At 37.7% G+C, this 72089-nt stretch overlaps 1 protein-coding gene across 1 annotated transcript; it reads right to left on the reverse strand.

Annotated features, from left to right (window-relative positions):
* Positions 1-19722: 19722 nt before the first annotated feature.
* Positions 19723-39400, reverse strand: LOC127934102 (chitin synthase chs-2-like). The gene is made up of 14 exons (XM_052531273.1): positions 39299-39400; positions 25626-25805; positions 25323-25448; positions 24793-25004; positions 24015-24104; positions 23787-23936; positions 23538-23712; positions 23355-23456; positions 23113-23254; positions 22225-22425; positions 21857-22141; positions 20955-21134; positions 19913-20264; positions 19723-19777 (listed from the first exon to the last, which is right to left on the reverse strand). The coding sequence occupies exons 1-14, from the start codon at positions 39398-39400 to the stop codon at positions 19723-19725; spliced, it is 2352 nt and encodes a 783-aa protein (XP_052387233.1).
* Positions 39401-72089: the final 32689 nt, after the last annotated feature.

Genomic DNA, 72089 nt, shown 5'->3' on the forward strand with positions numbered 1-72089 from the left:
AAATCGCCTCCTCCTCACACAAGCAGACTTCTGTGTCCTTAACTCCAAAAAAGGGACATCAATGGTTTCAATAAAATAGGAACATATAATCACACTGTTGTTGCATCAAAATGTGAAGTAAACACAACAGAAGCAGGACACAACAGAAACCAATTTTCTATCTGGATTTCAACATCTACAAAAACAAACATTATTTTAGTCTTGGTGAAAAAAAAAGATAACATGAAGGAATTATTTAGTTTACTCACCTTAAACCCGCCTGTCCCATTCTTCAGAAGAAGCTGAGAACACCACCTCCTCCTCACACAGTCTGTGACTCCTCAAACAAACAGCTTCTGCGTCTTTAACTCTTAGGGCGGGGACAATGAAGACACGAGCCCAACAACTCTGAAATATTACATGTGAAACATAGTTTGAACAATTACCACTTCAACAGCCTCAAAATAATTATGCTAGTCTTTTTTACATAATGCCGTTTCCTTTAGGAGACTAACGCACATTCAGTTTAACCGCGAAAAATAAGAAATTAATATGAGCGTAAACCGTAACCATAACCATCTATTAACACCTCAAAAAGTGCAGATATTGTAAAATCTTATGTAAATATGACATAAGACACTCAGGGAAGTTATATTAAAAGTACCTCTTCCATTCAGTAACTATAAAGGAGGCCATTAAGACCTCCGTTTCTGAGGCAAAAACCGTATACGCATATTTTTCTATATAATGTTAAGCTCTTTTGTTTTCACGTTTCATAAAACCGGGTAAACAATAAACGATAACATTACATTTTGAATCTTTACTTACCATAATGTCTTTCACTCGCTTTTCGCTTCTTTTACGCTGAGAAAATGGTGGCTGCTCGCACTGGAGACGTACGATCTTAACGTGACGAGCATGCTCTCTCTCACGTCCGAGTTCCCAAACCAGCGCCGCTGGGTTATAATCCTGACCAATTTTCAACCCAAACTTGGGTTAATACAACCCAATGTCCTACGCAGCAGTCTCAACCCAGCATTTGGGTTGAAAAAACTCTTTTTTACAGTGTATATTATCATAATTTTAAGAATAAGGTAGAATAAGGTAGAAAATATACATTATACCTATACATTATAGTTTCTGTACTGTAATAAATTATATGTCAATTAGCACTGCATTATTCATAAATTGTATTTATTTATTGTGTCAACTGATGTTGAAGGACTCCACAGAGCCCAGATAGATGACCAGCCCAAGTAAACAGGAAACATGTCTGTTTGGTCTCCATAATGTCTCACAAGCTGTAGTAAAAAGACATTACTCTCATCAAAGGTGTTTTGTGTCACTTTTTGGCACTATTAAAAATGTAAAAAATAGTTCTCAAAAACCCCAACTAATTGTAAAAAAAAAAAATTATCAGTCTTTAAATGAATATTCTGCATCACACATGCCAAATTAATCCTTTTTATTTCTGTATAAAACTATAATAACAAACATTGTCCTTGAATTATTAATGTTTTAACCCCTCTGGTGGTCTTCAGACAAATTTAGACTGAAAAATGTTACGTTGTGACTTTTTACATATTTTATTTCATTAGAATGGTACTGATTTAGACCAAACTTGGTGACTTCTGTGGCCCTAGCTATGTGAACATACACACACAAAAATTTGGACATGTTTAGAAAAGGTTCAATGGTCTTAGAAATAAGACACACTTCATAGATAATTATATTCAAAAATGACCACCACAGGAAATGAGAAATATAAAAATACAGATGTACATATACAAAGAAATGCAAAGCAATTTCCTGGTGTACAGTCTAATCAACCATGATAAAGTAATCTTTGATAATGTATAAAAATGCATCTAAATGGAAACATCTAATTAAAGTAAGTAATACAAAAAAATACTCAAATAACTATAGAATATATTTTTACATTACTATCATTTAAAAATAAATTACACTTCAATCTGTTTTGGATCACAAGTATGACCCGTATGTGAGTAATAACTACGGGTTAAATAAAGATATTTCTCTAATCTAAAGTTTTTTTTTTTTATTAATCACTCAAAAAACAACTTCAAAGCCCTGCTCTTATGGCGTATGGAAATGTATAATGAACTAGTTAAAATGTAATATAATCATGTTAGGAACTTAGGTCTAGCCCTGTCAGAATAGATCCTGCCATTCATTTAAATGGGGTTAAGCGAGGTTAACTAAAGTTCAGGAGCAGGGCCACGCCTCAAACAATCACCTGACTTCCAAACCTCCATATATACCGGTCCACCTCACACCACTCTGCTAGTCTCGTTCTCGAGAAGGACAGGTGTACTTGCCTGGTCTGAACGGCGCGCTGTTTGATTCATCGTCACTGACGGCACTCGACGATCACCTCTCATCATTCTGATCACAGTCTCTTTCAGAGCGTTCGATCATCCACATTCTGGGCCTCGAGCGCCCACTCACACACTAATCTCAGGCGGATCCTGAGCCTAACCTCCTTGCTCTCCGTCAGCGAGAATTCGAATTCGCCATCTTCATATAACATTAGCGCGGTGAACGCCGAAACTGAATTCCCGCTCCCGTCGCGGCCGCTCGCTCACGCTTCCTCAGCGCTCTCATTGTACGTCTTCTAGAATCCAGAGCCGAGGACAACTGAACCACGGGTCGCCTTCAACACGCCCTTAAATCCAAGGTATCCAGTTCAATCGTGCAGATAACAAACAGTTATTTCAACTATATTGAGTTCAATTAAACTTCTGTCATAACAAACTTTGAGCCCCCCAGCACTTCCGGCAACTCTACTCTCCGTCACACGTGACGTCACGTGAATTATCCTCCACAGCATCAAGCCACAGCGCCCCCCTAGCGGCAGGCAAGACGTAATTCCACCTACTTTCATTCAACCGATCTCTCTTCTCTATGCTCACATTTCGTTCATAACTCCTCTCACAAACATCCTTTCATCCCAACATCCATTCCTATACCCTTCCTTTCAGCTGATTAAAGCAATATGGCTCACAGCCCAAAGACTTGCATGCTGGTCAAATTGAACAGTCTAAATTGTTCCCCCCTTGACTCGTATGTATTAAAGACTTGTGCACGGATTGATTTTATGTATTAACTGATTTTGCCATGACATATAGCCTCATATGCTGGTATGGCTTAATAAGTAAATAGAAACTATCAGAAATACGGCTCCGTGTTTTCTAATAATTTTCTACAACTACTTCTAAATTCCAGATGCCCATTCACTGTCCCTCACGCCACCCAAAGCTAAAGGAGTGACATGTCTTCTGTATTCTTTAGTCTTCACTCATGCAGACCAGCCGGTCTCCATCAACCTCCAATTCTTTTTAAATCTTCTTTTCATTCTCTACCTCCCAACCTCCCTACCCCCCCCCCCCCCCCACATCTTGCAACACACCCCACTCACAAACATCCTTTCATCACAAAATCCTTTTTTTCACCCTAACTTCAGCTGTTTACAGGAATATGACCCTGTGTTTCTAATTATCTAACTAATCTGACAAGCACCGTGTCATAATGTTGTTAGTTCTGCCCAAATAGCATTGTTAAATCTGCAGCTATCACCACCGCCACCACCACAGCGGTACTTCAGGTGGATGACCTCACAACTAATAACAGCACCACCTCTACAGTGCCCAGCGGTCGAGCCTGCAGTTAACTGCAGCACCATCAGAAGCGCCTCAGGTGAAGTGATCATTTAGCTACAACAGCACCGCCATCAGCGCCTCAGGTGGAACGATCATACAGCTACAACAGCACCTCCACCAGCGCCTCAGGCGAAACGATCATACAGCTACAACAGCACCTCCACCAGCGCCTCAGGCGAAACGATCATACAGCTACAACAGCACCTCCACCAGCGCCTCAGGTGAAACGATCATACAGCTACATCAGCACCGCCATCAGCGCCGCAGGTGGAATGATCATACAGCTACAACAGCTCCGCCACCAGCGCCTCAGGCAAATCGATCATACATCATACATTATCTAAGCTAACCGAGTGTGTTAAAAATGTAAAAGATTGGATGACAAATAATTTTCTCCCAATTAAATTCGGATAAGACAGAGATCCTAATTATTGGACCAAAAAACACTACACAGAATTTTGTAGATTACAATCTGCAACTAGACGGATGTACCGTTACTTCCTCTACAGTCAGAAATCTGGGTGTTATATTAGACAGCAATTTGTCTTTTGAAAATCATATTTCCAATGTTACAAAAACTGCATTCTTCCATCTTAGAAACATTGCCAAGCTACGAAACATGTTATCTGTTTCTGATGCAGGAAAGCTAGTTCATGCATTCATGACCTCTAGACCGGACTATTGTAATGCACTTCTAGGTGGTTGTCCTGCTTAGTCAATAAACAAGCTACAGGTAGTCCAAAATGCAGCAGCTAGAGTCCTTACGAGGTCAAGAAAATGTGATCATATTACCCCAATTTTACAGTCTCTGCACTGGCTACCTATTAAGTTCCGTATCAGTTACAAATTATCATTACTTGCCTATAAGGCCCTAAATGGTTTAGCTCCAGCGTACCTAACTAGCCTTCTACCACGTTACAACCCATCACGCACCCTAAGGTCACAAAACACTGGACTTTTGGTCGTTCCTAGGATAGCAAAGTCCACTAAAGGAGGTAGAGCTTTCTCACATTTGGCTCCCAAACTCTGGAATAGCCTTCCTGATAATGTTCGGGGTTCAGACACACTCTCTCTGTTTAAATCTAGATTAAAAACACATCTCTTTCGCCAAGCATTCGAATAATGTATCTTTTAAATTGTGAGTGTAGTTGCATCTGATCAAAGGTGCTTTTTTATTCATTAGCTTGGGTTAAACTAATTTTACTTTGTTGGATCAGCAGCTATGCTAATGATGTCTGTATTTTGTTTCTATGTTTCGCCACGGGATTTACATCCCGTGGTAACTAGGATTTACACAAGCTCCAGTCTGGATCCAGAACACCTGAGAAGAGATGATGCTGACCCTCAGAGGACCTCAGATGATGCTAACCCTGAATCAACAAACAGAACTAACAATTATTGCTAAATGTGTGACTGAATCATATAATAACTTAATTAATAATATTGATAGTTCATCGTCTAGCTGACTACGTCTTGTATTATTATTATTATTATTATTATTTTAATTTTTTCTAAAATCCTGTCAAATGTGCACAAACTACTAGCTACTACTAAATATTGTAGAAACATAATTTTCTGTAAAGTTGCTTTGTAACGATTTGTTTCGTAAAAAGCGCTATACAAATAAACTTGAATTGAATTGAATTGAATGAACAGCTACAACAGCACCTCCACCAGCGCCTCAGGCGAAACGATCATACAGCTACATCAGCACCGCCATCAGCGCCGCAGGTGGAATGATCATACAGCTACAACAGCTCCGCCACCAGCGCCTCAAGCAAATCGATCATACAGCTACAACAGCACCTCCACCAGCGCCTCAGGCGAAACGATCATACAGCTACATCAGCACCGCCATCAGCGCCTCAGGTGGAACGATCATACAGCTACAACAGCTCCGCCACCAGCGCCTCAGGCGAATCGATCATACAGCTACAACAGCACCGCCATCAGCGCCTCAGGTGGAACGATCATACAGCTACAACAGCACCGCCATCAGCGCCTCAGGTGGAACGATCATACAGCTACAACAGCACCGCCACCAGCGCCTCGGGTGGAACGATCATACAGCTACAACAGCTCCGCCATCAGCGCCTCAGGCGAAACGATCATACAGCTTCAACAGCACCGCCACCAGCGCCTCAGGTGGAATGATCATACAGCTACAACAGCACCGCCAGCAGCGCCTTAGGTGAAATGATCACTCAGCTATAACAGCACCGTCAGCAGCGCACCAGGAGGAACGATAATTCGGCTACAACAGCACCGCCAGCAGTGCCTTAGGTGAAACGATCATACAGCTTCAACAGCAGCGCCTCACATAAAACGATCATTCCGCTACAGCAGCAACAATACCACAGCAGAGCCTCAGGTGAACGATCACACAGTTAACAACCGCTCCACCTAGACCTCAGCGGAAGGGCCCGCAGCCATCTGCACCACCTCAGCAGCACCTCAAGTAGACCAACATGCTCCTAACAACAGCATTGTTACCTTAACCAGGCTAAGATTAGTCAGTGAAAGCGCACAGTCCTAAGGGCATGTGTAAGACTGCTGACTGTTTCTATAGCAACCAGGAAGCTTCTAATGGCAACTCCAGTGACGTGCAGTGTTTGGTTCTTTTGTTCAGAAGGTGGGGCTTCCTGTGATTTAAGCGATCTATTGAGCATTGCATGTTCTATACTGTTGCTCACACAGACCAGCCGGTCTCCTTCAACCTCCAATTCCATTTACAAACCTCTTTCCATTTCAACCCCTCCCTGCATCTTGCAATACACCCCACTCACAAACATCCTTTCATCCCAACATCCCTTCTTCCACCCTTCCTCTCTCCCTAGCTTCCCTACCTCCTCCCCCTCCAATCCTCTCATCCCAACATCCCTTCTTCCCTCTTCCTCTTTCCCTACCTTCCCTATGTCTTCTGGCCCATATCTGGGCCACACAATGACTTTTCCCTCGGCCCAGGACTGGATTAAAGACTCAGGCCATAATCAGTTTTAGCTGGCCCTGAAAAAAACCCACACCTCATGTAACTGTGCAATAAAAAACATTGGTTTTTCTATTTATTTTTATAAAGAACAAATCAAACAATAAAGAGTGAGTGTATACTGTCTATAAGAGAAACGTAACAGATAGAGACATGTAACTTAATCAAAAAATGTATTACAGATATGTCAAAGAGCAGTACCAAAGTAATCCAAATGACGATGCATTGCAGTTGCAGTCCCTTCTGGCAGAATATAATAGTAGTGTTGAAGGGCCTAGCTGCAGACTTCCACTTGCACTCTCAGATTTGCATTCTCAGACTCGCTCTCTCAGACACTTGTGCTTACGTTAGCGACGTCACTTGCAGTCTTTATTTTTTATATATATTGTTCTATTTATTGATCACTTTTTGTTTGAATCTCTCAACATTTTACAACAGTAGCCAGGTGGTAAAGACAAGAAAAATAAATCACCACCACAGCGTCTTGTCTCCATTGGCAACAAGGACGATTTGTGTTGATTGCAAGTGTCACAGGTAGCAGAGAGTGCAAGTAACGATTGCAAGTAACATTGTAATTTAGTTTCTTTTTTCTTGTCTTCGCCACCTGGCTACTGTTATAAAATGTTGGGAAATTCAAACAATAAGTAATAAAAAGACTGCAAGTGATGTCACTAGCGGAAGTGTAAAGTGTCTGAGAGTGTAGGCGTTTCTCAATGTCAAGGATACTTCCTTGGTAGGACTGATCCTTCCAAGACACTTCCTAGACGCTAGACGAGACTCCTCTTTAGCATTCAGAGAACACGTAAATGGAACAGGCTAGCAAGTGCATGTAATTGTGTCATTACGTCAGTGAAAAGGTCCGTTTGAATAACGCTGTGGATGGTATCGTTAAATTACTTTGGAAAACTTAAAGCTGCAGTAGGTAACTTTTGTAAAAAATATATTATTTACATGTTTGTTAAACCTGTCATTATGTCCTGACAGTAGAATATGAGACCGATAATCTGTGAAAAAATCAAGCTCCTCTGGCTACTGGTGTTCAGTGCGGAGAGAGAGAGAGAGAGAGAGAGAGAGAGAGAGAGCCGCATATCACGGACAGCGACACTGAACCGAGCTGTCTTCTGAGAAGTTCTGAGAAAGTCCCTCCTGCTCCTGAACGAACAAATACAAATCGCAGTTTGAACAAACAAAAAGATGTGAAAGAGCCCAATTCAGTACCGCGGTGTTCTGGTGTTCAGGGCTCACGCAGAGAAAGGCGTCTCAAAACACTTGAACATCGAATTTGATTATTTTTGTGCTTGTGCCGACAAATACATACACTATGTCAAAATATCCACATTGGAAATAATGCTCGAAAAAACTGTCAGTTATTTCTTAAGTGAAAGTAAACAGTTGAGGAAAAAAAATGGGATGTGAATTATATTGGATGCGTTCATCATCTCTTAAAGGGGCCGCGCCTAATTTAGCTGCTGGCTACTGTAATGTTAATCCAAAAAAATGAAAATGAAAACCACTCACTGCTCTTGACTGAATTACTAAGTTTTAACAGTAAAATTAAAAATTATTCAGACACCAGATATAACTTTTGATATATATAGCAAAACTGTAATAATGTGAGAAATGTTGAAGGTGTCTGAATAAATGTAGGTTTGATTGTATAATTAATTTTTACATTGAAGACTATCCAGTGCTATTTTACATTTAATTATTTGGTTTCTGTACCTTGACACCTAAAAACTTGGAAAAAAACTTAAACAGTGGTGCGAAACAGGCGTAAGGTTGTTTGCACCTTGTGCAATGTGGAATTAGTTTACAGCTATTTCAAGCACTTTGTGATGCATTTTGGAAACAGGAGATGAGCCCCTTTTCTAAGCTAGCTTGATAAACCCCTTCTCAAAGGCTTACTGTTTGTCAATTTTATTTGGGTAACATATATTCTGAATGCCTCCGGCAGAATTCGAATGAGCCATTTTGATCTAAATTAATCTAGATTAATCTAGATTAATTTCAAGATCACAGTGAGATTAATCTAGACTAAAAAAATTAATCTATGCCCACCTCTAGTTATAACAAATGTTTGATAACGTAAAAAAAAAACCATTAACACTCCGACTTGAATTTTTGAACAAGATGGCAAAGCTGCACGCATAGGATTGTGGGTGATTTGAGAGCGCGAAGGATACACATATGCATCCTTTTCTGTGTATGGCATATTTTTCGAACGAAGGACTCAGTCCTTGGTTGAAATTCCGAGGATCCTCGACATTGGAACAGTCCTTCGACGGATGTCAATGACGTAGCATCCTCGAAATACTGGCTTCCGAGGATCCTTCCTTGACATTGAGAAACACCTTGTAAGTCTGAGAATGCAAGTCTGCAAGTGCAAGTCTGCAGCCAAACCCTTGATGTGTCTGAAATCACTCACTCATTCACTCATTCACTAATCCCTATATAGTGTATGGCAGTTGAGTTCACTATATCAGGAAGGAGTGAACAGTGAACGGATTCGGACAGTGACGTATAGCCTACACTGACCGTGAGACTTGGAGCTGTTGCAAAAACATTGCCATATGTACTTTTATATTACATGTAGCTAATTTTAGAAAATAATACTAATAGCAATAATACTCAAAATTACTTTATATTGCAGTTATACATACCTCCACTACAGCTTTGTGGTTTCATCGATGGTATATAATTATAATTTGTTTGTAATGCTTTTATGTTCATAATCATTAAATGCTATTAAAATAACGTACTGCGAACAAAAATAAACATGTTTATAATTATGTATTTATTATTTTTAGTAACTTGACACCCGCTCAAGAAGCGTTTTGAGCTTAGATAAGATGGTTGTAGAGCGTCCTCAGGTTAATTTTACATCAGAATACACTACCTGTTAACTGTAACTAAACCCCTGGTCAGAGCCTGACTCCACCCACTGACAATATTTGAAAAATGCTGAAAAGTGGGCAGATCACAGCGGAGATCCGAGGGCGGGGCTGAGCGAGTGCAGCGTGAACCTGAGACCCGCTGTGACGAATTGATTGACAGCTGCTGTCAGGGACGCTAAAATGGAGTGACTGTAATGACGCAAGTAGCTTTGCAACAGAGCGATCATTTGAAGTAGAGGACTTTTCTCACCTACCTTCACCTGAAGTGGAAGATGTCGAGGTGTCTGTTCATATCAATAGGGCTTGGGCACCGAGTTGCATTCTGGGATGTGGCGGCCATGTTGCCAGCTTCGTGGATGTAAACATACAGCAAGTTGAACAAGAAGAGCAGAGTTGGGAGAAAGAAAAAAAATGTCAAAATCGCGAAAAGGGTGTGGGATTTATAGGGATGCAACGGTATGTGGACAAAATCGGCACTATTAACGGTTTGGATCCATATGAAATTCCCAACAAATAGTGGAGTACCGACGGAGACTTCTTGCTGCACTTTTGCATTACAGATATCTTCGGCTACCTTGTTTGTTTTGTGAGCGCCTACACTTCAGAATAGTTCCGAAGCTACAAGTCATTGAAGTCTCATGTACAGTTCACAAATGGATGGGTTCAGGAGCTGCAAATCATAGAACCGGAACAGCAGCAAAACAGTATACAGTAATCTGGTAAGCTGCGCTCTAATGTTACCTAGCTCTAGTTTAATAACCGTTAGTGCTAACAACCATTCACACATGGACTTTTAACAATGTGTTTCAAAAGTGTAGTTAGCAGCTGTCAACCCTCCCATTTTTTCCGGTGTTCTCACGTATTTGAGCTCTTTCCCTGCTGTCTTCCCGTTGTAGTATTTTCCTGTAAAATATCCCGTTAGCCCTTGCATCAGACCTGTCAAGTCTCTGTGTTGTTGTCCTGTTGCTACTCCTTGCCCTTCCAGCGAAACAGATGTTTTCAAAGCATCATTTTTCTTACTTGAAAGCAACCTTAGCGTGATGTTGGGCTTTTTAAGATAGCGTGGTTGTTGTGAGAGCATGACTTCACGCCAATCTGTAACTAAAGTCACGTTAGACTTAGCTGCACAAATCGCTTAACGTTAGTTAATGCAGCAGTTTGATAGTACGAATTTTTGCTGTCAGCAGACGGATTGCAACAAAAAGATTAATGTTGAAATTTCCCGTATTTTGGATGAGTAACTCGAGAAATTTCCCTTATTTTCAATGTTGACTTAAGCTATATAAATTAATATTCAGATGTTATGGTCTCCGTAGTTGCGCCTCCAAGCAGGAAAGCGGTGGAAAGTTAATCCATTCTCATTTTATTTTCCCCATGGCGATTATGTGTTGCGCTATTACACCCCACAATACAGCAACGGTTGAAAATGGTTAAAATAGATTTTTAATTAATCAAATTAAGACACACGGATGAGAGGGAGTATGTCTAAACACTGCGCAGTAGTCCGAGTGGCAGTAAAGGAGGCAGTCAACGTGGCAGCCACGCCAAGTAATGACGTCACGACGCCCAAGCCCTATTCGAGCAACTGGCTCAAACTGCGGTCTTAACTCCCGCATCGCGTCGCTTTTCAGCGCGAGCTGTGTGGAGAAGCCCATCTCCACCTCCATTGCGTTGGAGAAGCAATCCCGTGTAAAATGCAGTTTGCACACTCCAGCTCTAGGCGGGAACTCACGGTCTTCCAGGCCAAGTGCATGCAACCACTGGCGCCTAATTTTAAAGTCTGCTGGAAAACTATGCAGTCCAGCAGTGCTGTCACAACCATCCTGACCACTGTCAATTCCAACACCTGACTCACTACTACAGTGATTTCGACGGAACAAGATGGTTTTATACTGCCAAGGGCGTGGTAGCTTGTACCAAGGGGCATGGTGAGCTGGAAACTGCTTACGTCACCTGCCACCACTTATGTCACTTGCCACCGCAACATCCAATAGGAAAAATCAACTGCAGTAGCCACCGTTCAACCTGAAGAGGGCAGCACTCAGACGTTTTTACATAATATATTGTAGAATTAAAACACTTTATACTCAAATGTAAAAAAAGTTACTCGAAACAATGAACAGCACTAATAAAGCCCCATTCTGATAGATCATTAACTAAAAATAGTTGGTTTAGGGTTTAGTTACTCTTTAATGTTATTATGTAAATTATCCACCAAATTATCATCATTTTTGTAAGTTAACAACGATGCCACCTCAGTAAATTAGTCAAATATTATTGCCTACATAACATATTTTAATATAAATAATGTAGGAAAAACTTTAAAACCGAAATAATAAAGATGTAAACTTCATCCCTCATTCAAACTCGCTCCCTCCAGCTCTCGCTTCCAGCTCGACGCTACTCTGCATTGGATTGTGGGAAATAGTGCTTCAGTGAGTGTACATCGGTTTTACACTAAAAATCAGAATGAATTGTGGGTAAAAAGTAGTTGACAAATGTAGGGAATGAAGTAGTTCACTCAGAATTCGGACAGCACTACAAAATGGCTGACACCCCATATAGTGCACTATATAGTGGATAGGGAGCGGTTTCGGACACAGCACCTCTCATTCAAAACACGAATCACCGGAAACACGGCATGTCGCAATCTCTGACGAAACCGAAACCATAGACAGTAAATGAAACCGGCAAGAGCCAATGAGCGTTTGATATCGCTGCCGTAAAAGTTGTTGTAAAACTCATAGGGCCCTATCTTGCACCCAGCGCAATTGACTTTGTACACCAACGCATGTGTCATTCCTATTTTGCACCCGCGCAAAGCGCGCTTTTCCCTCCACAGAAGCACGTCGCTAAACTAGTGAATGAACTTGTGCTCCCTGGGCGGTTCAGCGCAAAAAAGGAGGCGTGTTCCGGCGCAAACAATCCCTGGTGCTATTTTGCTGTTCCATTAAACAATTACGCCACTGACCAGAAAAAACCTAGGGCCCTATTTTAACGATCTGAAACGCAAGTGTCAAAGCGCGAAGCGCAAGTAACTTTGTGGGCGGGTCTCGGCGCTGTTGCTATTTTCCCGGCGGGATAAATGGCTCTTGTGCCCGGCGCAAATCTAAAATGGGTTGGTCTGAAGTAGCTTCATTATTCATAGGTGTGGTTTGGGCGTAACGTGAAATAAACCAATCAGAGCGTCATCCAACATTCCCTTTAAAAGCAGGTGCGCAAGTTCCATTATGGATTGCTATTATTATGGCGTATTTACCAGGCGCACGCCAGGAGCGGTTCACAGCCGAGGAGACTGATGTTCTTGTAAGAGCAGTGAAAGACAGAGAAGTTGTGTTGTATGGGGATGGGAGAAACCCACCCAAAATTGCGTCGGTTAAACAGGCGTGGGAGGAAATAGCCACAATTGTTTCATTGATTTTTTTCCTGGTTCTTGACGGACAAACATATTTGTCAGATGTCCTTACATAGCCTATATGTCTTGCCACTATTGGGCAAACAGGTCTGATCCTTAATTACTACAATTAGCCTGAATAATTTGTAAGCTAGATTTATGCCTATTTTTTCACATCTTCCGTCATCTCATGTGTTAATATTTTTTTTTAGTGTAACAGTTTATGATTTGCAAAAATAACTGTTGCATCTGTGTAGATTACATGAGCAAAGTGTATGCGCGTTGTGCACGCTATACATTATGGTCAAGCATGCGCCCTTAAAATAGCATAATGAACAACGCGCAACGCGCCACTGACTTTAGACTAGGTTTTTTCTGGTCAGTGGCGCAATTGTTTAATGGAACAGCAAAATAGCACCAGGGATTGTTTGCGCCGGAACACGCCTCCTTTTTTGCGCTGAACCGCCCAGGGAGCGCAAGTTCATTCACTAGTTTAGCGACGTGCTTCTGTGGAGGGAAAAGCGCGCTTTGCGCGGGTGCAAAATAGGAATGACACATGCGTCGGTGTACAAGTCAATTGCGCTGGGTGCAAGATAGGGCCCCTAGTCTAAAGTCAGTGGTGCGTTGCGCGTTGTTCATTGTGCTATTTTAGGGGCGCATGCTTGACCATAATGTATAGCGTGCACAACGCGCATACACTTTGCTCATGTAATCTACACAGATGCAACAGTTATTTTTGCAATCATAAATTGTTACACTAAAAAAATATTAACACATGAGATGACGGAAATCATGACGCTATTTTGGGTGGGTTTCTCCCATCCCCATACAACACAACTTCTCTGTCTTTCACTGCTCTTACAAGAACATCAGTCTCCTCGGCTGTGAACCGCTCCTGGCGTGCGCCTGGTAAATTACGCCATAATAATAGCAATCCATAATGGAACTTGCGCACCTGCTTTTAAAGGGAATGTTGGATGACGCTCTGATTGGTTTATTTCACGTTACGCCCAAACCACACCTATGAATAATGAAGCTACTTCAGACCAACCCATTTTAGATTTGCGCCGGGCGCAAGAGCCATTTATCCCGCCGGGAAAATAGCAACAGCGCCGAAACCCGCCCACAAAGTTACTTGCGCTTTGCGCTTTGACACTTGCATTTCAGATCGTTTAAATAGGGCCCATAGACAGTAAGAGCAATGGACACAGCGACCCCATTGGATTTAACGGAGACAAGTGAAGTACTGCGCAGACTCAAACTGAGCTTGATGACGTAGATGTCCCGTGAGCAATCTGTAAGTCTTCTAATTGCTTTGCCAAGAGAAATCTGAATCACCCACCGAATCTTCCAGAGAAGGCGAGCATGAACAGGAGCAAATTTTGGTAAGTATTCTTAATAATTATCTCCCTTGACTTTATGCTTCCACGTGCCTCCTGCACATATGGTAATTTCTCTACTGCGCAACAGAGTCGCAGGTTATGACGCAATCGTTAGCCTATTTTTTACAAAAACTGCTTCTACGTGACCATAACGTAAGTGTCACGATCAGTGATACAGGAAACCATGGAGAGAACCAATTGCAGGTATGATGTTTATTTCAGGGCAAATCCAAAGGGGTAAACAGTCCAGGCAGGGTCAAACCCAGAATATCCAAACAACATGAAAACAGACAATAACACACGGCAAGGGCAAGACTACAGAAAGCATGAAACATAGACAAGGACTCCGTGACACATACTCAAACAGACCGGCTATAAATACACAGAAGGTAATGAGGGAACTAGAGACAGGTGGGGAATAATCAATTAACCCAAACAAGGAGGAAGTTAAACAAATAAGGGAACAGACCATTAATAAAGTGACAGACATCGTGGGAAAGGAGGACATCTAGTGGAAACCCAGGGAACACAACCCAGACACTGTGACAGTGAGATACAAGGTAATGGAGCCTTTTATACATTTTTGTGTTTCCTTAGAAATAATTAATTGACAAATGGAGTCTTTAAACGCCTCAGATATGAAGTTATTCGTTGTCAAAGTGACGCCAAAATGAATGGGAGTCAATGGAATGCTAACAGCAGGTGAGGGTAAAAAGTTAACTAAAGAGTTAAAGTTGTGGTGTTGAATTTCAAACAATTAACACTAGCTGGTGTAAACAGCACCCTCTTGCGGTGTAAAAACTGAGAGTAACCTTTATTAACACTGTTGAGTGTTATTAGTCAAATCCGGGACATTTTCTCGTGTGCGAACCTGACCCGTCTGGAATATTTTTCAAAGACACCATTTTCTTTGCTCGTTTTATAACGATATTTATGTGCTGTATGCGCCTATACATTTCTCAGAGACATTTCCTTTCACTGGCGATGCGGAACAGACGATGACTTTTATTCAAAACTGGAAAATCCCGAAGTAAGTGTTTTTATCTCATTTAAAATATGTATTTTATAACATCACATTGATTTAACCCTTTGAAGTCGATTAACGCATATGTGCGATAATTATGTCATGTACACTCCTAAATCTTTTCAGAGCGATATTTCTTTTAACCAGTGATGCAAAGTAGACAGGAAAGTTGGTTTTAACAAGTAAAAACACCGTAACAGTTAAGTGATTTACCTCATTATATATATTTTTTATTTATTTTTTTTTTTTGGGGGGGGGGAGTGGTGTTACTTTTTGTTTGGCTTGCTAATCTAAGGTAAGTCTCTAGGTATTGCGTCGCGTATCGTTGTGTATTGCCTGTGATGTGACAAAATACTACACTCCTGTGTAATTCTACCTTTTTGCATAGGCATGCCTGAATCGAGGTACATTTTATTAGTCGGAACTCTATATGGGTTAGTTCGAACATTAAGCTGAACACAAAATGCATGAGTAAAATGAGTATTACTCAGGTCAAAAGTATGGTGACAGGTCACCATTTCGGGGTGGGGGTGTTACATCCCCCAGCTCTGTTTGTTCATATACATGTGTTTGAAAGCAGTGTCTCTTCCCCTTCTCTTAATTATGATCCACACCTGTGCGGAGCCCTATAAAGAGTTTCCGAAACCACATCTGAGTGCGCACACAGAGAGCCTGAGAACAAAGCCGATGCACAGCCGTGCTATCTAAAGTTATAATGATTGCCGTCCACCCAGTTGTAGCAAACGTTCCGCCTTTGTATTTGTTGTTTTTGTGAGTGTGTGTGTGTTACCATATCTATAATTTGTTAACCTTTCTTTTAAACCTTCCTTTGACACAAGCTGATCTGTGTGCGTCTCTCCTTGATGTTAAGGGTGGTGTCCGTCCGCCCGTAACATCATTTTTTTTTATAACATAAAACAATAAAATAATTATTTGTAGCATTAAAAAAACCTAACCAATTGATGGAGCTCTGTTTGTCTTTTCAGACAGAAAAGCAAGTATACAAGTATTCACAGAAACTGAACTGTTTAATAACATGAAAACTTACTGAGTCACAGTGAGAGACATTTTCAAAAGAGCATATATCATTTTAATAGATTTAATGTTTTCCTACTTACACTCTAAAGTAAATATGTACAAACTAAACTTAAAGTATTTCTATATGACTGTCAGTTTAACATGTTATTTTAGTGTGGTTAATTTTTAAAAAGAAAGATGGTATATGGAATGGAAATAATAAAGTGAAAGCAAATAATATAATGACTAACAAACAATAAATAATTAGCCATTTCTTGTATTTTGAATAATATGTAATGCTAATATTCAATATGTGATTGATTGTGATTATTTTATTATTTCTTGGCATCTCATGTAATAAATACAATAAAAAAATATTTTAATCAGTTAATTGGCTGGCATGATTTTTTACTTTACAACAGAACATTCAGATTTATACACTAAATAAATATTCAGAACATTATATTTGATCTATATTAGTAACCACCAGACTATAAAAATTAATATTATTAAATACAAAACATTATACTGCATTTGTAGGCATGACAGAGGGGTTCTCAAAATATAAGGGTGTGTCTGGGTCATTCATCTCAGGCTGGTGGTTTGAGTCCGGGATCTGTGCAACATGGTGGACATGGTTGGTTCATAAATGTATATATAACATTTTATACATCTTAATTTTGTGTGTGATTTGTTGGCTCACCTGATGTGACCGATTTCTATAAGATTTAATTTCTGTGTCAGCATATGCCACAAAATGGATTAATGTGTAGATTCTGAAACAAAAACAAAAAAATATAATCCATTACTTACATATACTATATATGAAATAGGATTAAATCAGTATGATATATACCCATATTAAAACTGCTTTTACATTTATAATTTATAATATACATTAATAGTGTAATGAATAATACACTCGATTTTCTACTTTTTTATTGAAATACTAAAATAAAATCGGTCTGATCATTTTTTTGCACATAAAACAAACATGTCTCTTTATCAGCAATCATTATTAAATTTTTCTGTGCATGTTTAATTACCTGTGGTAAAGCATTGCAAAAAACTGAATTAACAGCAATGATGCAAAGCTCAGTAGAAACATCAGTGCGATTGGATCTATAGAAAAGTCTTCTGACATGGCATGAGTCCCATTTGGATAGACTTTTGGGATCTTTATGGACACTGTGGTGCCAATTGCCTGAAGGAAGAAAGTTGCCACCAGCCAAAGTGCATTGCAGAAGAAAAAGACAAATGTAGCCTGTATAGAAAAGAAAAAAACCAAAAAATTACTGCTCCACAGCAAATATTAGAGACAAAACCACATAAAAAGCACTTTTTGCATGCTGGCAAACTGGCTTACTTTATTTCGAAGATCCCTCAGATCATTAGCAATTTTTTCCTGATGCTCTTTATTCTCTTTAAGAGGTTCCAGATATTTCTTCTGCAGTTCTCTCCAGAAATAGATTTCATCCTGCAACAGAAAAAGAGGCATTAAAGCATATCAGTGTAAATTTACATAATACTAATATCTAATCAGCAACACGGCCATTGAATTATTAGAAAAAACACCCGAGGTGGTAATGATGCGAGGCAGGTGCGCATTATTTTCTAATAATTCTATATATATTTTATTTTATTATATCATATTATATATCAGTGGACAAGAGTAAATTATTCTGCTTATTTTACAGTTACCACAACAGGGCTTCCCGCACACAAACTTTACCTGGGCCTGCTGCCAAAGTATATTAAATGTCCACCTAGTGTTGTCACGGTACCAACATTTCAGTATTCTGTACCGAAACCAGTTAAAAATCCACGGTTCTCAGTACCAATTTCGGTACCAAAGCAAAACACAAAAATATGCTAATTAAAAAAAACAACAACACTTTTTATCACTAAAAATAAAACCAATACCATTCTTTATACTTATTTACAATTCGTCCCCTTTGAATTATAAGGTTCTATCTGCATTCCGAGTAGTTTTGAGATATTGAGCTTCGAAGTTTTTGTGTTCCATTCAACTGTGTAGATAGAACCTTTTTTTTTATTTTTTTTATAAAAAGTCCCATAATGTACACAACATAAAAAAAATCTATCACATAATGTAAATACGTTGACACAGAATGAGATGAATAACTAAATTTTGAAAAAATGTCAGATAGAACCTTATAATTCCAAGGGGACGAATCGTGTTTAAAGTTTTTCTACAAGTAATATAATTATGAAAAACATTAAACAATTTTCACCCAATTTTAATTTGTATTTTAATAAGTGAAATTTAAACATTAAATTTTTTGGTAAATAAAGGGGATTTGCTATTAAAATTAAAACATGAAAGAGATATTGTGTTAGTTATTTCTTTTAAAAAATTACGTTGTTTTTTTTTTTTCTCAACAGTAGCAGTATCACATACTGTACATTCTAATAAATAATAATAATACTTCTAGCACAATTGCTTTATGTAAAAATGAATTTTTATTTTGATGCGCTACCATGAATACCTTTAAATTGAGACTGGTTTTACTCAAATGAATCGAAGTGACAGTTCTGGTGATGTTGTTTATGTATTAATGTCCTCATTGAGACGGCAGATGCTGAAATTACTGCAAGCGGCAAACGCTTCATTCTATAAAAGCGCACGTCTCTGCCATTCATTCATTCACACAGAGACGCGCAAAACATGTAGGATTCATATTTCAACCAACTTTTGTGGCTTAACATTTACAGGTACTGGTCTATATGGAGATTTGATTAATTAATGCAAACTTTGAGAAATTCCTTGACTTTCAATATTAAAATGTAAGTTTCATTTTCATGACTGGATTTTGAGATTCCGTCTGTGTTTTCTGCTTCGCGGAAATCATAGCGCTGTATGCATCAAGAACAGGGTTGATCGGGTACTCAGTACCACCGGTACTTAAAGGAATCATGAGCACTCCTAAACCAGTTAGACTTACCGAAGGGAGTTCAGATTCAAACAAGAGAAAGTCGTTAGATTTCATCTGCAGTCGTTCAATCCAAGCTTTTGGAATTAAACACACATTAGTATTAATGGTAGTCAAATTCAGTGATTCTACCTAGAATGTTAGGATATTAAAGGGATAATTCAACCAAAAAAGAAAATTCCGTCGATCACTTAGGCCTACTCATCCTTAAATTGTTCCAAAGCTCTATGAATTTCTTTCTTCTTCTGAACACAAAAGAATATATTTTGAATATTGAGGGTAACCAATCAGTTTCTGGATGACTTCGATAAAATGTATATTTCTTCTTTATTCTTCTTTTATGTCCAACAGAAGAAATAAACTCTTACAGGTTTGAAAGATCTTGAGGGTGATTTTTGGGTGAATTGTCCCTTTAAGTATGGAAGTCATACTTACTTTGATGAGGACTAAGCTGAAACTCGTGTTCCCTGCGTAGTAGGAATGCAGTATAAGTTTTAGTAGTAGTATTAAAAACAAACCCATATATAAAAATAGTTACAAAATAAAACGCTATAATAAAAGTGTCAGTGTGAAACTATCCTAAAGTGTGGACATGTTTTTACCTCTGTGTTATGGTTTCTGTTGGCAGTATCTCCTCAATCTGATCTTCAGATTCCAAGCATGGACATTTCCAGCATATGGAATTCATGAACCTCTTCTTGATGGTATTGACTGCTGTAGCTTTAGCCTTGCTGCCGGATTCACGGGTGCCCCATGTGACATTGTTCATGTTGACTATGGAGTAAATAATTAAGAGTAGATACCCACTGGGAATGCAGAGGAAATATACCAGTCCATAGATGACCAGTGGGAACTCCTGGGGGTGTAAAGCTGCCGTGATGAGGTACAAAGCCACTATGCCAATGAGGAACATACCACTGGGAGTCACAAATGTCTGTTGTCTCAATAGATCACCTATGAGAGTTGACATGAGGAGAAAAAGGTTTATAGATAGATATTTCACCCATTTGTTACTTGTCAAGTCCTTCAGCTAACTGACATGTTTTCTCTCTTGGGTATTTAGAAGCAAAATTAGAGTTTTTGTGGCTTTTAATCAATGTCCAAGTTTAGATAGTACTGCCATCTTTTAACAGTCTAAAAATATTGATGGACTAAAGGGTTATTTTGAAATATTATTACAATTTAAAATAACTGTCTTATACTTTAATATATTTTAAAATATCATTTTAAGCTTAGTTTTCAGCAGCCATTAATACAGTCTTCAGAATTTATTCTAATATGTTGCCTTATTGCTTTAATAATAATTTATTTTGATTATCAGTGTTGATTAAAACATTGTGCTAAAATTAGAAGTTTTGCTTTGGCAACTAGCTAAAACTAGCTGAACTTTTTAATGCTTCACTTTATTTTAGTTAAAGTGAGGTTATTTCAGGTAACAAAATGTTTTATATATATAATTAATTTTTAGTATCAGTTTTCATTTTTGTTAACTGTAGAGAAGTTCTTATTTCTTTCCAAAACAAATAATTTTGTCAGTAGGAAATATACTGACATTGGGAAGACAAGAGACAAAAAGCAGTTTAAATAAAATCACAATTGTTTTTTAAACATAAAAAAACAACCACAACAAAAAACAACCATTACCTATGATTGAGAGAATTGTTCCCACCATGAGAAATGCATAGAGTACACTCATGATTGCTGCAATTGTAATCTGTGTGTCAGATTTCAGTTTGAAGCACAGGATGAGGAACACAGTAGGAGGAACTATGCCCAAAATAAGGGCTAGATTTGCATTCATATTAAAGATGAACACAAAGCTTCCTGCAAGAGAAACAAAGCACTTTAAAATAGATTTTGGAAAAATGTAACTGAAAAGTTCTTGAAATCTTGTTGGCATACTGAAAATACAGGAAAATAAATTCAGTGAACCTTGTTTCTTAAACATTTTTTAAGTGATGCAAAGAAAATTTAGTTTTTATTTTTTTGGCAGATTTCTATCTTTGTTTAAGCATGTTGTTCATTTGCTCCATAGCCTTTCCTTGGTTACTGTTGTAAACAAAGCAGTAATGCTCTTATAAACACTACTTTATATGGAAGTAAAAGGAAAAGAAAATGGCAATCTAAACTTTTCTGAAGACGATCAGTTCCCTTGAGTGATATATTCATATAAACTCCCTACCCCCAGTTAATTATTTATATTTTTCTTCCAATATGTTGTGCATCGTGAACATCTTGCTCTGCAAGCGACAGTATTTTTTTTCTCTTTGCATCCATCTACAGCATCTCTGGCCTCTGTTTTTGGCCATTTACAGACTTCATAATATTTCCACACAAGTTATATTTTGGGAAATTATTGCAATACAGTTTGTGTGCGTTTCTGGAAAAGAGATCAGCCAAAAAATAAATAAATAAAAATGTTTGTTTGATGATCATGTGTTTGGAGCAAAAATAATAATAATACAAAAAAAAACAACAAAAAAAAAAACAGCCAGTTCCAATTTATGGTCGGTTTATCTATAATTTTTTTTAATGCAAAACTTTACCTGATATCATGAGACAGACAGTGGCAGGGCCCAGGATGGAAGCGGCAGTGTTGATAATCTGGTACAAGATGTAAGGTTTTGAGATAGAGCTGTTCCTCTGAGAGGTCAGTTCTCCTGAACCCAAGAGGTCAATGGTGTTGGCCAAGGTAGAGGGTCCCCAGCGTCTGCGCTGGTTGTAAAACTCTTTAAATTCCTGTGGAGCTTTGGTGTATGCATCAGATGCTGCGTTATACTCCACCCTCCAGCCCTGCTGCAGCAGCAGAGTGCACAACCAGCGGTCCTCACCTGACATTACACCAAACAGATGGGGAATTATGTTAGTCTAGGTTTAATTGGTATTATTTGTCAGTTGTTAGATTCAAGCAGACCTTGATCACACTGGACGTATTGGCTGGCTTCATTGGCTTTGGTTGTGTATCTCTTCATGACATTGTCGTCCATGAGTGCGGCTCCTCTAAAAAGACTGAAACATCCAGGACTGCACAGTACACAGCCGAACACGTGCTCTGCAGTCTTTTGTAGCCAGTGGCCTACTGCATATTCAAACTTCTGATACCACACCATGGGCCCTTCAAGCATAGTGAAGAATCTCATTAGCCAATTTATTACCTTTATAATCTATAGTCACTTGTATTTTATTTACCTTCTATAGATTTTTTTTCATGGTTTTCAAAGAAAATGTCTTTCTTGCCATTTACCTAAATTGACTAGTTTCTACGAAATGACAAATGTATTTGCTGAAAAATACCAGTTTGTCAACAACAAAACATGAAATTGCTTCTGCTTGTTTCTTTTGTCCCCATAGCAGCGAATATATGGTAACTGAAATTTGCTTGCATTTATCCCTATACAAAAGACAGAGCTACAGATCAGAAATATTTGGTCATTATTTTAATTTATTTTCTTTTTTTATTTATTTTTTGTTTTATTTGGTGAATTATTCTTCACACCTTCTCTGCATCATACTAAACCATTCTAGAACTATCACTGCAACAAGCAATTATTTTGATTATTGATTAATCTAACAAAGAATAATTGACTATTTGTCACTAATAATCTGCATGGGTTGCTTTGGTATCAATGTAGGCAAACCCATGTATGTGACGAGGCTTTTAAAATAAATGTAGGAAAAATCGTCATCTCATCCTGTCAGTTTGAACTTAGCTTTACTGAAAAATGGAAATGACCACACAATGAAATGACCAAATAATCAAAAACAATAAAATTTCTCAACAATGCTTAATATCTATCCCAACCTGTGCCTGTTGGATGAATCCTGCCACAGGCAGCCCCAACCTCTGGGTAGAGTTTAAGTCTGTCGATTAACAGCATGACTGCAGATGGCTGGAAATCAGTGTCCCCATCCAGGGCCAAGATATACATGTTCTCCCTTTCTTTCTAAGGAGCATTAAAAACATAGTAAAACATCAAAAGCATATCTGATATTGTATTACTTTCTAGAAGAACTAGTAATGGAGTCTAAAGTTAATCCTCTAACCTTCTGTCTCTCCTCAATGGATTCCAGTTGTTTACCTTCCTCAAACTCTTTGAAGTACTGTCTGTTAAGTCTCCAGCCAAGAATGTAATACAAGTACATTATCTGCAAACACACATTATTGGTAAAATTGTGGATACAAAAACACTGTAGCTGCATTTTAACTGGATCTTTAATGAATCTTACCTGAGACCATCTTTTTTTGTGACGGATAAGTGTCTTGTCTTTGAAATGAATCATCATCAGATTGCCTTTAGGGAGGGTGTATTCCAGCCGCCCCCCATAAGGGGTGTTTATGATCTTCTGGGGTGGTAGTGCTGCCTTCTGCTTGAATATGGATCGGTCTTCTTCACTGAAAATGCTAATGTATTTGAAGTATTAGAAGATTAGTTTTGCACATAAAAACAGATATAGTTATATAAGAAGGATACTTACGTGTAGACTTCTTTGATGACATCCACAATACTTTCAGCATATTCATTTGCATGCCTTCCATTATCAACATCCTTGAAAGCATCATCAAAATAAATATGGAATTCAAACTGGACATCGCTGTTTTTGTGTTTGGGACTGTATTTATCAAGTCTGGTAGTAAAATAAATAGTATTGGAATTACAAATAAATTAGAAATTTTTACAAATTGAGTAAGTGTAGTCTGTTTACCTGAACATAGAGATGATCATCTTCATCATTTCATCATAGCTCTCATGCCACATCGTTGCACACAGAAACACTCTGATGGTTTCTTTTGCACTGAGGAGTACATTATATGTATGAAGTCATTTCATATTAAGAAATATATTTTTTTTTTTTTATTTTAATTTTTAATTTTTTTAATTTAAAAAGTTAAACTTTCATAGATGAACAGACTCAAAGTTCTCAGACTTAAAGAGTTTATATTAGAAAATAAAGGCTTCATTGCAGAAATTTTATTGCAGGGACTTTAGTAAATGTAGGCACAGTTTGAGATGCTAAAGTGATTAAAAAAAATTCTAGAAGAGATACATGTGAAATTACAGTGGTCTTTTTCTCAGATGAAACACCTTAAAAATTGGTGATTTAATCGCCTTTCAATCTCACTAACACCTCGGAAAAAGAACTAAGACATTAAACCTATCCCATTTGTAATTTTTAATGGGAACACATTTAATGAGAGGATGATTTAAAGGGATGCTCTCATAGTAAGTATCTGATTCATACCAATAAGCCAATAAGTAGTCATGTGAGAGTAACGAATAAATGGTTGTTATTATTATTATTATTATTATTATTTTATTATCTAAATATAGAAAAAAAAAACTTTAAAAATAAATAATTATATAACTTTTAAATGCCATATGTGAATTACATAGAATATAAAAAAATAAATGTAAAACAATACCATTCAGCATAAAATACTAAATATTGATATCTATTATACTTGGTAAGTTAAAACACTTACCTCCGTCTCTCCTTGATTCTCTTTCTGATTTCAAAACGAGTGTTTAGCAACATAGACTGTTCCATAAATGCTCCTTCATACATAGGTCGCACAAACAGATCTTGGGTTCTTTCTATTCGATGGATCTTCAGGTACCAGATGTAAATTGTACTGAGTATGAGTCCAAGCCACCAGCTCAGAGCAGAGCAGCCCAAACAGGCCAGTCCTCCTGTCTTCATGTGTATCACAATGTCCCTGGCATTCAGAGTTCTTATAACATCAGTCAATATCAAATTTAACCATTCGTCACTGGATTTCGGCTGAAAGTTCTCAAAACAGGTAGAAGTTTGATTGGATTCTGGGAGCCTGACTATATGTGGAACCAAAAACCCAGCCGAAACTGTGATAGAGGCAAGGTACATGGGCACGATGAAGCTGCAGCGCACAGCGCGCATCTTACAAGCCAAAACCACAAACCAGCGGCACAAGGCAGAGGATATAATCTGGATTGCCACCAATGCAATGACAACTGTTTCAAAGACAAGTTTTACCGATTTCCATTCCTGACCTGATAGAGGAACATAACCTGCAATCACAGCTGACGTAATCAGGATTCTTATCAAACTAGAGATGATGCTGACCATGTTACGGGACTGAGCAATGTCTCTGGAAATTTCCTTTAGAAATGACACATTAAAGAGCGTGCTATAGCTCTCCCACCAGTTCACAGAAACACAGATGGTTCCACCAATGGCAAGGCCAACTGATATTTTTGTCTCTAAGGAACTTTCGAATGCCAAATAATTGATGGCAAAGAGCACATAACCTGTGACGATTAAGAAAATGGAGCATACAGGGACCATTATGAGCCACTTTCTCTCTTTGGCAAGGCAATCAGCGACCACCTGGAACACTGCGGACAGGATGCTCACACTGTTTAGAATCATCACATTGGTGACAATGTCAAAGTGTGGCATGGCTACTATTGTTAGAACTGCAGCTCCCAGTCCTACCAGGAACTCACAACCCAGAACCTAAGGGAAAGGTCAAATCAAAGTCAGAAAGGTTCCAGACAATATAATCAGATTCTATGCTACTCGATTGAAAAAAAAACTGGATGTAAAAACAATTATTTACACTTAGAAATGGCTAGTAAGTATAACAAACAATAAAAAAAGAAATGGCAATTAATACTCTGTATCAAAGCTCAAATTTGTTGAGAAACATACTCCAATAATCTCTTTTATTAACTTCAAAAATGTCTTTATTGTACAGATCTGTTCATTAAACATTTATGTTTGCTTACCCAAAAAATAGTTTTTTTAGAGGGCATGTCTGCACTCTTGAAAATAAACTTCCATGTGCTCTTTAGCAGAAGAAGAACACTCGGTCCAACCAGAATGAAGCCAATGCCAAGTAAGACAGTCGTTTTTTGTTCTGAACATATAATATCAGTTTGATTGTTCCCAAATGATATCAAAATCAGAAATGATGTCTGTAAAGACAAAAAAAAGTGGAAAATGAAAACTTGCTGTTAATTTACTTAACCTCAGGCCATCCAAGATTTAGTTTTTATTCAGTAGAACAGTAAAGAAGATTTTTAGCTGGAACAGGTCCTTGGTGATTTATAAGATGCAAGTCAGCGGCTAATGGTTTTTGAGAATTAAAAAAAGGACATCAGGAAACACAAAATTGATACCCATGGCTCCTGCCGATATATTGAGGTCTTATGAAGCAAAACGATGCATATATATGCATGACTTGCATTTTATGAATCACCAAGGACCACGGTTTCAGCTAAAAATCTTCTTCACTGTTCTACTTAAGAAAAAAAGAGTCACCTACCTACGTTATGTCATTGTGTGATTACATAAACTAGTAAATTAATAAATCAATACATTGTCAGGAGTGACGGATATTAATTTTGTGTTCCTTGAAATGCTTTTTTTTATTATTCTCAAAAACCAGTAGCTGTTGACTTGCATTTTATGAATCACCAAGAACCACAGTTTCAGATAAAAATCGTCTTTACTGTTCTACTGAAGAAAAAAACTACATCTACTACATATTTACATCTACAAACTACATCTTTCATGGTCTGAGTATGAGTAATGTAACAGTATATTTAATTTTTTATATGAACTATTCCTTTAATTGTTAACCCATCATGAATAAAAATGATTAGCGAATGCTTAATAAAGCAGCTCACCTTACTGAGCAGCACAAGGGTGAAGACAAGTACACCAACAATAGCATACAGGAACCATTTCAAACACTGTTTTTGTTTCTTTGGCTTCTGCTCATCTTGAATAATTGGTACTTCACTGCACACATCCCAAGATTGACTGTTTTGGAAGGGGAAAAAAAAGGGAATATCTTACTATATGTGCTATATGACTATATGTGATAGACTTAGAATTATTTTAAGTTTATATATATATATATATATATATATATATATATATATATATATATATATATATATATGTGTGTATGTGTGTGTTGTATATATATATATATATATATATGCTTTATAGGCAATAAAGGTTGCCTTTTGCCTTTAGATAAAAACATTATATTAACATACTACAACATTGACAGAACACCGCACACAGGAAGTGATTTGTTCTCTCTCAATATTATCATTTGTCGAAGGCAAGAATGAGGACTTCAGCATTCCATTGATCAAAGACTGATCCAATCACCATGTTCCCTTTTGCTGATCACAGTCCTTCATTCTTAAGACCTAAGTGTGAACAACCATTGACTCCCTCAGACTGGTTTTGTTCCAGACTGCCAGGATCTTCTCCACCAACTTCAGAATTGTATCTTCAGCAATCCTCCTTCTGCATGTTCCAGATTGTTTGGATCTTCTGCATTTCAGACTTCAGAACCTTCACTCTCAAGATTACTCTGTTCTAGACCAAGGACCCTCTCAGTGCTCAGGAATTCATCTTTCACTAGTGCTTCGTGTTCAAGACTGTGAGATGGATCTAACTCTTTTAACTAACTTCCTTCTAACTTCCTTCTAACTAACTTCTAACTTTTCTTCTAACTTCCAACTGCAATGTGGCTCATATCAACAAGTTGAAGATGCTGCCGCCATAGGCTGAATAAAAACATGGGCATAGTGTCTGTGACGTCAGCCGCAGGTTTATGAAAAGCATTTTTAAGGCCAAAGTGGGCGGAGCCGGTTGCCGTCATCTTGGCAGCATGTCACCATTTGTCACTCCCGTATAATCAAAATGGGCAAAAAGGCAGAATGTGGGTGGAGCTGAGGTTCTTGGTTGCTGAAACCAAGCCCGCCTAGCTCGACAAAAAGACAATCCACCTGCCACTCAAGTGACTACGCCGATAATTATGCAGACCTTTAAGGCTTAATATAATTTAAACTGAAGATTTATATAAAAACAAACAAACAAACAAAATAAAAACACCCCTCTCACAGTTGTCATGAAGAGAAAAATTAGCTATATAGACCAGAACCACCTTTTGTACCAGGCTGTAAACATATTGTTTTCTGCTGTAAAGTTTTTTTACAAGGGGGTGGATTGACTCCCTTTTGTGGACCAGTCAATGAATTGCAGTTTATAGAGGTCATATGATGCAATTTCAAATTTCCTTTCTCTTTGGAGTGTGACAAGCTGTTCGTACATGGATAAGATCCCTAAAGTTCCAAAGACTAAAGTCTCACACCCACAAATATATTCTTTATAAAAGTTAAGACTCCTTCATGCCCTACTAAAAGGCCTCATTTAAACATGCCCCCACATATCTACATCACTGTGAAAGCAAAACTGCTTTGGTCTTCCAAAAGAGGACACAACTATAAATCAGTGGTTAAGTTGTATTTACAACAACACTGTTCAAGGACAGTTCAACACAAATATTCAGATGTGTGCAGCATATTTTATTGAGGACTGTTTCCTGAACCTGGAAGAGTAGCCTAGTAGCCTAGTAGATATAGGGAGACATACAAAATGTGCTGGGCTCGTAATACTCCAGTGGGGAATTGCACAAAAGCAGGATAAGGGATGAAGCTGTGATTTTCCAGTTATGCTGGTTGAATTTATCCCTGATTCAGTTGCATGAAAGCAGGCTAAATTAAGCTTAATTATGTTACTATGAAGATTTATTCTTTGCCGCCAGCTGCTCCAGAGCAGGCTAACAACCAGGCTAAAATGAATCATATGGATTTATCTGTTAGTTCTGCTGTCAATACTTCTAGAAATGAATGTGTAAAAAAGTGAACAGCTTATGTCATTTGTGGATTAATGCTTATTGGAGATGCGAATCGTTTTAAACGATTCAGTTCGATTTGGTGAACTGGTTCAAGAAGATCTGGTTACATTGAATGATTAGTTCGCGAACCGGATATCAATACACTGCAGAGTTTTGAACTCTCTCACAACAGACACGGAAGACAAGACAATGATCAATAAAGTCGTAGTTTTTGCTATTTTTGGACCAAAATGTATTTTCGATGCTTCAAAAAATTCTAGCTGACTCTCTGATGTCAGACGAACTACTTAGATGATGTTTTTCTTACCTTTCTGGACATGGACAGTATACCAAACACACAGTTTCAATGGAGGGACTGAGAGCTCTTGGACTAAATCTAAAATATCTTAAACTGTGTTCCGAAGATAAACGGAGTTCTCACTGGTTTGGAACGACATGAGGGTGAGTCATTAATGACATAATTTTGATTATTGGGTGAACTAACCCTTTAAGGCAAAGTGTACAACTGTTAATTTGTGTAAATGACAAGTCACTCGAATTGTAATTATGATGGCTTCAGTGGAGCACTGGTTATTTGGACTACTTGTGCATCAAATCGGTCTGCTTTTAGGCTTTTGTTCTTTGTTTTAATATAGCAGCTGTATTTCCCTTTTTACATATATGTTTCACATTTTTATATGTTTCCATTAGAAGCTGTTGCTCATTTGGTGAGAAGTACGCTGCATGAGTTTTATCCATTTCTGCATCATTGATTCTGTGACCGATCCTGGAATGCTGTGACGTGCACTTATCAAAACTATCTACACCTGGCTTGACATAGCATCATGCTCTCATATTGGATCAGCAAACGTGCAATGGACTAAGCCAGGATTTGATGATTAAACTAGGTCAAGCTGCGCCTTTTCTTTTATCCTGGCTTTCTTAATTCTATTTTTGTGCAATACCCCTCAGGGCTGCATTTACACTGGCACAAAATAATCTGATTTATTTTCTCCCATCTGACAGATCAAAATTGGTTGCATACCTTTAAACACATAAATCTGCACTGATTTTATTCACATCCAATCTGGGACACTTCCAAATGTGGTTTTAAATCAGAATTATATCTGATATCTGGACATGCGACCTATGTCTAAACACGCATATCTGATTCTTATTGGAATTCCAAGCCATCATGAGGTGATGACGGCATGCTTGCTCACTAAATGATAGCTTTTATGTTATATTATGAAGCTGATGTGCCTGTATATGCACTCGCACTAAAAATTGTCAGCATTATAACTGAGGTGGGAACTTTAGTTCTATCTATTTTTTCTTTAAAGAAATTGCATGCACACGCAAACACACACATATTCAGCAGCTGAATTTCAACCACTGCCTAGTTAATTTAAAAGAGACACTTGAGTTTTTTTCCTTTTTATTATATAAACCAAAAGCTTCACTGTATAGGCTACTCTCCCTTGCTCGCTCTCTCATTATCATTATATTCAAATTATTTCTAATAAATGTAATCTTACCTGCTACTTTATTTCACTTCAGAATTCTAGATCTAACGACTGTAGATACAATGACAAAAGCGATTTTCCCAAAAGTGAATCTGACCAGTAGAAACGTTTAAAAAAAGTTTTTGAAGTAGCAATGTTATGGAAAAACAAGTTGAGTTGAGACATACACAAAGCGTATTGTTAGGCAACACTATCAGCTGTCTCCTTGTTATCTGGGATGTACTCTACATTGACAATTCTATGCAATTCTATGCATGCAGCCAGGTCATCCTGGTTAAGTGGGTGTAAAATGACAAAGTCATTCACCTAGGACTAGGACTCTTTTAAAAGGTACACATGCCTCCTCACTGGGAAGTTTGAAAAGGTACGGAAAAAAAACTCAAAACAAGGTTTTGTTTTGTTTTTTTTTCCCTAAAATGTTTCGCTAAATATGTTGCATGTTCTAAGAAGTGCAGATCAAAACAATTCCAAAATGTTAAAAAAATGCTCATTGTGTTTATTCTCAGGTTGTCATGTTTGTTGTGTTTATTATTTTGTTATTTTTGGGTCTTATTAATTTTTTATTGCCATTGCCATTGCCATTGCCGTTGTTTTTTTGTTTTTGTTTTTTTGTTTTTTAAGAAAAACGTTTCTTGTTTGTTAGCCAAAATAATTTTTCTCCAGTTTTTTACCATTTTATAGATTTGAATCCTTGTTAAATGTTAACTGCTCTTTTAAGTAAAACGTTTTGATTCATATCAGATGTTGTTTTTTTAAGATCTTTCAAAATAATGCATTTTAAGTAGATGCATGTAGCCCACAGAACAATAATATTCTACTGTAAATCTAATTATAACATCATTGGTTACTTTAAATTCACTCTTTACAAAGGCGTATAATAACATTGGTTTTAAAATAAATCTAAAAAAAGATTTGATATAAATTAAATAAGTAATGAGTCTTCAATCTAATTATTTCTATCCATTATTTTATGCCTTTGTACAATAAAAAGTGAATTTAAAGTAACCATAATGATGTTGTAAATATCACAGAAATGTACTGATGGAATTTTTACAGAAAAAAAAAGCTGTTAAATAATTCACAGTATGAATATTGTAGAATTACAGTAGATTGCTGGCGACTTTACAGTTACAAATTACTGTACACATTACAGTTTTTTTGTTTTTTTACAGATTTTTTTTTTCTTTACATTGTACCCATCCCTAAACAAAATAAAATATTAATAACAAAATTTAAGACCAAAAACCATTACATTCATGGCGCTACTTAGATCTAAAACCTCCACATTTAATAGTGCCCTGTTTGATGCCCTCTAAGATTGAAATCACTACATCACTACATGGTGCCCGTGTCAGGCTATCTGACATTGAAACCAATATATTTAGTGGTGCCCCGTGTGAGGTTACCTTACTTTAAAATTATTACAATGTAACAGAAATAAGTAATCAAGAATAAAAGAATATATAACATTTCTATTAGTAATAAAATACAATTTGGGGAAAATGTCATATTATAATTGATTATTAATTAATAAATTAATAAGTTTGATAAAGTATTCAAATTTAAACATTTAATCTTTAAATTAGGGTATTCTTTTAAAAAGTTTTTAAGTACCTGAATTCATGTCTCTGTCGTTGTTCCATAGTGATGCTTCCAGAGCAGCAAAAACATCTGATTAATAATCTGTAAAGCAAACAAGAGCTTTATAACTAGATGGGAGGGATCTATACATTATTTAATCATGTTCCTCATATGACTGGATGCTATTTCCACTTTATTTTATTATTATTTTTTCAAATATGAATACTCCTTGCTTTTATGATGAAACGCTTTTATTAAATTGTTTTCTAGTGATTCACCAGAAACAAGCCCAGATATTTGGCCAATCATTTTTAATTAACTTGTGGTACTAGTTTTGTTTTTCTTGGTAACACTATGTCTTCTCAACAACAATTCTGACTCCTGTATAGGTTAATTAAAGAAGGGAATGTTGTTTGATGTTTTTATAGCAGCAATGAAGACAATAAAACAAAACTGGTTTGAAACATTTTGGATTCACATCCTCCTTAAAATACTGACTTGTAAATATACAACGGCACGAATGAACAACACTGTAAGAAAAAAAATAAGTGTAATTTTAACAGTAAAATTTTGTAAAATACGCTAAAGAAAAAAAACTGTTAATAGGTTAACAGTAAGTTCCTGTACTATATAGTATATATACATAGTATATATACTATGTAGTTTTACAGTAAAATGCTGATAATTTTACAGCTTTTATAAGTAAAAAAAAAAAAGTCAATGTATAATTTACAGTCAAAAACTGTAAACTGATATTCCCAGAATTCCCTGCATAATGCTCCACGTTTAAAAGTATTTCGTTTAAATAATGTTTTTTAATAGTTTTTTGTTTTAATTTCTGTACATTTGGGCTTTATGTTACATCTTCTGTTGTTTCATGAAACTTTATTGCATTATTAAAGTAACGTGTGATACCATGATGGTGTTTTGAGTTTGCATGAATGACTCTGCGCACCTTCTATATATTAATATATACTTCTGCTTTTGGCAAAGCTACTTGTGATGAGCTTTGATTCCTCAAGTGGCTTTCTCGTTTACCACCTGCAATTTTATGGTGGTTGTCAGTATGTTAAAGGTACAAAACAGATTTTAATAGTGTGCATTGTTGAATTTACTAGTTTACATTCAAATTTTCTTGTTTGTAAATTACAGCTTTATACTGTGACTTTTACGTATTTGACTGTAAATGTGTTTACAGTTTTTCTGTATTTTTTTTTTTTTACACAATTATTCTGGCAACCAGAGCTACCAAAGTGGTGTTAAAAAAAAGAAAAAAATTGGATTATATAAAGGAATGAATATAAAATGTTTCAGATTGTACAAATATTTATATGTCTGTTGTGCCCCCTTCCCTATGTTGTTTGTTTGAATGGATTTTGTTTTATTCGATCAAAAACAATAATAATAAAAAAAGGAAATAGTTTGGGCCATTTTATGTTATTGTGGGACAGTACACTTGCAACTAAGATGCATGAAGAATTGGTGTCTGATGTGAAAGTACTTAGTTTCTAACATGCAAAAAAGTCCAGACCTCAACCTCAGCATGTGCTAAAAAATATAAATGTATGACAAAATATCTAAGTGTCACACCCCAGTACTGTTTTTTTATTCCCCATGTGCTCCGTGACCAAGGCTGTGTTCAAAATGGCATATGTGCTTACTGCCCAGTACACAGTCTTTACTACCTACTATTTTTTAAAGAATAGTGCAACATAAGTGTGCTTATTCATAATAAAACGTGCCTCAACATGTCTCCTGCAGTGAATGCATGCATTTTTGTAAGAAAAATGTAAATATTTCAAATGTAATAAACACTTTCTTTAAACTCTCACTTCTGGTATCTGTCATACATGGAAGCCATTCCAGCGAATGATGCAGCATGTATGCACAGTGCGCACTTTAGAGATATGCTAGTCTAACAAGTTTATAGGAGCAAACGAAGCAAAGTTTCCTTACTTTAGCAAAGGAAAACCAGTCTCCTCTTGGTTTATATTGAAATCCTCCGAAATTTTTCTTTGCAAATCCTTTGGTTTGTACTTATAATTTTTGACTGGCATTTTGTTTTGTTCTCTCTCCACTTTCATCACTAACCCCGCAATGAATGAAGGAAGGAAAAAACAAACGAATGAACGAACGAACGAATGAATGAATGAATGACTTAGAACCAATTAGAACCAATGCCAGTGTACTATTACTAGTACTAAGAATTAAATCCACAGTGCATTTTAAACTTTCGCAAACAATACACTTAACAGTCTAATCAACAACCAAAGCCATCATCAGACCAATAAAACGCGTTTAACATACTGAATAGACTTAAACATTCAAAACCACAAGAAGTGTGACCTCAGAGTCATACATTAACCATGGTGTACTTGCTAAGATAAAGTTCTAACTTATAAACAATATGAATATATGACAGATATTTACAAATTATTGTACCACAGTATACAATATAAAATTATAAACATGCATTACCATTAACACAGCTATTCAATCAACCTCCCATTTATTCAGTTGATTGCAGAGAAAATGATGTACTCCAAACACATTTTTTAAGTAAAAACAAGTTGTTTTATTTCAGTGCATTTAATTAATTTGACCTCACAAAAATACAGCTCTCCTTGACTATTCCAGAGACAATAGCCCCTCTTTGTCTGTCTTTAATCATGTTAAATTAAGCATTGCTAAGTGGATGGATAGTCATAGTCATAGCCTATGTCAAGCCCCACATTGACAAATGATCTCACAAGTACCATTGCCCCATTTTCTGTAAGAACTGCATGTTAATACCGTGCAGCATGCTCTAGAATGTGCATATTAAACTGGAATGACATTTGCCATATAATCTCTCAAATCGGCTCACAGAATTTTTGAACGGAAATTCAGCTACATCTATGTCATGTGGACAAATAATAAATTTCAACAGAATGAAAGTTCCTTGTAAAAGTAGAAGTAATTGTTCAAGGAAGTGCCATGGTAAAATGCCACTCAGGCATTGAAAACAATAAAACAACACAAAATTCCTGTATTATGAGGCCTTCCAGAATTTGTGCATCTTTATAGATCATTGAGGTCTTGTATTGTTGGCTGGTGGCTTTATTTCAAGTAGCCATTTATCAATGGCCATGGCTTCGCTTTCAATATACCAGCTCTCTCCATGATACTTTGAATCAAACCATAGTGTTGTCAGTTGCTGACATACACCAAGTTAAAATTCCATGCATATAGACAAAACCAAATAAGCAAATAGTCACATTAATAGCAGTAAAGGCGATCGACCTTTAACTCCACGAGCACATGTGCCTTTTGTAACTAATGTTCTTGCATCATTGAAATGCTGGTTGTGGGTGCGTGTGCTTGAATCTCCACTTTCCGGACTGTGTACTCTAGTGAAACCTTTTTTTTTTTTTTTTGGCAACAGTTTCACCCTTCTTTCAACACCAGTTGCATCCGTGTTCCTCATTAAAATTTTTGGAGAGTGCAGAGAGCAACTGAGTGACACACACAGACTGTACAAGACTGAAAACACTGACATTCAAACTTTGTCCTCTGTGCATTACAGTTAGACCTTCTTCTTCTAGCTGAATGCATGCATCAGCAAAGGGCTGCAGAAAATAATTCATTTTGGGCTTACAGGTGCATCTCAGTAAATTTGAATGTCTTGAAAAAGTTAATTTCTTTTAGTGATTCAACTAATATTGTGAAACTTGTGTATTAAATAAATGCAGTGCACACAGACTGAAGTAGTTTAAGTCTTTGGTTCTTTTAATTGTGATGATATTGGCTCACATTTTACAAATACCCGCCAATTTACTATCTCAACAAATAAGAATACTTCATAAGACCAATAGAAAAGTTTTTTTTTGTGAATTGTTTATTCTGGAAATTATGTTCATTTACTGTACATGTACTCAATACTTTGTAGGGGCTCCTTTTGCTTTAATTACTGCCTCATTTCGGCATGGCATGGAGGTGATCAGTTTGTGGCACTGCTGAGGTGGTATGGAAGCCCAGGTTTCTCCACCCTTCTCCACCCTTCCTCCAGAGTCTAGGACCTTGGATTCCAAAATGAAACACAAAACTCGCTCCCATCTGAAAATAAGGGCTTTGGACCACTGGGCAACAATCCAGTTCTTCTTCTCCTTAGCCCAGGGAAGACGCCTCTGACTTTGTTCTTTGGTTCAGGAGTGACTTAACAAGAGGAATATGACGACTGTAGCCAAATTCCTTGACATGTATGTAGGCCTTGACCCCAGCCTTAGTCAAATTCTTGAATCGATTTTACTTGAAAATCCTCATAAGGCTGCGGTTCTCTCGGTTGCTTGTGTTAACATGCTTGGATACAGCACTCTGTGAACAGCCAGCTTCTTTGGCAATGAATGTTTGTGGTTTACCCTCCAAACTGAGAGACCATTCTGAAGGCTCAGGAAACCTTTGCAGGTGTTTTGAGTCGATTAGCTGATTGGCATATCACCATATTCTAATTTGTTGAGATAGTGGATTGGAGGTTTTTTTTATTAAATGTGAGACAAAATCATCACAATAAAAAAGAACCAAAGACTTATGCTGGGTACACAACAAAATATTTTTTACATCATATAAGATTTTCAAAAGGTGACAGACCGCAAACATGAGGATCAAATATCGAAAAATGTAACCGTTTTGCTCCTAAAGTGTGTGTCACAATTATCGAGTCTCAAGATCCAAGTGCGAGGGCAAAAATGGTTTATTTGCATAACTCAGATAGCCAGCAATGAGAGTGTGTTGTGTGCTATGATGTGACAAAGACAGCACACCACACATGAACAGATTTTCAACCAGTCTCGACTGTGAACACAGGAAATCTTGTAAAATCTCAAGAGACTTCAGAATAAGCATAGCGGACGATATGCAGAAAGAAATTGCAATGATAGTGTTTGGAATGATTTTATACACGACACGTTGTATGAAAATTTGTGCTGTTGCCACAAATCCACAAGCTGATCCTCCATCTCTGCTCTCCACATCAGTTACACTTTGTGCTGCGACATGACTGCTTCCGACTTCCATCACCTCGCTTTCTGATTGTATACTGTTTCATTTAACGTGATAATCTCCAGGGCATGCACACGTTTGTCCTCGTGGTTCCCCCAACACATCAATTGTTGATCGTAAATATAAAACGTTGAATATTTACAATTCATGATCGGGGCGGCTCAGGATCAGACACTCTTAACACACCTCACACCAAGAGAAAATCTGATAAGATTACAAAAATATAAATGTATGACAAAATATCTAAGTGTCACACCCCAGTACTGTTTTTTTATTCCCCATGTGCTCCGTGACCAAGGCTGTGTTCAAAATGGCATATGTGCTTACTGCCCAGTACACAGTCTTTACTACCTACTATTTTTTAAAGAATAGTGCAACATAAGTGTGCTTATTCATAATAAAACGTGCCTCAACATGTCTCCTGCAGTGAATGCATGCGTTTTTGTAAGAAAAATGTCAATATTTCAAATGTAATAAACACTTTCTTTAAACTCTCACTTCTGGTATCTGTCATACATGGAAGCCATTCCAGCGAATGATGCAGCATGTATGCACAGTGCGCACTTTAGAGATATGCTAGTCTAACAAGTTTATAGGAGCAAACGAAGCAAAGTTTCCTTACTTTAGCAAAGGAAAACCAGTCTCCTCTTGGTTTATATTGAAATCTTCCGAAATTTTTCTTTGCAAATCCTTTGGTTTGTACTTATAATTTTTGACTGGCATTTTGTTTTGTTCTCTCTCCACTTTCATCACTAATCCCGCAATGAATGAATGAAGGAAAAAACAAACGAATGAACGAATGAACGAACGAACAAACGAACGAACGAACGAACGAACGAACGAATGAATGAATGAATGAATGAATGTATGACTTAGAACCAATTAGAACCTATCTGTAGAACCATCAAGACAATCGGGACATAGCTAGGATTGTCTGAAAGGGGGAGATCGCCCCCAAAATTAGCCCGATTATCTTTTGGTGTGTACCCAGCATTAAACTACTTCCGTCTGTGTGCTTTGAATTTATTTAATACACAAGTTTCACAATTTGAGTTGAATTATTGAAATAAATGAATTTGTTAACATTCACTTGCTGTCACCTACTAGCGGTTTTAATTTTACATTTCAGCTAGTTATTTTCGTGTTTTAAATTATTTGAAATTTCAGTATTTAGCATTTTATGTTAAAAACAAAACATTAAGCCTATTTTTGCATCTGTAACTGCAGGTTAAATTCATCCACATCCCCACTGAAATACATTAAACTGTAGGTTAAATGCTATTTCAGATGCATATTCCAAAAATGTTTTCTTATGTTGGAATGAAAGACACTAAGAATGGGATGACATGCTTATGGAGGATATAGTTAAAACTGAAAACACAATCTTGCTACTCATATATAATTCACAGTTCTCCCATTTGTGCTTGCAGTCAGTCCAAGGACGTCCTGTCTGTGTTCAGAGGCAGGTTTAGCTACCCTGACATTGTTAGGGTTTCGGATTTTGACATACAGGTTCTGGTCATATACTTAGAATATCATCAAAAAGTTTATTTCTTTCACTAATTCCTTTCAAAAAGTGAAACTTATATATTATGTTCACTCATTACACTCAGACTGATATATTTCAAATGCTTATTTCTATTAATTTTGATGATTATATCTGAAAACTAAGGAAAATCCCAAATTCAGTATCTCAGAAAATTTGAATATTACTTAAGACCAATGCAATTAAAGGAATTTTAGAATTCTTGGCCAACTGAACAGTATAAACATGAAAAGTATGAGCATGTACAGCCCTCAATACTTAGTTGGGGCTCCTTTTGCCTGAATTACTGCAGCAATGCGGCATGGCATGGAGTCAATCAGTCTGCGGAATTGTTCAGGTGTTATGAGAGCCCAAGTTGCTCTGACAGAGGCCTTCAGCTCTTCTGCCTTCTTGAGTCTGGCATATCACAGCTTCCTCTTCACAATACCCCATAGATTTTCTATGGGGTTAAGGTCAGTGAGTTTGCTGGCCAATTAAGAACAGGGATACCATCCATCCATCCATCCATCCATCTTCTTCCACTTATCCGGGCCCGGTTGTGGGGGCAGCAGTCCAAGCAGAGATGCCCAGACTTCCCTCTCCCTAGACACTTTCTCCAGCTCTTCCGGGGGGATACCGAGGCGTTCCCAGGCCAGCCGAGACACTCCAGCATGTCCTCAGTCTTTCCCGGGGCCTCCTCCCAGTGGGACGTGCCCAAAACACCTTCCCAGGAAGGCATCCAGGAGGCATCCAGAACAGATGCCCAAGCCACCTCAGCTGGCTCCTCTCGATGTGGAGGAGCAGCGGCTCTACTCTGAGCTCCTCCCGAGTGGCAGAGCTCCTCACCCTATCTCTAAGGGAGCGGCCAGCCACCCTATGGAGAAAGCTAATTTCGGCCGCCTGTATCTGGGATCTTGTCCTTTCGGTCCTGACCCACAGCTCATGACCATAGGTGAGAGTAGGAACGTAGATTGTTCGGTAAATCGAGAGCTTTGCCTTGCAGCTCAGCTCCTTCTTCACCATGATAGACAGGTACATCAACCGCATTACTGCAGAAGCTGCACCTATCCATCTGTCAATCTTCCGCTCCATCCTTCCCTCACTCGTGAACAAGACCCCGAGATACTTGAACTCCTCCACTTGAGGCAGGAGCTCTCCACCAACCTGAAGGGGACATGCGACCCTTTTCCGGAAGGGATAGCATGGTCCTCAAACCAGGTACTGGTAGCTTTGGCACTGTGTGGGGGTTACAAGTCCTGTTGGAAAATTAAATCTGCATCTCCATAAAGTTGGTCAGCAGCAGGAAGCATGAAGTGCTCTAAAACTTCCTGGTATACTGCTGTGTTGACCTCGGACCTCAGAAAACACAGTGGACCAACACCAGCAGATGACATGGCACCCCAAATCATCCCTGATGTGGAAACTTTACACTGGATCTCAAGCAATGTGGATTGTGTGCTTCTCCTCTCTTCTTCCAAACACTGGGACCCTGATTTCCAAAGGAAATGCAAAATTTACTTTCATCAGAGAACATAACTTTGGACCTCTCAGCAGCAGTCCAGTCCTTTTTGTCTTTAGATGCTTCTGACACTATCTGTTGTTCAAGAGCGGCTTGACACAAGGAATGCGACAGCTGAAACCTTGCATATGTCTGTGCGTAGTGGTTCTTGAAGCATTTACTCCAGCTGCAGTCCACTCTTTGTGAATCTCCCCCACATTTTTGAATGGGTTTTGTTTCACAATCCTCTCCAGGGTGCGGTTATCCCTATTGCTTGTACACTTTTTTCTACCACATCTTTTCCTTCCCTTCACCTCTCTATTGATGTATTTGGACACAGAGCTCTGTGAACAGCCAGCCTCTTTTACAATGACCTTTTGTGTCTTGCCCTCCATGTGCAAGGTGTCAGTGGTCATCTTTTGGACAACTGTCAAGTCGGTAGCTTTCCCCATGATTGTGTAGCCTAAAGAACTAGACTGAGAAACCATTTAAAGGCCTTTGCAGGTGTTTTGAGTTAATTAGCTGATTAGAGTGAGGCACCAGGTGTCTTCAATATTGAACCCTTTCACAATATTATAATTTTCTGAGATACTAAATTTGGGATTTTCCTTAGTTGTTAATTAAAATCATCAAAATTAAAAGAAATAAACATTTGGAATATATCAGTCTGTGTGTAATGAATGAATATAATATACAAGTTTAACTTTTTGAATGGAATTAGTGAAATCAACTTTTTTATGATATTCTAATTATATGACCAGCACCTGTACATAGACAATTATCTTATTAAAGCCAAAACAATGGAGAAAGTGATGCAGGACACCTGTGCTCTTGCACCTGTGCTCTTGCACATCACATCTCTGGGGTTCAAGGTGATGTAAACTAAAGCAATTTTACACCCAGTCACAGTGTGATTTTTCTGGGCTTGGTGCTGAACTCCATGCGAGTGCATCTCTCGCAAGAACACGTTCTTTCTCTAATGAACTGTGTGTCACAGTTCAGGGAAGGCACAAAAGTGCAATATCACACATCTTAGACTGCAGGGTCTTAAGGCCCCGATATACTTCAAACAAAGACGAAGAACAAATTGATATGACGTCATTTCGTGCAAAGTCAAGCCAAAAAGTTTGTTTTGAGTTCGATTTTGGTAGTTTGAAACGGCTCACCAATGCGAACTGCCCCAGAAAGTTCACTTTGGCTCCTAAACACCTTTGAGTTTCTATTGGTCCGGGGCGGTTACGCAGTCGGTGGGTATGTTCTGAAGCTCCACCTTCTTTAACACGCAATTTCTTTTTTCTCGGTTCGTTCCTCATTCTGCGGAGGTCATTATGTAGAGCGACATCTCCTGAATACACTGCAGTGTAGAATAGCTGAGCTGCACAAATATATCCGCACCTGTATCCCTCGCGGACAGACTTTAAAGATGTAGAGACATTATAGGTAAATGAAATGCCAAATGAATATACAATAATAAATCTTTGTTTTTATCAAAACAATTCATCCATTTTAATAACATAAATTAGCACTAATAAAATTAACCAACAATCTTATTCCAATATTTTTTTCCCACATCATGCTAAGGTTTCCAGACTATGAAACATTCACATTTCCCATAAAGGACTGATTAGGGAATGGGTCTTTTGTATTGCAAACATGATACTTGACTCTGAACTGCTGATAATCATTATTCTTTTGTCTATAATATTCTGACCATTGATGCCTGCCTCACCCATAGATTGCCTACACTTCTTCATTTTGGCGTTGTTTTATTTATGGGATACATGCTGTGACATGAATTGTGACACATGTTTACATTCATTTACACTCCACCTCCAGCGTGGGGGTGTTTGTAAGTTTGTTAACCATATACCGTCGCTCCACCTTTTCAAATTGCCCCAAAATGAAGAACGAAAATGAACTTCATTTGAAGTATATCGGGGCCTTTATGGCTTCATCTATCCAGGTTTTGCCTGTGGGACTTCTGAGAATGAGAGCGTTCATGAAATGGGTTTTGTCTCCTCATTGCAGCCCGCTAAGCAATCTCTGCCACTCTATAACAGTGATGCGCTTGTACGGAAGCTCTGTGCCACTGGAGGAGCGTGGACTTTTACATACAGGGAACCCCATTGGGGATGGTGATGTTGCGGAAAGTTGTGATGACAGATGAGTCCTTGACAGGCTGGGGTGCCACCCAGGAGGGCAGAACGCAAACTACGTTCAGCTCACACAAATTATTTAGAGCTCTTGACCATATTTAAAGCTCTGAATTGTTTTCTACCTCGCCTGCGAGGACATCTTGTGCTCGTGGGTAGTCCCATATCTAAGCAATGCCTCTCACATTGGCTTGTAGAAGCTATATCTTTGGGATACAAATCAAATGGGGTGCAGGCCCCAGGAAATAACAGAGCTCATTCCACAAGGCTCTTAGCCGACTCTTGGGCCTTGTTCAGGGGAGTGTCAGTACAGGACATTTGCTCTGCTGCCAGCTAGGCTCCTCCCCATTCGTTTGTGCATTACTATTGACTGGATGTCACCAAAACCTCGGTAGCAAATTCCGTTTTAGGGGTGAAGTCTTCATAACCCCTCCTTGTTTTGTCCTTTTCTCCCTTCCCATTTACACATCGTAGTAAATGGTGCTGTCCATAGGTGGATCTCGAACACGAGAAGATAAAAGAGAACAATAGGTTACTATCGTAACCTCTGTTCTCTGAAACATAGAGTAGAGAGATCCACCAGCTTTTCCCTGATTGCCACATGAGAACCAAATATACTTACTGGAGAATAGCAGTGCGTGCAGACCTTATATGCTCTCAGGTAAGGGGTGGGGCGTTACTTGGCATTGGCTGCGCGCTTCTGTCTGTCAAGCCAGACTTGGTGCAATTGAATCCTTCTGCAGAGGTCAGGTACTGTATGGATGCCCTTCCCATAGGTGGTTCTCTGTTTCAGAGAACCGGGGTTATGACAGTAATCTATCATTCAGCTTGTGTTTCATGAATGAGGCCGATTGTGTATAAATATTGTGCTTAACTGTTTACACAATGTCTGTGTTAAACACATTTAAGCAGTACATATTGAAATAAAATGCATATTTCTTTTGCCTGAAGTCAAAGGGCATTGTCTACTTTATGTAGTTTATCTATCATGTTTCCAATATAAAATAAGCATTTGAATGCGTGGGGTGAAAATACTGGATTGCAAAAATGTACGTGCTGTGAGCTTCTGTGTGCATCGCGCGCCGGTCTGCACCATGATGTTCTTTTTCAACTGTCACTCTGAGAGCCCTGTCAGGTAATGCTCCTCCCTGCCTCAGGTGAGTGAAAATAATTTAAATATATCTATAATAGTAAAAAAAAAAGTCTTGCTTAAGATTGTTTTTTTTTTCTTCTTCTTCTTTTATTATGTTGTCTCCTTGTTATGTACACCAAATACATGGGTTGGCCTGTTAACTAAATGTCGTCTATGGGCCCCCAAACTAGTGCATTTGGCATGGTTTTTGTAAAACTGTGTTGGCAGAATGGTTAATAATACACATTAAGCGAAAGACTTAAATATGTATTGCACTTTAAGCATGAACCCATTAACGTTACTGTACCTTTACAATTATTAATGTACAATGCGCACGCAATGTAATCAACCTTGTGTGCCATTTTGTGCTACCTGACTAGTCACTGACTATTTAAAATGTACATTTTTGTTATAACGTTACACTGTTTGTTTTCTCATTGTGCAGTGTATAAAAAGACATAAAAAAAATCCACTTTTATTTAGATGATGCATGTTGAGGAACAAATTACAGTTAATCTAACCATTTTACACTGATGTGAATGCAGGAGTGAGGGAACTTGACCAAACACAAATATAGTATATTAAAAAGCAGCAAACAGGATTTTATTAGAAGGAAGTTTTCAACCATTCTAGGTAAACTATTAATGTCTTTGAATCTTTATATCACTAGTGGTCAAAGTAAACATTTAAATAAATAAAATGATTTTGTAATTTCTTAGTGTCATTCAACAGATGCAACTCGGACTGGCACCACAACTAGCTTGAATACAATCCTGAAAGAACACAGAGATATTTCTTCAAGAAAGTTTGTTTAAAGCTGCTGTCAGTGACCTCGTGGTGAAACATGGATTGTGAGTATATGTGGTTGTTAAGAAGCGACCATAATTCCAAAGCTCAAGGTAATAACATCTTTGGAGAATAAAAATGACATCAGACACTTGCTGGAAAAAGCTGATAATCAGCATGATGGTGTGATTTTCTGCATCATTGTCTGTTGCATGTGTACACATTTCTAAACGAAGTTTAAATGAGAAAAATAATAAATGTGAATTGAACATTCAATTCAAGTAATCATTTCAAATAAATCTTGTTTTAAATTCTCCTTTTACATGTGACCGGCATCTTCCCTTTATCAAGATGAGCTGTGTTATACTTTGTTGAAGAATTTATTCATCATCTTCCACACATGGCATCTGGCAGAAGTGTATGGAGGTAAATCAGTAGCTAAAATTGAGAGGTTGAAAATCTGAATGTGAGAACTTGTCATATTAATATTTGTATTTGCAAGCTGAAATTTACACTCACAGCTCTGATGTGAAAAGCTGAATCTTTCAATTTGCACATACAGACAATGATCAAAACACCCGTGTTTTGAATTGGAAGTTGTAGATTAATAATTACAAATGTGTAAAATTACATTCACACAAAGAAATTGACAAACAAATTGTTTACAACATATTTACTTTCACTTTACTTCAGTTTCGCTGCACAATGTCAAGTCGGCACTTAAAACCTCTTAGAACTGGCAGTACAAGTTCAAATCCTAGATGTGAGAGCAGAGCCAGGGGCGGGGCTTTGGTGTGAATGAAGACATTTTATTGATTGATCCCCAACCAATGAACAATGCCAAGCATTGAGACTTGCCAAGAAGAAATTTGTTTTATGCATTTGTTTCAATTATTTGTAAAACATTGCAAATTTTCACTGAATACGCTTAGCTTTTACAGTATTTTAAGAAACCAGATTCATCTTGTCATTCAGGTATTAACTGGCAGACAAATAATGCAACATCTTTCATATCTACGTATATACCACTGCATATTGCTGTACCAGAGCTGCAACATAACTCTGTTGTTTTTATTATTTTTATGTTTTGTAAAAAATAATTTAAGCTTCTTCATTTGGTTAAATTCCTAATTTGCTTGTGAGTAATGAACCTCTTTAAATGCAACATTAAAAAAATCACAAATTCACAAAAAACAAATTCACATTCCGGATCAACAAGCTCTCAAGTTTTGCTACTATATTACCTTCATTGAAGTGTTGCTGGCAGTAAATGCTGTGTCTCTGCAGTCTCATACCTGTTGGAGCAAGTGCCTGTGCACTTTTTATTGTGTTAGCCTGCAATTAAACAAAATTGTTTCTCATGCTGTAACATTTTTGATGCTTTTCATTTTAATTTCTGTAGGCTGGTCCCAATGTGACCTCCTTGCTCAGTGAATGAAAGAGTCCCTGTCAGCTCAGCCACAGTTGGTTTCCATTGGTTCTTTTGGACATGGAGCCCAGTACATAACTGTGGCAAAAGAATGGTTCTTTTGCCCTTGCACATGATGTTGAAAGCCTGAAATGTGCTGTAGACAGACTTTTCAAATTCTTCTGCCTGTGCAATCTTCAGTATCCATGCCAACTGTCCTCTGTTTTTTTTCTCTCTGTTTTTTAAGGATACATTATGACCTACCTTTGTCCCAGTCCTCCTGCAAACGATCAAATGTCAAGTAATTGATTGCAAAAATGCAGTCTCGTCCCTAATTGAAATAAGCATATAGCCTATACCTGTCCAAAGTGTCTTAAAAATGTTTTTGTTGAAAAAGCAGTTAATTTCGCATTTAAGGGAAGTACATACACTCAAAAAAATTATATGTTGGAATTATTTAACTTTATGTCAACGGGTTCCACACAACTGAATTAGGTTGCATTTAAGTGACAATTTTTATTTCAGTAAACTTAAGTTAATTACTTAATGTTAATGCAATGTTGTCTAGTTGAATGAACTTTCTTTATTTTATTTTAATCTATAAGTTAATTAAGCTCCAAATTAATTCTAAAATTAATATTGTCATCTTCAATAAAATTAATCAAGTATCATTGAGTTTATTCAATGTCCATTCAAAACATTACAAATTTCACAAGTTTCTCCAACAAGAATTTGTACAAATGCTTCACAGGTTTTTCACTTAATACAAGAAAAGAAGTAAAAATAAAAAGTATGCTGCCTTCAAGAGGATTTACAAAATACTCAAATGCAAGTAAAAAATGTCAGTCTTCATTTGTAATATATGCCTCCTTGAAACTGAAAAAATGCATCTGTTATTCAAAGCGAGACCAATTTAAAAGGAATATAACATGGGCAATACTGAAACAAATGTACTGCATATTTGTCAGATATTCAGATGCCTTCAATTATGATCCCAATGTCTTCGTAAGGAATCTGCCCCTTCATTTACAATTACATGGATTCCAAGGGTGGTGTTGTGCATTGAGGATAGGGCAACTTCATGTTCAACATCATAAAAATGTCAAGTATAAAAAGAAACCATAACTAACAGAAAAAAGTAAGTATTTACCTTACCATATACTCCTTCCTTCACAAGGTTTGAGGCATCTTCATTAAGATCAGCCAGGCCTTTTCCCAATAGTGAAATGCTGAATGTGAAATGAGAATTAGTCAGCAATTTTTGAGATGTTTACATCTCATTATCAGTAGCATTATACCAATTATCTCACTGTGTTGTTTCAACAAAAGTTAAGTTTGTCAATCTTATCAATCGATAAAAACGTCCATGTGATATTAGTGGTTCAACCATAATTTTACGAAGCTACAAAAATATCTTTGTGTGAAAAAATATTGACTTTATACAACATCACCATCCTCCTCCGTTCATGAGAGTACCACAACATATTTGTGCATTGTTGCTGATGTAGAACATGCATGCGTCGTGTTATTCTCTTTAATGGAAACAGAGGGTAACTCAGGGAGAAGAACTGTTAAATATTTTTTTTCTTTTCATAAACAATTATGTCACAAGGACTATTTTATTGTTATCCTTACTACCTTTTTTGGACTTCAATGCGTAAGTTGCATTACTGTCTAGAAAGCTCTCTGAATTAATAAAAAATAACTTAATTTGTGTTCTGAAGATGAACTGAAGCTTTTACGGGTTTAAAACAACATGAGGGTTAGTAATTAATGACAGAATTTTCATTTTTGGGTGTACTATCCCCGATTTAAAATGACAATGAATTTAGAGAATTTACCTGATCCATAACTGACAGGATGTTTGTGATCTTCTGTGACGCTGCTCCTTTTTTTTGTTTTTTTTTTGTTTTTTTGACAATTTTGAGAAGCTGGGTTAAGAAATTATGAAGCTGGCCCATTGGACACCAAAGGGATTGTTGTAATTCTGCAGCTATCTAATAAAACATTAAAAGTACAAATCAGGTTAGCTGCTGAAAATGGATATGCGTGTTTGTGGCCATAGTGTCCATGTACCAACCTGAAGTGTTTTAAAAGCTTTGATCTGGATGTGTGATAAGATCCACAATCTCTGCACAGCCACATATGGGTCAATGGGTTGGGGGGTTGAGTCACCAATAAATATTAATAATTAAAAAATAAATAAATTGTATAAGTTAAATATAAGTTATATATATATATATATATATATATATATATATATATATATATATATATATATATATATATATATATATATATATATATAAAACACTGCCAACTAGTAAACATGTGTTGGATAACTTAACAAACAAGATTTCACTCTTCCTAAACAGCAATTTATGTCATTTTCATACTTTGTGTTAGGGAATTTAAATATTATCAAAGTTCAACAAGTATAAAACATTACATAAGAGTGAAAACAAAGAATGTAACATATCAATTACTTTAGGGAACGCTTTGTTTGTTGACAGCAGACAATCTTGCCTGTCACTCATCCTGTGGCTATGTGGAAAGTTTCTCTGCAGACCTACAAGGGAAAACTATGCATACCATGTAATGTACAACTCCATGCAAGTGCAAACGGTGTCAAGCATAACTCATGCCTAAATGTATTTTCATCTCACTGAGAATATTGGTGTGGACATTATGTATGATGTGCTAGAAGGAGTCGCACCTCTTGAGGTCAAATTGTTGCTGCTGCATTTCATTTAAGAGGAGAAATGTTTTTCTCTTGAACTATTAAGTGAAAGAATAGCAGTGTTTGACTATGGCTATGGAAATCCAAAAAAAATAAACCTAGTGTAATTGACAATCTGAGGACATCTGAAAATGCTATTAAGCAGACTGCATCACAGATGTTGTGTTTACTACTAGTCTTGCCTTTTCTTTTAGGTGCTTTAATTGATCCAAAGAGCCCACATTGGCATCTTTTCCTGTTGTTGGGGGAAATATGTGACATGATTTTTGCACCTGTTACAACAACTAATAATAGATCACCATACATAATTCATGTCTCTTTATCCTGATAGAAATCTAATTATCAAACATAATTACGTGACACATTACCTGAGTATTGTTACTTTATTTGGACCACTTTCCAAGTTGTGGTGCATGAGGTTTGAAGCCAAACATCACCCTCTTATGCGACAGGCCAAAGCAGTATGCAACTTTCCAAATATTTAAAAAATGCTGGCTCATTAACATCAGATTCAGCAAATGTACCACTAGAAATTGAGCTCACCGCTCAATTTTGAATTGACTGTGCCAAATGATTTCCCAGTTGTGATTTCATCTTTGTAAAAGGCTGACAAATTGCTTGACAAGTTATACCATTTTGCAAGTCATACTTATACCAGTTCAGTTCATGCGACTAATAATATCAGTTTTTTGGGGACAACATAATGGACGGGATGAGTTCTGACTTTAAAAGCAGGTGAGAAGCGTTATTTGGTGAAGTTGTACACATTATTCTCCAAAGTCAAAGAAAATGTGTGTTTTGTTTTGTTTGTAGTTTATGAGTTTAGCAGTTAAGGTTTAGTTGGGGCATCTCATATGCTGAAGATTTTGGTTTTGGTTTTATTTTTATATTTCTTTATTTGTGTACCTAGTTTAAAAATGTGTCAGTAGGATTGTTTTGTTTTCTTTCATTAATTTGGTTGACACTCCTGTTTTTGTTTTATTTTCTATAGTTAGACATTGTTAAACTTAAACCACATGCGTTTTCTTTTGAGACGTTCAGTAGTCTTTCTACTACTGAATAGTATAGTTTTTGATCCGCACCACACCTAGTAACACTTGTACCACTTAAATGTTACGGTATCATCCTATTTAACATCAACCTTGTAACATTTGGGGGCAGCTGTGGGATATTATGATCAGTCTTTTATTGGGATGATATGTGGGACATTGTTGCTGGTGTGATGAAGGATCAACTCTGAATAGAGGTAGGCTACTGCTGGGGTAGTATGTTGGAGGCTGTTTAGTAAATAGGTAGAGCGTCATTGGTATGGCTGATTTTAACTTAGAATGTATTGTTAGTGCACCAAATGTCGAACAATAAGATGCGAGCAGAAAGGATGATTTGTTGAGAGTTGACGTCCATTTCTAAATGTTAGTCTCTAGACAACAGTTAAAACATGATATTAAGAGAGTCATTGTGCAGCATTTAAGGGAACGAGGGGTGTTGGCTGGTAGTTCTCCTGCCGTTGACGGTCGCTCTTCTGTGTTAGGCAAGTGGGAAACGGGTGGGGCTGTTTGGGCGGAGGGTTCCGAAGCCAAAGCTGCTCTGCCGCCTTTCGAACCTTTTTCTCTGGAGGTGATGCTCGCCACAAACTGCGTCTTGCGAGAGATAAGCGGAAAATCACGCCGAAATGGAACTACGACTTGAAACTGGAATTGGAAATCGAGACGAAAACGAAAGCAAGCTGCGAGAGCTTGAGTTGAATGAGGCCAAAACCTGTGCAACCTGTGCAAAATGCTGCACCTTCTACTGACTTTGTATAATACTGGCGTACGTTTGATGTGAGTAAACATATATCTCTTGTACCTCAATTTAGGGAAGCTGAGGTTAATTCTTATTTTACGGAACGACTTGCCTCCGCTCTTGAATGGCCAATAGATGTTTGGCCTTTGCTTTTGCAATAGGTTTATTGGCAAGGCTCAAGAAGTAGCCTATGTACTGCTCTGTCTTTGGAAGACAGTTTTGATTATGACGTTGTGAAAATGGCAATTTTTGCAACGTTTCACGAGCCATAAGAAACATTCATGTCCGACGTTCTTATAATTCGCGAGAGAAAAATTTGTATTGTTTGACAAATGGTATACATCAAATAGGGTGACAGATTTTCAGGCGTTGCGCAATTTAATTATCTTGGAGGAATTTAAGAGTTGTATCCCTGACCGTATTCTGGTGTACTTCAACGAACAAAAAGTAACTGTTTTTGTCTCAGGCATCTGTTTGTACTGATGAGTTTATATTGACCCATATAAATGTTTTACTCCGGTCTCTGGTTGTCAAGAAAAGTTCAGAAAATATAATGGCTGATGCTTTGTCAAGAACTTAGAAGATGGGAGTAAAAAATAAAACTAGACGTTTTTTTCTTCTTAACCTATAGTTTGTCTTAAGGGGAAGAGTGTTAAGTTCCACGTGTGTTTTTTTTTTTTTTTTGTATAGCAATTTTTTTTTTTTTTTTTTTCACTCTCCGGTCCCTTTTGTGTTGCTGCTCCGCTTCTAGGTCGTGATTGGGTCAAGCGACTGTCAATCATCATAACGACGTCATGATGCCAGCTGTACTTGGCTGTACTTGAGGACGCGAGCTGATTTTATGTGTATGCGTGCCAGCGTACCTCGTGTTCCAACACGATCTCCTGATGCTACGTGTATCTTTCAGTGGGTCTTGTTTTGGTCTAGATTTGTTTCTTAGCCATTGACCTATCGAATTCTTAGCAAAAGCTTAGGTTTTAGAGTTCCAGCCTGATTAAGGGTCAAGTTCCCAGCAAGCAATTTTCGGTTTAAAAGACGTCTATTAGCCATCTAAACACAGCCCAGAGGTCTAGGCTAAAACAAGGCTGAATTTGGGCTGTCAGTGAAAATTTAATAGACGTCTAACCATAATAATCGAATAGACAGATTATGAATGCTTACATAATAGATAACAAAAAAATACCTAAAATATTTTTGTTAACTAAATATAACATATTCTTCTCATAAATAGCAATTAAAACAAACACATTTTTTTCACAAAAATAAAACTTTTATAAAAAAAAAAACATTTTATTAATGAAAACTTGAAACAATATTTAAAACAATATTGAATACAAAATGAAAAACATAAGAAATAATGTATGAGCCTTAATACCCAAACCAACCCCCACCCCACCCACTCTCCCTGGTGCTTGTTTAAAATACTCCATGGCCTTCCTCAAGTCTAATTCAGTTGCCATTGGGAAGTTGGTCATCACGGCATCTGGCAAGAAATAAAAACAATAAACACGATAAACAGCTTTTTTGGACAACATCATGTTATATTAATTACATTAATTGTGATGGTGAATCTTTCAATTTTACTTAGATCATTGGTTCCCAACCTTTTCAACTCGCGGCCCATACAACCACACACATATGTTTGCGCGGCCCATAGGCCCACTTCAAAAAAATTAACTGACCCCGCTATTGTTGGGTTAATAATTTAGTACTCAGAAGCTAGATTGTTAACTGTATTTATTGAATGAACTAGGGCTGTGCGATATGGACAAAAAAAAACTATAGCGATTTATTTGATCAATTTTGCGATTGTGATACACACCGATATGCTTTTACAGTCATAAATGCATTCAGGATTAATTTGAAACATATTTCCAAAAGAAAACCAATTAGAGCTTTATCAAAAAGTTCTAGAACAGACATAAGTCAAAATTATCACTATAGTAAAGATTTAAAAATGTATAGACTTAAGGCAAAAAAAATGGCCATGCATTGTTCATAGAGCTCATAAATTGTAGCGGTGCCTCAGGTCTTTGCAGAGTGTATACAGTATGTGTATGCGGTCAGCAGCGAGAGTGCATAAATATAACGCGAAAGCACATTAAAATAATACACAACTGCGAATCTGCTGCGGAGAGAGTGTGCGCACTTAAAACGTGTCCTGTGCGCTCACAACTCTCTCTATGCTGATGTGTTAGATATTAATTATTTTCATACATTTTTATTTCTAGCCTTTTACCGCGTACAGTGTGAACGTTCTGATCCATTAACATGGGCTCAGAAAAAAAGAAAGTGTGTGAACCTGGAGTTAGGCATATGCCCACTCTGTTCTCTTCTCGCACTAGGCGCAATGCATTCTGATTGGATCGGATAGCATACTACGGGAGGTCAGGCCCGTGGAAAATCGTGCTATAAAGCGATTTAGAAATCGTGCACGCTCAAATCGTGATTTTATGACGATTTCTTTTAATCGCACAGCCCTGGAATGGACTGGAAATGAACAGAAAATAATGGCGGCACACCTGCAATACCACCACGGACCACAGGTTGAAAACCACTGACTTAGATGATAGGGCTCTGTAATATAGAGCTGACGTTTATACAGTAGTCTCAGTATATACTGATTTGGAAAATATGTTTATATTTTAACACTGACTGATGTCATAAAGAAAAACATGAAATCATTAAAATAATGATATTATATATCACCTTTAAGCCTAAAGGCAGACATAAGCTCTCTGAGCAATGTTTAAACACACGCACATACCTGTAATGACCGGGAACAGAGTCGTCTACTCAAATGCTGCCTTCTGCAGTGTACCACACCCCTTCATGTTAAAAGTGCACATGAGACAGTTTTGCAAAACCCTAAAACATAAAAAATTGGAAATAAATACTGACATGACATCATATATTTATTTTTATATTTGAATAATTTTACAATATTAAAATACTTTGTGTTGTGAACACATTAAAGAATTGAGTATGGACACCACAATGTTTGATTAATGTGGCACGTTTTGAAGGCTTTACCTGTCCATCATCCTTCTGTTACAGTCTTTGATGTTTCTTCCTCCTACTGTGCACAGTTTTGACCCCTGAGTAACACATGTCAATGTCAAGCAGATAGAAATATATGCTTCAGTGTACAAGTGTGCAATGTACTTCAATGTAAAATGCTAGATTTATAAAGAACTGAAAGTTTTAGGGCCTCTCAGCTCAGCTTTCTGTCTCCAGTGACAAAACTACATTTGGAGAATAAGGATTCAGTTTTTATATGGAACAAACTGCCAGAAGCTGAAAAACTTTACTATCTGCATCTAATACTTTCTGCGAATTATTAATCTCTCACATTGCACTTATTACAGTGTGTTTAGAGGTATGTAAATGCATAAAGTTGACTGAGGAATATGTCTGGTACAAACATTTTATGCCTTCCAAAGTCGATATAAAAACATTTAGAACCCATATCTTGGTGATCTCCATCGGGATATGAAGAGATTTTCAACCAACATAACACAAAGTGCTTTTGAACTGAATCCATTGTCTTTGATATAACCACAAAATAGCGTACTCTAGCTACCCTGCTATCTCCTATAATTTCCTGGTCCCTACAAGATATCTATACCAGGTCAAATCTAATGGCGCTAGCGGTATTGTTTATCGCAAGATCTGTCCGAATTCTCTACCAACTTCCAAGTCTCGCGTTGGAAGTGGCCATCTCTCAGTAGAACAAATTGCCATCTACAGGTTGGGATATGTAATTGCATGTTTATTTAACAAAGTAAAAAAATCTAATCGGGAAATGCCACAGATTGCCTTGATTTCACCCATACACAGCCTGTCCAATTCTAAGATAAATCGTGGCTCCAGATGTCTCGAAATAACACTTTTTGTCTAGATATTATTGATACTGCGAACATGATGGGAACCATCTCATGTGCTGCCTGGGCAAAAACTGTCATATATTTCGCAACTTGCAAAAATGACATAAAACCAAATTCAAGGTTATATGAGACATAGCCAGATATCGGGTCATTTTTATTTTTGCCTAATTCAATATTTAATAATATGCTGTAAAATAATTACATAAACTATATAATAATTCTAATTGCAATTTGATAAGCTGCGTGGTCAAAACTTACATGTAAACAATTTTAAAGCTATTTTAGTAATGCTCATCGCTGGTATAGGGCTATAGCCAAGCCATTAAAATTAGATAACATATAGCCCCAATTTCTCCCAAGGGATAAAAGCAGACTATACGTAGCCTGTCCAGAGCAAAAACGTGACTACATATAGACCAGGTCAAGAAATTACACTTATATTTTTTTAGATGTTATTGACGCTGCAAACATAATGGGATATGATTCATGCACTGCCTGGACAAAAATTAGTGGCTCATTTTGGACTATGAGTGGGCTACAACTAGCTGCTCTGATGAAGAGTTACAGAATGAGCTTTATCAGAATGAGCTTTATTGCCAGGTATGTTTACACATACGAGGAATTTGTTTTCGTGACAGAAGCTCCGCAGTACAACAGAATGACAGCGACAGAACATAAAACACATAATAAAAGAATAAAAAAATACAAATATGTAGACAGTGAATGACAATATACAAATGACAATTGTAGGCAGGTATATTACAAAGTGAAGTTATGTATGTACATATATATTGTGTGCAAAATTTAAGTGTATACTAAGTATGTGTGTTAGATAAATAAAGTGTGTGTGTATATAAATATAAAGTGTAGTGTGTTCGCCATTATTGTCAGCTGTTCATAAGATGGATTGCCTGAGGGAAGAAACTGGTCCTATGTCTGGTCGTTCTAGTGCTCAGTGCTCTGTAGCGTCGACCAGATGGCAACAGTTCAAAGAGGGAGTGTGCAGGATGTGAGGGGTCCAGAGTGATTTTGACAGCCCTTTTTCTCACTCTGGATAAGTACAGTTCTTGAATAGATGGGAGGGTTGAACCGATGATTCGCTCAGCAGTCCGGACTACCCTCTGTAGTCTTCTGAGGTCAGATTTAGAAGCTGAGCTGAACCAGACAGTTACTGAAGTGCAGAGGATGGATTCAATGATGGTGGAGTAGAACTGTTTCAGCAGCTCCTGTGGCAGGTTTAACTTCCTCAGCTGGCGGAGAAAGTACAACCTCTGCTGGGCCTTTTTTACGATGGAGTCAATGTGAATGTCCCACTTCAGGTCCTGAGAGATGGTGGTACCCAGGAACCTGAATGACTCCACTGCAGTCACAGGGCTGTTCATGATGGTGAGTGGGGGGAGTGCAGGGGGGTTTCTCCTGAAGTCCACGATCATCTCCACTGTTTTGAGGGTGTTAAGCTCCAGGTTGTTGAGACTGCACCAGACAGCCAGCTCTTTTACCTCCTGTCTGTAAGCAGACTCGTCACCGTCCTGAATGAGGCCGATGAGTGTGGTGTCATCTGCAAACTTCAGGAGCTTGACAGAGGGGTCCTTAGATGTGCAATCATTAGTGTACAGGGAGAAGAGCAGTGGGGAGAGAACGCAGCCCTGGGGAGCTCCGGTGCTGATTGTACGGGTGCTGGATGTGTATTTTCCCAGCCTCACTAGCTGCTGCCTGTCTGTCAGGAAGCTGTTGATCCACTGACAGATGGAGGTGGGCACGGAGAGCTGATTTAGTTTGGGCAGGAGGAGGTTTGGGATGATCGTGTTGAAGGCCGAGCTGAAGTCCACAAACAGGATCCTCACATAAGTCCCCGGTCTGTCTAGGTGTTGCAGAACATAATGCAGTCCAATGTTTACTGCATCGTCCACAGACCTGTTTGCTCTGTAGGCAAACTGAAGAGGATCCAGCAAGGGTCCAGTGATGTCCTTCAGGTGGGCCAGCACCAGTTTTTCAAATGACTTCATGACTACAGACGTTAGAGCCACAGGCCTGTAGTCATTTAGTCCTGTAATTTTGGGTTTCTTAGGGATGGGGATGATGGTGGAACGTTTGAGGCATGAAGGGACTTCGCACAGCTCCAGCGATCTGTTGAAGATCTGTGTGAAGATGGGGGCCAGCTGGTCAGCACAGGATTTCAGACAGGCTGGTGTAACACAATCTGGGCCTGGTGCTTTTTTCCTTTTCTGCTTCCGGAAGACCTGGCGCACCGCATCCTCGCTGATCTGAATTGCAGGTGTGGGGGAGAGGGGGGATGCAGGAGGTGAGAATGGTGAGAGTGCTTGATTGGAGAGGTGTTCAGGATGGGTTGCAGGAGCTGTTAATGGTGTGAACGGTAGTTTGGAGAGGCATTCAGGGCTGGTTGCAGGAGTTGTGAAGGGTGTGAATGTTTTTGTGGGGAGGCGTTCAGGGCAGGTGATGGGTGTTCTTTCAAACCTGCAGTAAAACTCGTTCAGATCGTCTGCTAGTCGTTGATTCTCTACGGTGCTGGGGGGTGGTGTCTTGTAATTGGTGATCTTCTTTAGACTTTTCCACACTGATGCGGAGTCGTTGGAAGTGAACTGAGTCCTTATTTTTTCAGAATAATTCCTCTTTGCCACTTTGATCTCCTTTTCCAATGTGTATTTAGCCTGTTTATACAAGACATTGTCCCCCTTCACGTAAGCATCTTCTTTGGCCTGACGGAGCTGTCTGAGTTTTGCAGTGAACCACGGTTTGTCATTATTGTAAATTAGTTGAGTCTTTGTAGGAATACACATATCCTCACAGAAACTGATATATGATGTTACGGTCTCTGTGAGTTCATCCAGATCGGTGGCAGCAGCTTCAAAAACACTCCAATCTGTGAGGTCAAAACAAGATTGTAAATCCTGCTCTGCTTCATTAGTCCATCTTTTTACAGTCCTTGATACAGGTTTAGCTGATTTTAGTTTCTGCCTGTAGGACGGTATAAGATGAACCAGAAGGTGATCAGAACGTCCCAAAGCTGCTCGTGGAACAGAATGAAATGCATCCTTTATTGTGGTGTAACAGTGATCCAATATATTACTGTCTCTTGTGGGACATGTAACATGCTGTCTGTATTTTGGCAGTTCACGGGACAGATTGGCTTTATTAAAGTCCCCGAGAATGATTAAAACAGAGTCAGGGTGTTGTTGTTCTGTCTCTGTGATCTGATCAGCGAGTTTCTGTAAAGCTGAGCTCACATGCGCTTGTGGATGGATGTAAACACTGACCAGAATGAACGAGTGAAACTCCCGCGGCGAATAGAACGGCTTACAGTTAATGAAGAGTGTTTCGAGATTTGAGCAGCACGTCTTCTTTAACACAGTTACATCTGTACACCACCGTTCATTGATGTAAAAGCATGTCCCGCCGCCGCGCGATTTCCCAGTGGATTCTGATTCACGATCCGCTCTAAACAGCTGAAATCCCGGCAGATGGAGCGCGCTGTCCGGTATGGTGTCATTCAGCCAGGTTTCCGTGAAACACAGAGCAGCAGAGTGTGAGAAATCCTTATTTGTCCGAGAGAGCAGAAGGAGTTCGTCCGTTTTGTTGGGTAGAGAGCGGAGATTTGCCAGATGGATGCTAGGCAACGGCGTTCGAAATCCGCGCTTCCTGAGTCTGACGAGCGCTCCCGCTCGCTTCCCCCGTCTGCGCGTCCTGAAGCGTTTGATCAGCGCCGCCGCTCCTCCGATAACAACGTTCACTAAAACATCTGAATAATTGAAATCCGGAAAAACATCTTGTGGTGCGTTCTGCCGAATGTTCAGCAGTTCTTCCCTGGTGAAACTGATGGCAGGAATATAACTAAAGACAGGACAAACTAACAAAAACACAAAAACATATGCAGAGCTCGTCACGGAGGCAGCCATCCTGTATCGGCGCCAGCGATCAATCTACATAGTGGCTACACTCAAGATATTTATTGAACATGTCAAAGAAATTAAACCAAACACCTTATAAACGCTGTTGACTTTGATTACATGATGTAATATTAAATATCGGACAAGTTATTTTGCCAAAAAATTACTTTTAACCAAATTCTGGGTTAGTTGGGCCAGACTATATCTGGTCTATAGTTAACCGAGACGGTGAAATGACAACTATTGCTTGCTGGGTTCAAAGATAAAAATGCATGCATTGATACAAATTATTTTGTGGTTAAGTAAATACTAAATTAAAAAAAAAATATTTCTACATTAAATAATTTAGTTATGGCAAGAATAAAAAAAAGAAAGTAAATTCTTTGTTAGTACTCAATTTAAGTTCGTAGAAATTAAAGTTGGAACTCATAAGTATATGTTACTCGGAACCTTTTGTTATGTTTACAAGGATTCCTTCAGTAAATATCAAAGTTTTGATCCCATATTTCCCATCATGCACTGGGGCATAAATAATAATAATAATAATATTAATAAAAACTATTTTTGTGAGTTGTAATTTAATTGTTTTATGGCTGCTTTTGATGTTAGGTTTAGTAGCAAGCTGTTTTGTGACATCTGAAGTTTATTTTCTACTCAAAATGACAAATTCATACTCAGACACTATTCACTGATTGTTACCATCATTGTGTATGGTGTAAGTATTGCGGTCTGATATGGTTGCATTTTATCTTAAAAGGATATCATTCTGTGCCCGGTTCCCCAAAACGTTTTATCGCTAAGTAGTTCTAAACCTATTCCTTAACCTTTCTCTTAACCTCATGGCACGATTCCCGACACGTTCGTACGCTAAGTATATCTTCTGTAAGTCACACTTTCGTAGGGTTGGTCTGGACCATTCGTAAGCTCTCTTTTAGCGTTGTTTGAGCTCAAGACGCTAGTCGCCGCCAGTGGGCAGACTTTAAAAATAAACGCAGCGCAGTACAAGTCAAAATGTGGTATGACAACAATGATCTTATGTTATGGACATTTTAAGACTAATAATAAAATATGTTCGCAATGGATACAGGCCTATTTATGAAGTTGACTTTATGTGGTATCAGAACTAATATGGTGGTAATTAGCCTAGGCTATTTCGTAATGCCATTAAAGCGTTTAAATTGGCAATCACTTTTGATAATTAAAATCTGGCAAACGATTTGGCTCTAAATGGCTAAGATCTATAAATGGGTAATCATGGTGGTGTCCAGTAAGCGACCAACTATGGCGGAGATCCAACTTGTCTTTGTATTGAATCAAAGACGGCGCAGGCCGCGGAGTTCATGTCAGTTATTTTATTCGGCAAAACTTAAGCCCTTTTGACATTTTGCCTGACGTGGCTATATTTAAAAAAAATCGCCTCCAAAGACAACTCATTATGGAGCTGCTGGACCTTCTCAGACCTGAAGTCCAGCTGCTTGCAGCGCTACGTTTTTTTTGTTTTTTTTTTTGCTACAGGGAGCTTCATCGAGGTCGTGGGAGAGGGCTACGGACTAAGGAAGACCTCGGTGTGGAGGTGCGTCCACACTGTCACCAAGGCCCTTCTGCGCCATGCCGGGATTACATCCGGCTGCCGGCAACACGTCAGGAGGTCCAGGAGGTGCACTATGTCTGTCATGCCATTACTGGCATCCCCAGATTCTTGGGCCTGGTGGATGACACACTCATCCCTATAGCCAGTCCATCAGTGATTGATCAGGCGTACATATCGGGTGCCCATTTTTACGTTGCTTCCCCACCATATTCTGTTTCTAACTCTCTCTCTCTATGTTCATTATAGATAGGTTGATTTTTATTGAAAACATTAACCAATGACAATCAATGCCAATTCTGATTGTAAAGTATATCTTACCATTAATATAAAAGTGTATTACATAATTTTAGATGTCTTTAAACCCATGTCAAGAAGCGGCACAAGTGGCACAACGGGATAAGGAGGGTGGATGATCAGCGAGGGATACCCGGTTCGTTTAACCGTAACATATCGTGTGAACATTACTGCCATTAGATCGTTTAATTTATAGTCTATATTTTACCGATAACTTAAACTATAGTTAAAATAAATGTTACTGGAATAATTTGAGGAATGTTTCATTTGCATAGAACGTGTTGTCTTTCTTAACGCTGTAATGCACCTTCGCGTGAAGTGGAAAATCGATTCCTGAGCCATCGATGCCAACTAATTCAGCACCTTCACTTTGGACAGCGCCTATGTAAGGTCGGACGTAACAAGGCAGCGTGTTAAGAAGCTTCCTTAGGGACACACCGTGGAACGCACTTAGGAACATAAACAACTTTGGTAAGATATATCTTCTTAGCGCGCTAAGAATGAGCGTTATCGGGGGACCGGGCCCTGGTTTGACTGTATATTTAATTTTTACAGTGCTATTTTAAATTTAATTATTCGGTTTCTATTATTTTCTATTCGGACACTTACACATTTGAAAAAAAAAACTTTAAAACTGTGTAAATAGCACAAACAAATAAACAGAACGACCATACAAATTAAACACTTTCAGACAGGGCCCACTGGTACAACCTGCACCGGGGTCCTGCTAACCCCTGCTACGGCCCTGGGTGCATATGAACCCGGGCAGTTTGGGGACATGCCGAGCTGGGGGAAACTTCTGAATAAAACAAGGGAACGAATAGAGCCCTTTATGGGCCGGGCCGTTGTCCAACATATTATTAGAATTCTTGGCCCGAGTCTGACTGCATACCATGACTTTTTTTCTCTCTCTCTTCCCTATTACCCAGCTATTAAAATAGTTTCGTTTTGGTTATAATAGAAACGTTGTCATATTTATTTTTGTTTCCTTATTAAGTTAATTTAGAAATAAGTTTGGAACACTTTGTGTTTGGTAAATTCAAGTTCGAGCAAACGGTAGACAGTGAGTTGTTGCACATTATGTTTGATCAATTTAGCCTTCTCAAACCAACACGACTTGCCCTAAAATAAACAGACATAATACTCATACGTTCCACAGCATTAATTCAAACATTTAACCTAAATAAACGAGCACTGTTAGGTGTATCCAATCGTTTGTGTGGAGAGTGAGCGCTTTGCAGGACATGGAGGAGACAGCTTGCTTTTATTTTAATGATAGTTACAACTTAAAAATAAGGCATTCGGAAATAAATATATTTCTGATAAATATATCTATGCTTTTTGCGTTTTAAATTACTATTTTAAAACGAAATAGTTCCAATCGAAAACAAAAACTCTTTCATTATGTAATCCTAAAGATGCATTTCTCTCTAAAGTCATGTACAAAAAAACAGGAAGTCAGTATCGTCAAATTCATTTTTGCAACATTGACTCAGAAGACATTATTTTATTAAGAAATAATTCAAATATCTCGACATTTCGTTTGTTTATTTTTTATTTATTTATGTTTTGTTTGTTTGTTCTTGAGCCGCTGTGCCAAAATTGTGTTTAGATTCAGTAGCCTATAATGCAGCATTTTGGACCACTGAATTAATAAGATTAACATCATAATATTTTAAGAAAAAAAGTCAAAATTACGATAATAAAAATATATTACATTGTGAAGTAATACAATTTTTAATTTTTTTTTTTTTTTACTAACTCTGATTGATCGATTCATGAGACATTAGTTTGTATTAAACTGTTCTGGGTTGGGTTTCCCGTTAACGATTGATCTTAAGCGCGTAATTTTGCGATCGTTCGTTATTGTTTCACGTGCGTTTCCCAAAAATGCACTTAACACAGTCACAGCTGTGCTTTATACTTAGGTGTCGCTCTCCGTTTGTCAAGTGCTGAAATGTCACCTTATAGAATGACTCTTAATTGTAGTACACGTTCGCTTATTGACGTTAGCCTAATGCTGCGTTGACAACTTGTATATAATAACTATAATACAATACAATATTATATTATAGTCTATAATATTATACTTTACATATATATATATATATATATATATATATATATATATATATATATATATATAATTTAAATGTGTATTTCTGTTTTTTCTGCCCTTTTAAATTATTTAATTTATAAATTAATAGAAAAATAAATAAAGAAAACAATAGTATACAATAAAGCACAATTAAATCCTTATATTATAATCACATTGCACTTGAATCAAGTTGGTGTACTTGTCCTGCAGGTGATCACATAAAAGGGCCCGGTTCCCCGATGACACTCATTATTAGCGCGCTAAGAAGACCTCGACAGATATATCTTACCAAAGTTGTTTATGTTCCTAAATGCGTTCCCCGAAGTGTCCCTTAGGAAGCTTCTTAACACGCTGCCTCTTACGTCTGACATTACAAGAGCGCTGTCCAAAGTGAGGGTGCTGAATTAGTTGGCATCGATTCTCCAGTTCACGCGAAGGTGCATTACAGCGTTAAGAAAGACAACACGTTCTATGCAAATGAAATATTCCTCAAATTATTCCAGTAACATTTATTTTAACATAGTTTAAGATATCAGTAAAACATAGACTATAAATTAAATTATCAAATGGTCAGTAATAGGTTCACACGATATGTTGTTACGGTTAGACGAACCAGGTATCCCTCGCTAATCTTCCACCCTCCTTATCCCGTTGTGCCACTTCTTGACATGGGTTTAACGACTAATTATAATTATGTAATACACTTTTATATTAATGGTAAGGTACTTTACAATCAGAATTGATAGGCAAGCAGCTGCAATTACTTCTTCGTTTGCCTGATTTGAATTATTAAAAGTGATTGCCAATTTAAACGCTTTAATGACATTATGAAATAGCCTAATTACCACCATATTAGTTCTGATACCACATAAAGTCAACTTAATAAATAGGCCTGTATCCATTGCGAGCATATTTTATTATTAGTCTTAAAATGTCCATAACATACAACCATTGTAGAGGCACAGTATTGTCAACATACCATAGTTTGACTTGTACTGCGCTGCGCTGATTTCTAAAGACTGCTGTACAGTGGCGGTGAGTCACCGCCAGTGACTAGCGTCTTGAGCTCAAACAACGCTAAGAGAGAGCTTATAAATGGTCCAGACCAACCTTACGAAAGTGTGACTTACAGAAAATATACTTACTTTGAGTTTTTGTGCATCCATTGACCGCCTATGCAGCTACCACTTTAAAACTCCAGTAAGGTAACAAAGACATAATTTAAGTAATCCACGTGACTCCAGTGGATTAACCTCAAATTTCTGAAGTGATGTGAGTGCTTTGTTTAAAACATGACATGCGATTGAGATTGATAGATTAATATGGTCACACTTTATTTTAAGGTCCAATTCTCACTATTAACTAACCATTAACTATGACTTTTGCCTCAATTAACCCCTTATTTGCTTATTAATAGTTTATAAGGTAGTTGTCACGTTTAGGGTATTGGATAGGATTATGGATGTCATGCATTATATGTACTTTATTAGCACTAATAAACAGCCAATATGTTAATAATAGACATGCTAATAAGCAAGTAGTTATTAGTGTGAATTGAACCCTATACTAAAGTGTTACCATTAATATTTTATAAATATTAATATTTTTCTGCAAACAAAGCATGTATTAAATTATGTCTTTATTACCTTACTGGGGCTTGAAAGTGGTAGCTGCATAGGCGGTCAATGGATGAACAAAAAACTCTCAGATTTCATTAAAAATATCTTAAATTGTGTTCCAGAGATGAATGAATGTCTTGCAGGTTTGGAACGACATGAGGGTGAGTAATGACAAATTTCATTTCGGGTGAACTAACCCTTTTAAAACTGACCCTGCGAAACAGGTTTCTTCACATATTCTACATTTTTAAAGGCTTATAACATTTAATAATGAAAATCACATGTACCATGAAAATTACGTTTTGTTACAAGGATATTCTATATCTCCAAAAATGTGGTTGAATGCAAACACTGTTTTTATATCTAATTTCGTGAGTAAGTGTACAGTATGTGAAGGGAAATGTGAATGGATGAGTGACTGCAACCAAAGAAGAAATAATGAACACTTACATTGAAGTTGACTATCACTGAACACAATGATTTTCTCATTGTCATTAGAGCTGGCAAAGAATTATTTGTTTCTGAAATTTTGGCTTGAAAGTTGATGAATAAAAACATCACATCAGAGAGTGTGAGTAGGGTAGAGTAAAATCCTCTCCCACTAAACAGTGAACAATTTGTTCCTTACTCCGTGAACTCTGACCGAACATGTCTCGCCACCAGTTTTCATCAGCAATTTTTAGAGTACTTCAAATGTACATTTGTCCTTCTTGGGGTAAGTGATATTCAGGGCATAAAGAAGCCACAATAGAACAGCAAAGGCATTTGACATGTCCTTTAAGCTTTAAGCAAAATCTGCTCCTCTAACACCACAGCCACATCAATTATTTCCTTTGGGAGGAGGTTTGCAGTGTTCTCCTCTGTGACCACCAAGAGTCCAAAAATTCATCCCCTTCACCACTTCTTCCTCATCAGTTGGCTTATAAGAGAAAAAGGAAATTACTATGAATCACAAAATTACAAAGCATTTGTAGGTTAACAATGAATGAGTTTTAAACAGAGGTGTGCTTGCATTAGAATAAGGGTATGTGAATAATCTATAGTACAATTAAAGGTAAATATTCTTTAATGTTTTAATTATTTTAACACATTTAGGTCTTGTCAACATAAGTTTAAAATAGCTTAAATTATTTAATTTACTCCAAATAACTTTACAGTCTACCTGGGGTAGACCCCCTCCCCTGAAAAAAAGAGACATGACACTAGTAATGTAACACTAAAATTATTTAAACTTTTAGCTTTTCTTTGCAGTCTAACAAAGTGCAATGTATGGATAAAATATTTCAAATCACAAAAATAGACTTTTCTTGGCCTGGACGATATATCAGTTAAAGGGATGGTTTGGAGTTTCAAAATCAATTCATTGCACCATGACCTCGAGCCAGAGGAAGAGGAAGAGCTGCGTTTGTGTTTGTCGCCATGTCGTCGAAATGCTGTGATTTTCATCTCAGAGTACAATCATCTTTGTTTGGGCTTCCCAGGGACGCTGTACTTGGAGATGAATGATTACAGTTCATGTTTAACTCAGTTCCAAAAAATTATAATCCACATGTAAAACTATGTGCAGCAAATTTTGCTGAGGACAACTTTCTCAATCTCAATGAGTTTAATGCCGGATTCGCACAAAGATTATTCTTGAAAGATGGAGCAGTTCCCTCTTTGTCTGGAGAAGGCATTGTTTATGGACCACAACCAGTAAATGTATTTTATTATTTAAGTTGGTGCATTTAACAGTTTCTGTAACTTACACAAAATTACACAAAGGGCAACGCTGTTTAGCTTTGTTAACTAGATGTTAGGGCTGTGGAAAAAAATCGAATGCGATTTTCATGCGCATCCCATCAGTAAAACCGCTCCTGTGATTATAAGTAAATCTCCAGCACGTGCGTTCTTTTACTGTCTATGGTTCAGATCAGGATTGCCAGGATTTCAAAACAAATCCACTTTCTCAAAACTACTCCAAAACTAGCCCAATCGCGTTTCCAGGAGGGCAACGTGCTCTAAGATGGTGTTGAATCAGAACACAGGAACCGCTGGCACAATCAGAACTCGTTACGTATTTCTGAAGGAGGGACTTTATAGAACAAGTAAGACATCAACCAATTTTTATGACAATGAAAACAGCGGTATACAGATAAGTGAACTTTTTTACACGCGAAACTTGAACACATTATATTGCACACTAAACACAATCAAAGCTTCAAAAAAAGCACGAAAAACGTGACCTTTAATCTCCCTCCTGTCGTTCTATTCCATAAAAAAGTGTGCATCTTCATGACACGAATGACACGAACGATAACCCAAATCTCTGACACCCAAGAAAGCATCAAATCAATCCATATGAATGGAGCCGATAAATCTACTTTTTGGGCCAAACTGTTCGGTGAATTGTAAGGAGCAGTTTCAGTTATATTTCCACTTGAACTCCGTTAGGCATGGTCTGATGAACTGTTCTTGATCCAAAACTCTTAGCTGAAAACAATGAACATGCTGTAGAACACCTGGAGTGACGTTGCTGCTCAGGATTTGGTCGTTTGTCTTTTGCCTAGCCACCAGTTTCTCTGTAGCTGGCCAACATGCTATTTGAGTGAAGTAAGCAAGTTAATAGTAAAATTAAATGTAATATTACATTTTTCATAACATGGGTGCTGTTTATATCAGGTACGATATCTTGACTATTTCATTACTGAGGCAATAACTGACACATTTATGTTGCATTCAAAAGAGCTCTGTTAACAGCCCAACAGTGAAAAATTAAACCATATCCATATTGGCACGGAATGGAATGGTTAAGCATTGAGAATTAAGAATGATTTGGGCTGACAGTGAAAGTCGGCTCAAGTCTTCAAAAGAGACATGATTACTATATGACCAACTGTCTAAAGTTTTGGGTAAATAGACATTCCGTTAAAGGACAGAAATTTCTCGGATTTCACTGAAAATATCTTTATTTGTGTTCTGAAATTAAACAAAAGTCATGGGTGAGTAAATGATGACATGAATTTCATGTTCGGGTGAACTAACACGATGGCATGGCAGTGTAAGCAGGACATATAACACTCAAAACTGATCATCCACATTTCCCTGCTAATATTGTTTTTATTTGGTTTTATACAGGTGTCTGATGTTGGTGCAGTCTGGGCACTAGTGAAAATGTCTTGAGAAATTAAAGAAATTACGGGCACAGTATAAAGTCATAAAAACACACAATTGACAAAGCGGTGCCCAGAGAAGGTGATTGCATATTTGTATGTTTTCTTACCAGTAAGTAATTATAGCTAAATGTATGTTTATTGTAGAGAGACACGATGGTCCCCAAGACATTACAGTAAACAGAGGGGGATCACATCACTTTCCGCAAAGGACCAGAACAGGTCATGTACCTGCTGAATCGCTCAAACCATACTAGATGTGGAGCTTATTGTTCACATACTTTTCTCCCCTTTTTTGTATTTCAGAAAGTTGAAAACATAAAGTTGCTAATTTGGCATCAAGGAAATTATTGCAGTGTATGCGTGACATAACACAGCAACAGCTGGAAGAAGAGCGGGAGTTGAGAAGGGAAGAAATGAACAAAGACATGATGATGAGAAGAGAGGAGCTGGATTATGAGGCACGACTCAGATGTGAAGAGATGTCTCAGAGAGAGAAGGAAGCAGATGCTTTTGCTTCTGTCTTTGCACATTTGGCAGCAGCTCTACAAAAAAAGTAGATGAACACTGCACTTGTTTTTGTGTTCTGTAAAGCAAACCTTTTCATATTACTTGTTTCTTATTTTAAATTTTTCTTTTAAATATTTTTTTGTCTAAATACTATATTGCACAAACACCTGTTTGTTGTGTATGCACATTTTCAAAGCACCTTTGTATTTATTCGCTGATACAAATTTCATATATAAATAAAGTTATACGTTTGCTGTTTTCCCAGAGACTATTTGAAGTTATTGCATAAGGGGCACAAGGTCCAAAATATAAACATTATTGTTGATGTAAGCATTCATTTGTTTTAGTACATATCAGTTCACAGTGCACTTACTCATGTCAGAACATAAAGTTATTTTTTGTAAATAACAAGCAAATGTCAAAGTGATAAATGTAAATGTGAGAGCATAAAAATCAAAGACATAAAATCCCAAATATGTGTCTGAGATTTTCAAACCATTAATCACCTGCTATGCAAAAAAGGTGCTATTTAAATAGAATCACACTATCAGGCAGATATTGATGTGGACAAATTATGCTGTTTTGATGGGCACATTACTTAAATGGCTCTGATGGGCACCTTTTGTTTCTGTGTAAACCAGGTCCTATTCAGTAAGAGTTATATACACTATGAACTATTGTTAAAGGCAACTACACATAGTGAAGGGAATGTCTGATGAGTGCCTTTTATTTTTGGTCAAATGCAAATATGCTTCCATACAAATATCAGACATTTCTGACAACGTATACATTTATTTACATCATCATGAAAAAACACTTAAAAGACAACACTTACTTATGTTATTACACATCTGTACCTAAATCAGAATCAGAATGAGCTTTATTGCCAAGTATGCTTGCGCATACAAGAAATTTGTTTTAGTGACATAAGCTTCCTGTACACAGAGACACCAACACACAGACAAAAAAAAAAAATGTAGGCAAATAAATAAGTGTATAAACAATTGTGCTATAAATGATAATGGAATAGGATTGAATAAGATGCAGGGATGTACTAGGATGGAGGGGTAACAAATAAATATAAGGATATTGCACTTTATTTGCATAAGCATAAGTGGGGAGAATTTAACTATTCATGAGGTAGATTGCCTGGGGGAAGAAACTGTTTTTGTGCCTTACTGTTCTGGTATTTGCGGCTCTGAGGCGCCGGCCTCAAAATAAAGACATAAAAAATTTAAACTAGAAATACAACTGTGTAGTTAAGATGTCAACATAGTGTGTTAATTTGAAAGCAACTATTGGCTCCAGGTTGAGTAACTCTTTGACAGGATGAAGCAGTTCACGGACAGCATTTGTAGGTTAACAATGAATGAGTTTTAAACAGAGGTGTGCTTGCATTAGAATAAGGGTATGTGAATAATCTATAGTACAATTAAAGGTAAATATTCTTTAATGTTTTAATTATTTTAATACATTTAGGTCTTGTCAACATAAGTTTAAAATAGCTTAAATTATTTAATTTACTCCAAATAACTTTACAGTCTACCTGGGGTAGACCCCCTCCCCTGAAAAAAAAGAGACATGACACTAGTAATGTAACACTAAAATTATTTAAACTTTTAGCTTTTCTTTGCAGTCTAACAAAGTGCAATGTATGGATAAAATATTTCAAATCACAAAAATAGACTTTTCTTGGCCTGGACGATATATCAGTTAAAGGGATGGTTTGGAGTTTCAAAATCAATTCATTGCACCATGACCTCGAGCCAGAGGAAGAGGAAGAGCTGCGTTTGTGTTTGTCGCCATGTCGTCGAAATGCTGTTATTTTCATCTCAGAGTACAATCATCTTTGTTTGGGCTTCCCAGGGACGCTGTACTTGGAGATGAATGATTACAGTTTATGTTTAACTCAGTTCCAGAAAATTATAATCCACATGTAAAACTATGTGCAGCAAATTTTGCTGAGGACAACTTTCTCAATCTCAATCAGTTTAATGCCGGATTCGCACAAAGATTATTCTTGAAAGATGGAGCAGTTCCCTCTTTGTCTGGAGAAGGCATTGTTTATGGACCACAACCAGTAAATGTATTTTATTATTTAAGTTGGTGCATTTAACAGTTTCTGTAACTTACACAAAATTACACAAAGGGCAACGCTGTTTAGCTTTGTTAACTAGATGTTAGGGCTGTGCAAAAAAATCGAATGCGATTTTCATGCGCATCCCATCAGTAAAACCGATCCTGTGATTATAAGTAAATCTCCAGCACGTGCGTTCTTTTACTGTCTATGGTTCAGATCAGGATTGCCAGGATTTCAAAACAAATCCACTTTCTCAAAACTACTCCAAAACTAGCCCAATCGCGTTTCCAGGAGGGCAACGTGCTCTAAGATGGTGTCAAATCAGAACACAGGAACCGCTGGCACAATCAGAACTCGTTACGTATTTCTGAAGGAGGGACTTTATAGAACAAGTAATCAATCAATCACCTTTATTTATATAGTGCTTTAAACAAAATACATTGCGCCAAAGCACTGAACAACATTCATTTGGAAAACAGTGTCTCAATAATGCAAAATGATAGTTAAAGGCAGTTCATCATTGAATTTAGTTATGTCATCTCTGTTCAGTTGAAATAGTGTCCGTTTTAATTTGTAATCAAGTCAATGATATCGCTGTAGATGAAGTGACCCCAACTAAGCAAGCCAGAAGCGACAGCGGCAAGGAACCGAAACTCCATCGGTGACAGAATGGAGAAAAAAAACCTTGGGAGAAACCAGGCTCAGTTGGGGGGCCAGTTCTCCTCTGACCAGACGAAACCAGTAGTTCAATTCCAGGCTGCAGCAAAGTCAGATTGTGCAGAAGAATCATCTGTTTCCTGTGGTCTTGTCCTGGTGGTCCTCTGAGACAAGGTCTTTACAGGGGATCTGTATCTGGGGCTCTAGTTGTCCTGGTCTCTGCTGTCTTTCAGGGCAGTAGAGGTCCTTTCTAGGTGCTGATCGACCATCTGGTCTGGATACGTACTGGATCCGGGTGACTGCAGTGACCCTCTGATCTGGACACAGACTGGATCTGGTGGCCACGGTGACCTCGGAACAAGAGAGAAACAGACAAATATTAGCGTAGATGCCATTCTTCTAATGATGTAGAAAGTACGGTGTTATGTGAAGTGTTCCGGTTCCAGTTTACCTAATTAATGCAGCCTAAAAATCCTTTAACGGATTTGGATATTAAAAGCATATTAGTATGTTATGTGTATGCCAGGTTAAAGAGATGGGTCTTTAATCTAGATTTAAACTGCAAGAGTGTGTCTGCCTCCCGAACAATGTTAGGTAGGTTATTCCAGAGTTTAGGCGCCAAATAGGAAAAGCATCTGCCGCCCGCAGTTGATTTTGATATTCTAGGTATTATCAAATTGCCTGAGTTTTGAGAACGTAGCGGACGTAGAGGAGTATAATGTAAAAGGAGCTCATTCAAATACTGAGGTGCTAAACCATTCAGGGCTTTATAAGTAATAAGCAATATTTTAAAATCTATACGATGTTTGATAGGGAGCCAGTGCAGTGTGGACAGGACCGGGCTAATATGGTCATACTTCCTGGTTCTAGTAAGAACTCTTGCTGCTGCATTTTGGACTAGCTGTAGTTTGTTTACCAAGCGTGCAGAACAACCACCCAATAAAGCATTACAATAGTCTAACCTTGAAGTCATAAATGCATGGATTAACATTTCTGCATTTGACATTGAGAGCATAGGCCGTAATTTAGATATATTTTTGAGATGGAAAAATGCAGTTTTACAAATGCTAGAAACGTGGCTTTCTAAGGAAAGATTGCGATCAAGTAGCACACCTAGGTTCCTAACTGATGACGAAGAATTGACAGAGCAACCATCAAGTCTTAGACAGTGTTCTAGGTTATTACAAGTAGAGTTTTTAGGCCCTATGATTAACACCTCTGTTTTTTCTGAATTTAGCAGTAAGAAATTACTCGTCATCCAATTTTTTATATCGACTATGCATTCCATTAGTTTTTCAAATTGGTGTGTTTCACCGGGCTGCGAGGAAATATAGAGCTGCGTATCATCAGCATAACAGTGAAAGCTAACACCATGTTTCCTGATGATATCTCCCAAGGGTAACATATAAAGCGTGAAGAGTAGCGGCCCTAGAACTGAGCCTTGAGGTACTCCATACTGCACTTGTGATCGATATGATACATCTTCATTCACTGCTACGAACTGATGGCGGTCATATAAGTACGATTTAAACCATGCTAATGCACTTCCACTGATGCCAACAAAGTGTTCAAGTCTATGCAAAAGAATGTTGTGGTCAATTGTGTCAAACGCAGCACTAAGATCCAATAAAACTAATAGAGAGATACACCCACGATCAGATGATAAGAGCAGATCATTTGTAACTCTAAGGATAGCAGTTTCAGTACTATGATACGGTCTAAATCCTGACTGGAAATCCTCACATATACCATTTTTCTCTAAGAAGGAATATAATTGTGAGGATACCACCTTTTCTAGTATCTTGGACAGAAAAGGGAGATTCGAGATTGGTCTATAATTAACTAGTTCTCTGGGGTCAAGTTGTGGCTTTTTTATGAGAGGCTTAATAACAGCCAGTTTGAAGGTTTTGGGGACATATCCTAATGACAATGAGGAATTAATAATAGTCAGAAGAGGACCTATGACTTCTGGAAGCACCTCTTTTAAGAGCTTAGATGGTATAGGGTCTAACATACATGTTGTAAGTTTAGATGATTTAACAAGTTTATACAATTCTTCCTCTCCTATAGTAGAGAATGAGTGGAACTGTTCCTCAGGGGGTCTATAGTGCACTGTCTGATGCGAAACTGTAG

Source organism: Carassius gibelio, chromosome A18, assembly GCF_023724105.1.
Source record: "Carassius gibelio isolate Cgi1373 ecotype wild population from Czech Republic chromosome A18, carGib1.2-hapl.c, whole genome shotgun sequence".
In the NCBI taxonomy this organism is placed as follows: Eukaryota; Metazoa; Chordata; class Actinopteri; order Cypriniformes; family Cyprinidae; genus Carassius; species Carassius gibelio.

Coding starts and splice junctions, on each gene's coding strand:
- LOC127934102 (XM_052531273.1), bottom strand. CDS start 39,400: ATGCCTTCCTGGGAAGGTGTTTTGGGCACGTCCCACTGGGAGGAGGCC. Junction 23,937..24,014: donor ATGATCATCTCTATGTTCAG/GTAAACAGACTA, acceptor TTTTACTACCAG/ACTTGATAAATACAGTCCCA. Junction 23,713..23,786: donor GTCATCAAAGAAGTCTACAC/GTAAGTATCCTT, acceptor CAAATACATTAG/CATTTTCAGTGAAGAAGACC.